This window comes from Myotis daubentonii, chromosome 4 (genome assembly GCF_963259705.1).
Source record: "Myotis daubentonii chromosome 4, mMyoDau2.1, whole genome shotgun sequence".
Classification (NCBI taxonomy): Eukaryota; Metazoa; Chordata; class Mammalia; order Chiroptera; family Vespertilionidae; genus Myotis; species Myotis daubentonii.
The window spans coordinates 43763737-43835825 of record NC_081843.1 but is presented as its reverse complement, the minus strand read 5'-3'; the positions used below and the strand labels follow the sequence as shown (position 1 = coordinate 43835825).

The 72089-nt window shown below is 39.0% G+C and overlaps 1 pseudogene; it reads left to right on the top strand.

Moving 5' to 3' along the window:
* The first annotated feature begins 52016 nt into the window (after nt 1-52016).
* On the top strand, nt 52017-52119 carry LOC132234038 (U2 spliceosomal RNA; annotated as a pseudogene).
* Nucleotides 52120-72089: the final 19970 nt, after the last annotated feature.

Sequence of the window (72089 nt, the reverse complement as noted above, 5' to 3'; positions counted from 1 at the left end):
CATAGGCGGGGCTGAGGGACCCCCCCCCCCCCGAGTGCACAAATTTTGTGGTTACTATATGCTTACTTCTGGGTATAATTGAAAAACAAAGCCATTGGAATGATTTAAGGGAAAAGATAGTTCTAGCTTGCATAAATTTATAAAAGTAAAAATATAACTGTTATATTTAAATCTATGGAAAGAAGTAGAACTAATTAAAAAATATGCAAATTATGTTAGAAAAAAACAATTTTTGGTAAAGAAAGTTTACCAAAATTTTCTTTTTCACAAATTAGTGTATGTTATCCTTAAAAATTAGAACCCAGGCTATTAAAATTGTTATTGTGATAAAATTAAGAACAAAATTGGATTATCTTCTGGTTCTGACTTTTACTCTGGGGAATAAACTTCTATTACAAAGTAGATTCATGGCATTTAGTAAAGGTACTTTTATGGTCCAGTTTGTTGATTCATATTAAATTCCCACCCCAAGATCTGCTTTATTTTTACAAGGATTCTTTGTTCTATGGGACTGTGTGTTTGGAGACACATTTAAAACATATGCCTACCACTATAGAGAAAAGAGCCTCTGATATTTGGGCCACACATTACTGGTACAGAAGCTGAAGAAGCTATTTCCATTTACCTCACTCATTGACATGCATTTTTGTGTTTCTAATTTCTATTTCCTTTTTCCCCATCTACTTTTAATTCTTTTTGCATAGCTAAGCAAACCTTCAAATCTGGTGGGAAAAAAATGTAAGCTCCACTAAATTTATTTCAAGTTCTCAAGGATTATATTTACTTAAAATATTTCTGCTGCCAATATATCCAGTAATGTCTAATTTTTATTGAATGTTGGATTATAGGTTCACAACATTGCATTCATCCTGATTAGGATCAAAATGACTGTACAGGGATTGTGCTATGGTGCTGCCCACAGGATCAGGCATCTGATGTCAGTGTTAGAAAACAGACATACATTGAACGGTTAGTGTGCATTTTGTTTTGATTTTCTAACATAAAATGAGTGGCTTATCAACAGAATAGAAGGAATATATACATATACATATACATATACATATACATATACATATACATATACATATACATATATATATATACATATATATATATATATATATATATATATATATATGTGTGTGTGTGTGTGTGTGTGTGTGTGTGTGATCAGCAGTAGAGAGAAAAAATTCATAAAAGGAAAGAAGAGTGTTTATGTCATTGTGGAAAACTTAAGCATTTGGACTAGAGCTTAACTTTGAAGAATTGAAAGAATGTGGTTAAAAAGAGGAAGGAATATGTATATTATTTGACTATAAGTCCTGCAACAATACACTTCTCATGCAAAAATTTAGTAATTTTGGAGTCATTTCTTTCAGGGACTCACATAAGTATGTACATGATTACAATTGTTTCCCCCACCCCCATTAAAAAATTACTCAATATGGTCAATCTGATAATCACTTTTTATATTTGTTTGTGTCTTCCACTTTCAATAAACTGATGTTCAGTCAATATTTTAACTTTGTTGAATTTAGATAATATGATATGTTTTGCATAGTCTGATCCTAAGCATGAATAAAGAGGAATCAAATTGAAAAAGAAAGAGCAAGGAAATATTTCAACAAATCATGTTGGCAGGGGGGGTTACTCTAGACCAACTAGAATTGCATTAACCTGTTAGGTTCACTATTATATTTATCACACTAATGGGCTTTATTTTCCGTGTGTGTGTGTGTGTGTGTGTGTGTGTGTGTGTGTGTGTGTGTAGCCTTGGCAGCTGAATTTCCAGAGTTGATTTCACATCTGCTTGTCATATAAACTTTAGCTCCAGTCTAGTGAGGATTAAAGTCTTCCTGTGGTCCTGACTGTGCAGCATTTCTCCCACTTTATTTGACCTAGTACTATATCATAGTGATGTTGGCTCTTTCGCCACTCATGTATATTGTAAATCTGCTGCATGCCACAAGGTCAGTTGAGTATTAGATGCAGGGTCCTGTCAGATATGCTGACAGTTCCATCTTTCGGGGGGAAATGGAATGCTGGGTCCTGAAATTCAGGTGCAGTCCTGGCCGAAGAGAAAAAAAAATGTTTTCATTCTGAAGGACATGATGATTATTATGTACAATGTTTCTATGATTCTTAAATCTTTTTCCAGACATGAATTTTGTATTGCTCCTTCTTAAAATTTTTGAAAGTGCTGGGAAGGAGAAGAACCTATAATTGAAATAGGAAGTTGTAGCAGGAAGAAAAAAATGTCCATAAAGTCACAGATAATTATATATATACTAGAGGCCCGGTGCACAAAAATTTGTGCACTTGGGGGGGAGAGAGGGTCCCCTCAGCCCGGCCTGTGCCCTCTCGCAGTCTGGGACCCCTCGGGAGATAACGACATGCTGGCTTAGGCCTGCTCCCGGGTGGTAGAGGGCAGGCCTAATCCCTAAGTGCAGCCCCTGGTCAGGCTCAGAGCAGGGCTGATTGGGGAGTTGGGGCGCCGCCCCCTGTCATGCACAGAGCAGGGCGGATCAGGAGGTTGCGATGCCACCCTCAGTCATGCTCAGGGTAGGGCAGATTGGGGGGTTGGGGCACCGCCCCCTGTTACACTCAAGGCAGGGTCGATGGGCAGGTTGCGGCGCCACCCCCTGTCATGCACAGAGCAGGGCCAATCAGGGGGTTGGGCTGCTGCCCCCTGTCACGCACAGAGCAGGGCCAATCAGGGGGTTGGGCTGCTGCCCCCTGTCACGCACAGAGCAGGGCCAATCAGGGGGTTGGGCTACTGCCCCCTGTCACGCACAGAGCAGGGCCCATCAGGGGGTTAGGGAGCTCCTCCCTGTCACTCACAGAGTAGGGCCAATAGGGGAGTTGGAGCACCGCCCCCTGTCACACACAGAGCAGGGCGGATCAGGGGGTTGGGGCACCGCCCCCTGTCACACACAGAGCAGGGCGGATCAGGGGGTTGGGGCGCCGCCCTTTATCACCCACAGAACAGGGCTGATCAGGGGGTTGGGGTGCTGCCACTGTCACACTCAGGCCGATGGGGAGGTTATGGCTCTACCCCATCACACACAGAGCAGGGCGCGTGGGGGCGGGGGGGCACCGCCCTCTATCACCCACAGAGCAGGGCCGATCAGGGGGTTGGGACGCCGCCACTCTCACACTCAGAGGAGGGCCGATGGGGAGGTTATGGCTCTACCCCGTCACACACAGAGCAGGGCCTGTGGGGTTGGGGGGTTGGGGCGCTGCACCCTGTCACACACAGAGTCGCAGGGCGATCAGGGGGTTGGGGAGCTTCCCCCTATCAGGCACAGAGCAGGGCCGATTAGGGGGTTGGGGTGCCTTCCCCTGTCAGGAACAGAGCAGGGCCAATAGGGAGGTTGTGGCCCCGCCCCCTGTCACACACAGAGCCACAGGGCGATCAGGGGGATTGGGCACTGCCCCCTGTCATGCTGATCCCGGTGCTGGGAGGCCTCTCAGCTCTGCTGATCCCGGTGCTGGGAGGCATATTATCCTTTTACTATATAGAATAGAGGCCTGGTGCATGGGTGGGGGCTGGCTGGTTTGCCCTGAAGGGTGTCCTGGATCAGGGTGGGGGTCCCCACTGGGGTGCCTGGCCAGCCTGGATGAGGGGATGATGGCTCTTTGCAGCTGGTCACACACCCTTCATGGAGGGGTCCCCACTGGGGTGCCTGGCCAGTCTGGGTGAGGGGCTGAGGGCTGTTTTCAGGCTGGGACTGAAGCTCCCAACTGCTCATTTTTATTTTATTTTTTTTATTCTGGGCCAGCTTTAGCCTGGCTCCAGCTCTGAGGCCTCAGCTGCTGAAAGCAGGTATCTAGTTTTTTTTGGTTCTATAATTGAAACTCTGTATCAGCTCCAGCTCTGAGATCCCAGCTTGCTGAAAGCTGGTTTCTGGGGTTTTGTTTAGCTTCTATATTTGTTACAATGTTTCAAACTGCAGGCTCAGAGGCCAGCAAGGCAGGCAGGGAACGTTGCAGTCCTCCATCACTGAAGCAAGCAAGCCTCATGTTCAGTTTAATCTGCCTGGCTGCAGTCTTGGCTAGCAGTTAATTTGCATATCGCCCTGATTAGCCAATGGGAAGGGTAGCGGTCGTACGCTAATTACCATGTTTCTCTTTTATTAGATAGGATTTGTAAATATCTAGTTTGTTATATTGCACTATATTTTCTTTCAGCTCAAGATAGAATATTTGTTTTAAAAATACCCACTGGTTGAACAATAATAGCTTCAGGATCATTTCTCACTCTCATTGTCCTGGTTAATTTTAGCATAGCAACTACTATAAGAGAAAGACAAAAAAGAGACAATCTTAACCAGTTAAAGTAGATTTATAGGACCAGGTGGAAGAGATATAGGGAATGATATTGGGGCATGAATCAAGAAAAAATAAGGAATTACAAATTTTTACTACAAATACTCAGTCTGAAAAATTATAATTGATGAAAAATAACTTACCAAATGAGTTGCAATCCTCAGTGGATGCAGCTGCAGAACAAATATGTGAACTAAGAGAGAAGGTCAAGGAGCTCTCCCTTATTAAAGACTGTTCATCATAATCAGGTGGGATTATTGCAGGAACACAAACATTATTCAGTATTAAAAAGTATAATAGTAAAATTCACCATATTATATCCAAAGATAAACCTTATATGGTAAATCTCCATAGATGCTGAAAAATTTTAATACAAGTTAACCACCATTTTTATTTACAAATGATTAAATAAAACTAAAAGTTTGGATATTGCTTAACATGATGAAATTTTAACTTGACATAAAATCTAACAACTTACTTAGTAGGAAAAATTTGGGACAACCCCTCTGTAATCAGGAAAAATATTAAAATGTCTATCACCATTATTATTTAACACTAGAGGCCCCATGCACGAAATTTATGCAAGGGTAGGCCTTCACAGCCCCTAGCCCTTGCAGCCCTGGCCCTCGCAGCCCCAGCCTTCACAGCCCCAGCTTCATCCGGAAGGTCATCTGGATGGTCGTTCCGCTGTTCAGCTGATTTGCATATTACGCTTTTGTTATTATAGATGCCTGTGGGTTGGGCCGTAACTGGCTCTGCGACATCCCCCAAGGGGTCCCGAATTGTGACAGGGTGCAGGCCAGGCCAAGGGACCCCACAGGTGCATGATCGGGGTCGGGGAGTGACACAGGAGGTTGGTCAGCTGGGGAGGGACCACAGGAGGCCTCCAGAGCATGTCAGGCCCATCTCGTTCAGTCCTGATTGGCTGGACCCCAGCAGCAAGCTAACCTACCAGTCAGAGCATCTGCCCCCTAGTGGTCAGTGCATATCATAGCGAGCCCTTGAGCAGCCTTTGCATATCATTAGCATATTACACTTTGATTGGTTGAATGGCCAGCCAATCAACTGGACACTTAGCTTATTAGGCTTTTATTATATAGGATTTTACTTTGAAGTATTAGCCAACATGATTTTATATATGGATTATATATATAATACATATGGCTATATATAAAATATATATAAGATATTTAATATATATAATAGGAATAAGAATTGAGGATTAAGATTATTAACATAAATCAATAATCTTCACATGTAAAAGCAGCTAGCTAAACATATTGAAGAATATACTCCATTTTAAAAAGCTTGAATGAACCCTAATTGGTTTTTCTCAGTGGATAGAGCATCGGCCTGCAGACTGAAAGGTCCCAGGTTCGATTCTGGTCAAGGGCACATCCCCAGTGGGAGGTGTGCAGGAGGCAGCTGATTGATGTTTCTCTCTCTTCGATGTTTCTAACTCTCTATCCTCTCCCTTCCTCTCTGTAAAAAATCAATAAAAAATATTTAAAAAATAAAAAATAAATAAAAGAGGGACCATCTGAGGCTTCCTTAAAAAAAAAAAAAGCTTGCATGACAAAGACACAAACGAATCTCTCTATGACAAATCAGTATGTATGTAATGTATGTACAGGCCACTAGGGCAAGTCTCTTGGGATAATTCATAGACCTGAGCTGATGTAAACTATATCATTAACATACACTTTTCAAGTAGACCCCAAAATATCAACATCCCAGTCTAGGAAAGGGAGGAGCAGGGTAGGACACTTTGGGGGTTTGTATGGTGATGCTTGGAAGTGGCACATGTAATTTCCATTCATTTTTCCATTGCCCAAATGTAATTACATGGTCAGAACTATCTTCTAGAAAGCTGATAAATATAATGTAGTTCAGGTAGAAAGGAGACAGCAGTCTCTGTTCCATTTAACAATCACCTTCTTTGAACAATTACAGTCACCCATGATATTTACTGACATAGTAAATATTACTGTACATTTAATATTTTCATAGGAATCATATTACAATATCCATGAAGGTGGAGGCAGTGTGTGGTCACTGAACTTAGCACATAGTAGACACTTATTATTATTATTAGGAAATTTTTATTGCTTTACATAATTTTTTACTTTATTTTTATTTTTGGTACTATTACAGATGTTGCCTTTTCCCAACCCCTTCCAGCTTGGCCCACCTCCTCTCATACCCATTCCCCCTTCCCTTTGGCCATCACAACACTGTTGTCTGTGTCTATGGTTTATGCATATATGTTCTTTGGCTAATCCCTTTACTTTGCCTCACTCCTCTCTCTCTCCCACCGCCCCTCTGACAGCTCTCAGTCTTTTCTATGTGTCCATGACTCTGTTTATATTTTGTTTGTCACTTTATTTTGTTCCTTAGATACCACATATATGTGATATCACATATGGTATTTATCTTTCTTTGGCTAATTTCACTTAGCATAATAAACTCCAGATCCATCCATGCTGTCTAAAGATAGGATTTCAATCTTTTATATGGCCACATAATATTTCATTGTTAAATGTTCCACAGATTTATTTTATTTATTTTTTTAATTGTTTTATTGCTTACAGTATTACAAAGAGTATTACATATGTCTCCTTTTTTTTTCCTGCCCATGACAATCCTGTGGCCTCTCCTATCCCCCAGTGTCTTATGTCCATTGGTTATGCTTATATGCATGCATACAAGTCCTTCAGTTGATCTCTCCCCCCCCCCTCCCGCCCCCCAACCTTCCCCGGCCTTCCTGCTGTAGTTTGACAGTCTGTTCGAGGCTGCTCTGCCTCTGTATCTATTTTTGTTCACAAGTTTATAATGGTCTTTATTATCCATAAATGAGTGAGATCATGTGGTATTTTTCCTTCATTGACTGGCTTATTTCACTTAGCATAATGCTCTCCAGTTCCATCCATGCTGTTGCAAATGGTAAAAGTTCCTTTTTTTTATAGTGGCATAGTATTCTATTTAGATGTACCACAGTTTGGGTGTGTTTTGCTTCCCTGTCTTCTAATTCGCTAATTCGGCCCTCCACTTCTCCTAGTCTACTGTTGAAACTTTCAATGGTGTTTTTTATTGCAGCTATATCACTCTTCATTTCTTCTTGGTTCTTACATAAGTTATTGCTGTTTTCATCCATTTCTTTTTGATTCTTACATAAGTTGTTGATTTTTTTCATCCGTTTCTTCTTGATTCTTGCATAACTTGTTGATTTTTTCCTCCATCTGGTTTATGCATTCTAGGATCCTTAAGCTGAATTCTTTTTCTGTCATGTTGCATGCCTCTGTTTCACTTAGCTGCTTTTCTGGCGAGTCCTCCTTTTCTTTCCTTTGGGGGTTTCTTTGTGTACCCATGTTTGATCTCACCGACATATCTAGATGTTGAGTCATTCGGGGGCTGCTCCTTGGGTGTCAGTGGCTCCTCGGGCTGCGGTTGCTCCTCGGGCGGTTGTGGTAACAGCTGCTCCTCAGTTAGCAGCAGCTCCCCTGATGGGTGCTGTTCACAGCTGTGGTGGCTCCTCTGGCTGGTGGGGGGAGGCTTCACACACAGCTGCTGTTCCTCAGACAGAGGGTGTGCTGATCACGAGGCTGCTGTTCCTTGGATGGGGGCGGGCTGCATGTTGCTGTTGTTCCTCTGATGTGGTAGGCTGCTTGTGGGGCTACTGCTCCTTGGACTTGGACAGGTTGATTGCAAGTCTGCTGCTCCTCGGACGGGGGTGGGCTGCTTGCGCGGCTGCTGTTCTTTGGATGGGAGTGAGCTGCACGTGTGGCTGCTTCTCCTTGGATGGAGACGGGCCACTCACCCGGCTGCTGCTCGTCGGACAGGTACAGGCTGTTGTGGCTCTGCTCCTCGGTCCAGTGCGTGCTGCGCAGGGCTGCCACTCCTTGGACGTGGGCAGTCTGCTCGTGTGGCTGCTGCTCCTCTGACCTGGATGGGTTGCTGCTGCTCCTCAAAATCCCACAGATTTATTTTAAACTCATCCATTTATGTGCACTTGGGATGTTTCCAAATCTTGCTAATGTAAATAACACCACAGTGAACATAGGGTTACATATATTCTTTCAAATTGGTTTTTCAAGATTCGTAGGATATATTCCCCAAAATGAGATTGCCCGGGCAAAAGGAAGTTATATTTAAATTTTTTGAGTAAACCTTATATTGTTTCCACAGTGATTGTACCTGACTCCATTCCTATCAACAGTGCAGTAGAGTGGCTTTTTCTCCACATTCTCACCAGCACTTGTTGTTTGTTAACTTATTAATGGCTGTCATTCTGGCAGATATGAGGTGATAGCTCATTGTGTTTTTGTGACTTTTTAAAAAAATTTTAATTTATAGAGAAAGAAGGAGAGACAGACATTGATATGAGAGAGAAATAGAGATCATCTGCCTAGTGCTAGAGACCCAACCTGGCATCAAACCCCCAACGTGGGTGTCTACCCTAACCAGGAATCAAATCCAGTGAACTGAGACACATCAGCCAAGGCTCATTGTGGCCCCGTGCATTTCTCTGATGGTTAGTGATCCTGAGCATTTTTTCATATCTCTGTCTATTGGCCACCTGTATGTCTTCTTTGGAAAAGTGTCCATTCATGTCTTTTGCTATTTTTTAATTGGGTGTTTTTCTTCCTGGTGTTGAGTTTTGTAAGTTCTTTATAAATTTTGGAAATTAAACCTTATACGATGTATCATAGACAAATATATTAGTATTAGAGGTCTGGTGCATGAAATTCGTCCACTGTGAGTGTGTGTGTGTGTGTGTGTGTGTGTCCCTCAGCCCAGCCTGCACCCTCTCCAATCTGGAACCCTTTGAGGGATGTCCAACTGACCATTTAGGCCCATTCCCAGTGGGCCTAAACTACCTGCCTGCCTGATTGCCCCTAACCACTCCCCTGACAGCCTGATTGATTCCTAACTGCTCCCCTGCCGGCCCGATTACCCCAACTGCCCTCCCCTGCTTGCCCAGTCACCCCCAACTGCCCTCCCTTGCCAGCCTGGTCACCCCAAACTGCCCTCCCCTGCAGGCCTGGTCCCCCACAACTGTCCTTTCCTGATGGCCTGGTCACCCCTAACTGCCCTCCCCTGCAGGGCTGGTCCCTCCCAACTGCCCTCTTCTGCCAGCCATCTTGTGTCCACATGGGGGTGACCATCTTGTGTGTTGGAGTGATGGTCAATTTGAATATCACTCTTTTATTAGATAGGATTCTCCAACGCACTGGGCTTTCTTTTCATTTTGCTTATGGTTTCCTTTGCTCTGCAGAAACTTTTTTGTTTAATGGGCAGATAAATACACAAATAACAAACATGGACCACATTTCTATTATTAATTTCTCAGCAAAGTTGAATTTACAAGAAGATGCTTTAACTCAAGGCCAGAAAGCATGGGAGTCTTCTTCCTCCGATGATTTATGCTGCGTCTCTTCTAAGGATAAGCTAAATGCTGCTGGTAAGGAGCGACTGTTGAATAGGATGCAAAGGAGTTTGGGATCTAGAAAGAACTCTGAGTTGAGCTAAGAGGCCCTACACATTAGAGGACAAAAGACTGCCCAGTACAAAAACTCAAATGCTCCCGCATCTTCTTAAATGTGATAAGCGGTGGAAGGAATGTATTCCAAGGGAAAAACACTAAAAAGGACTGGAGCAAGCCCAAGGAGATCAGTGGAGAACAGTGTCCTGTTTGAGGAAATAATGGGGGAGGGCTCAAGTGAATTAGAGCTTAATTAGAGAAGCATAGAAGAGTATGTTCCTATGAACTGTACAATGGCATGTTATATTACCAGGAATGTGTGAAAGCACTAACAACTTAAAACCTCTGGGCCCAAAGTGGTAGGATCTTCCAAAACTGAACTTGAGATGGAGTAAGGGTATCCAGTTGAAGACCCCATCACATCCATATATGTGCATAGCCAGTGTTTTCACATTCACCCCATAATAGACCGCTGTCCCCAACATTCATTTAATTAAAATCATCCACATGTGTCTAAATTCTCTACAATACAAAGAATTATAATTTTGCTGAATCCTAACATACTAGACTAGTATCCCTGTTTTTAAATTTTAGGTAAACAGAAGTGTAAAATATATACTTTGTTTGGTTTCTTTCTTTATTATATTTCTGGAACTTAATGTAGCATTTTAATTTATTTTGTTCATTCTTGGTATATGTATACTATTGCATGAATATAATTTTTTCATTGTTTATACTTTTCTGAGCATTTCAATTGCTTTGTGCCTGAACTACATGTAAAGATGATGTTTTGTACATTTATTTTTTAATGCGAACACATTTCTGTTTTCTGAATGCTAGAGAGTTTGCTAAGCCTACGTAAGGTGCCATATTCTATCTTAACCCCTTCAGAACTCAATCTTTCATACTTTTACCTTATAATGAAATCACGAGTTACTGCTCTCCTAATTTACACACTCTTTTCTGTAGTCTTTGCCACTTTTTCCAAAGCATAGGCAATCTTTCTCTTATACACCTTTATTTTCATATCTCCACATTAAAAATTATTCCCTCACATTTTGAAAATACACTAATTTCACTAGCCTCAAAGAGAACATTCTCAGTAATATAATTCCATATCTAAACTACATGATATATAAAATACACACACAGAAATCGATCATTATAGGAAATACAAACTACACACATAAATAATATGCTAAACCAACACACAGACACAAAGCACATATACCCTCCTCAGTCACACAAAGCTCATCCTATATTCAGATTTGAAAACGCCAAATCAATCACACATTAAACCTTAACCCAGTTTTCACCAACACATTATAAACTTAAACACCAAGTATATTATATTCACCATGGAATTTTTCTATAAATGTGAATAATATATACCACACACATTCAGGGGACAAAATAATAATTTTAAACGGTGAAGTAATGAGCAGTGAGCTTGGCTAACATTAAAACTGGGACAGTAACATAAAAATAGTGAATAATTTCTTCAAAAATGAAATTATATCTCTCTGTATAGCATCTCTCTCTGTATAGCTACATCAGTATATCTAGCAATATAAATATATGGATATATATGCAGAAAGTTTCATGAAAGTCACACCATATATCTCCTAGTTGTACAATTTTTAATGAGGAAATTGAGTTCATATCCACCTTTTAGATTCCGCATACTGTCTTTCAGGCATGATTCTAAGTTTTTGATAATCTATATAGATCTCCATAAATATCACATGCAAGATACCCAATCCCATTGACATCCTCCAAACATACCATTTAATACGTGTTTATTTATAGTTTGGAGTAAATAGAATTGTAAATGGGAACATCTCCTTAATTTCTGTGAGAGCAAGTGTCATGTGAAGTGAGGATGCCTGACTTGTAATATCCACTCAACATGTAGTTTTTGAATTGTCACAGACCCCAGGAAATGCCTCATGCAGCATTCCAATTCTCTAGCAGCATTACCTAGATACACTCTAACCTTCATTTCTTCACCTAATCATTTTAAGACTCACCCATTTACACATTAATTACATAAAAATTCACATCCCCTCACACAGATAACCTCTTTAGGTCAAACTCTAGAAAACTCAAATGTCCTGAAGGAAATGAACTTTCATTTGTTGTGTCCCTAACCATATGGCACTCCATCCACCAGGCCTTCAGACTTTCATAGAACTGAACATTCTGAGAGCACATATACACCTCTATTAACACTCTCCCTCTCAAAAACTCCTAGTAAATGCAGGTACCAGTTTTGCACTGTTCACATGCGCTGTCATCCCACATAGCAAACATGTACACATCTATTTACCATACATTTTATTATCATGGAAAACACTCCCAGATATGTCCCAGAATATGCATACCACTTGGCTAAAACTTACACACAAAGCTACATCCTCATCCCCACATTGTTATACCATATGAACACCTCAAAGAAATTATCCCACATACAGAATTCTGAAACATCTCATATATATGTACTTTCATTGCACATGCTCATGTAGGTCATGGCCATCTTAATTTCTAAAACCTTCACACACAACTTCTTATGTTTGAAATTTTCTTTCCTAGGATTTCATCAATTACATTGAAATGTTTCTTATCTTACAACCTTTGAGATGCCTGTATCCCAATCAGCTAGGAAACGGAAGAGCACAGAGGGGCACTTAGGAGGTTTGTAGGCAAAGCCTGGAAGTGCCAAATGTCATTTCCATTCTTTGCCATTATAGAAGTGTAATCTCATGGTCAGAACTTCCTGCAAGAGAAACTAATAAATATAACATAGTTGAAGGTACAGATTGAAAGAAGACATCAGTCTTCCTTCTCTGAACATTTCATCCGTGTCTTTTCCCCATTTACAAATAACCCTCTTTGTGCAAACCCAGTCACCCATGACATATATGGACACAATAAATATGTCTGTGCATTTAATATTTTCATAGCAGTCATATTATCTATGAAGAGGGAGGCTATGTGTGTTCACTGAACATGGCACATAGTAGACTCTTACTGTTTTTTTAATGGACAGATAAATACACAAATAATAAACATGGACTACATATACATTATTTTTATTTAATTTCTCAGCAAAGATGAACTTAAGATGTTTTGCAGTGCAGACACAGGGCAATGGCCCTAACTCAGGGCCAGAACACATGGAAGGCCTCTTCTTCAGACAGTTTACCTTGCACCTCTTCTCAAGACAAGTGAAATAGTGCTGCTAAGGAGGGACTATTGAATAGGATGCAAAAGGAGGTGGGATCTAGACAGAACCCAGGGTTGAGCTGAGTGGTTGTGCCCATGAGTCCACACAAGGTTGCCCAGTGTAAAAACACAAATGCTTTTGCTTCTTCTTTAATGGGATCAACCTTGGAAGCAATATATTCCAAGGGAAAACACTGAAGAAGACTGGAACAAGCCCAAGGACACCAATGGAAAACAGTGTTCTATTTGAGGAAATGTGGGAGAGGCCCTAAGGAGATGAGAGTTTTGTCAGAGAAGCATGGAAGAATATGTTCCTGTGAGCTGGATAAGGGCATGTCATATTATCAGGAATGTGTTAAGCACTAATAACTTAAAAGAGGCCCAACATCGTAGGGTCCTCAAGAACTGAACTTGAGGTAAAGTTCAGAGATACCCAGGCAAAGACCCCATTACATCCACATATTTCATAGCCAATGTTTCCCATTCCCATTCATCCTATAGCAAATCCCTATACACTCACTGCCCCATCATTCATTTTCTTATAATGTTCCACATGCATCTGAATGCTCCATGCTCTCTTTTTGCCTGTACCATGCAAACAGTTATGATTTCTCTGAGTCATAAGACCCTAGATTAGTATACCTGTTTTTAAGTCTTATGGAAATAGAGGGCACAGTGTATAGTTTGTGTCTAGTAATTTAGTTCCAATCACTCATCATTATCATTGTGTAATTTATCCATATTATATGTCACATTAATTTTGTTCATTTTGGTATATGTATACCATTGCATGGAAATTATTTCTTTATTGATTATAATTTTATGATCATTCAGGTTGATTTCAGTCTGAACTGCTTGAAAAAGCTTTGAGCTTTCTATTACATGTATTTTTCAATATGTACACATTTCTATTTGGTGAATGCTTAAGATTTAGACTGCTAGACCTTAGTTGCCATATTCTATTTTAACCTCTTCAGAAGCCAGTCTTTAACGTTTTACTTTCTAATGCAATCTCTTGTTACTGTACACCTAATATTACAAACTATTTTCTGCACTCTCTGCCATTATTTTCAAAGCACAGGTATTCTTTCTCTTATACACCTTCATTTTCACATCCCCACATTCTTTAAGTATTTCCTAACATTTTGAAAATATACTAATTCCACCAGTTTCAGAGAAGATACTTAGTAATAAAATTCTATATCTAAACAACATGATATGTAAAACTGACAGATCCATCATTATAAGAAGTTCAATCTACACACACAAATATGTGTTGAACTAACATACAGAAACACACATACCTACCTTCCTCAGTCACATACCATATTAACATTTGCAACACAAAATCAATTACACATTAAACCTCAACCTAGTTTTAACCAACACATTATAAACTTAAACACCAAGTACATTACATTCACCATGGCATTTTGCTGTAAATGTGAATAATACATCTGCCAAACACATTCAGGAGACATGATGATAATTTTCAACAGTGAAATAATGAGCAGTGAGCTTGGCTAACATTTAAACAGGGATAGTAACATAGTCATAGTAGATAAGTTCTTCAAAAGTAAAAATTTATTCTCTTACATCTCTCTCTGCATATCTACATCTGTATAAATAGCAATATAAATATATGGATATACATGCAGAATGCTTCATGAAATTCACACCACATATCTCCCAATTGTACAATTTTTCATGAGGAAATTGAGTTCATACCACTTTTTATTCCCTGCATACTATCTTTCAGGCATGATTCTAAGTTGTTGATAATCTGTCTAGATCTCCAGAAATATCATATTCAAGATACCTAATCCTATTGACATCTAGCAGACATACCATTTAATAAGTGTTTACTTACAGTTTGGAGTAAATAGAATTTTAAATGGGAAAATCACCTTAAAATTTCTGTGAGAGCAAGTGTCATGTGAAGTGAAGATGCCTGTCATGTAATGTCCACTCAACATGTAGTTTTTGAATTGTCACAGACCCCAGCAAATGCCTCATGTCAATATTCTTTTTTATTCCATTTCCCAGGATCATGTAACACCCAAGAGGACACTCCTCAGCCTGAATCACCTGTGGAGGCACCAGCCTGTAATGAGGCAGCAGGAGTAAAGTCTTCTTTCTCTGAACATTTCGTCTGCGTCTTCTCCCCATCCAAACTTTCTCATCCTAGTGAGGATGGTAAGGAATACACAAAGGTGGGATCTGAGCTTGGTCAAGAGTTGTAGCTCAATTGCCCAGCCTACTCTCTACTTACTTTACTTTCCCCTTAAAAACAGAAAAGGGCTTCAGGGAAGAAGGACTAGTACTAGGGCTTTTGCAGAGGGACAAGCAGGGAGTGTGCCTTCAAGGACAGGGCTAGGTGGCTCAGCACAAATTTCCAACATAGCAGCCCTGGGACAGCTGTGGCTGAGGTAGAGCACAGTGCTGACATATGTATGGACGTTTACTCAGAATCTTCCCCTCAAATGAGAACAAACTCGGATCTTCACACACTCACACATCTGTCCTCCTCCATACCAAGTAAGGCTCATTTCTGCTGGTTTTCCCTTGTTCTCTCATATACGCAGGCCTTCCCTCCTCATCTGTCTTTCCCATTCTCTAGCAGCATTACCTAGATACACTCTTACCTTTATTCCTTCACAAAATCATTTTCGGACTCACCCATTTACACATTAATTCCATAAGTAATTCACAACCCCTCACACAGTTAACCTCATATGCCCTGAAGGATATGAACCTTCATCTGCTGTGTCTCCCCACCCATATGCCGCTTCAGCCACCAGCCTTCAGACCTTCATGAAACCGAACAATCTGAGAACCCATACACACTTCTAATACTCTCATTTCCAAATCTTGTACTAAGAACAGGTAACAGCACCTACACTTGTTCATGTGTGCTGTAACACTACATAGCAAACCTGCACACACTCATTCTCTATCCCCTTTTACCAACATCAAAAATACTCACCATAAATGTTCTAATGCATACTTACAACCCCAGAAAAACTGGCATATGAGCTTGCATCCTCATTCCCACCTTGTAATACCATGTAAACACTTCAAATAAAATATCCCACAAAGCCCAACCAGCATAGCTCAGAGGTTGAGCATAGACTTATGAACCAGGAGATCACAGTTTGATTCCTGGTCAGGGCACAGGCCTGGGTTGCAGGCTGTATCCCCAGTGTGATACCTGTAAGAGGCAGCCAATCAGTGATTCTCTCTCATAATTACTGTTTCTATCTCTCTCTCTGCCTCTACCTTCCTCTCTGAAATTAATAAAAATATATTAAAAAATAAAGTATCCCACACACAGAATTCTGAAATATTATATGTAGATGTACTTTGACTCCACATGCTCATGCAGGTCATAGCCATCATAATTCTTACAGCTTTCACACACATCTTCTATTTTTTTTTTGTTTGAAATATTCTTTCTTTTTTTGTCAGAGACTTCATTCGTTTTTTATTCTTTATTGATTAAAGTATTACATATGTCTCCTTTCCCCCCCATTGACCTCCCCCCGGCCATTCCAATCCCCCAGCACATGCTCTCATCCCCTAGCGTCTGTATCCATTGGTTATGCTTATATGCATACATGTAAGTCCTTTGGTTAATCTCTTAACCCTCCCAACCCTTTCCTGCCTTCCCTCTGAGGTTTGACCATCTATTCTATGCTTCTCTGTCTCTAGATCTATTTTTGTGCATCAGTTTATGTTGTTCATTATATTCCGCAAATGAGTGGGATCATGTGATATTTATCTTTATCTGAATGGCTTATTTCTCTTAGCATAATGCTTTCCAGGTCCATCTATGATGTTGCAAATGGTAAGAGCTCCTTCTTTTTTACAGCAGCGTAGAATTCCATTGTGTAGATGTACCACAGTTTTCTAATCCACTCATCTACGATGGGCACTTAGTCTGTTTCCAAATCTTAGCTATGGTAAATTGTGCTGCTATGAACATAGGGGTGCATATATCCTTTCTGACTGGTGTTTCTGTTTTCTCGGGTTATATTCGTAGAAGTGGGATTACTGGGTCAAATGGGAGTTCCAATTTTTAATTTTTTGAGGAAACTCCATGCTGTTTTCCACATTGGCTGCACCAGTCTGCATTGCCACCAGCACTGTATGAGGGTTCCTTTTTCTCCACATCCTCTCCAGCACTTGCTTTTGTTGATTTGTTGATGATAGCCATTCTGACAGGTGTGAGATGGTACCTTGTTGTCGTTTTGATTTTCATCTCTTGGATGATTAGTGACTTTGAGCATGTTTTCATATGTCTCTTGGCCTTCTGTTTGTCCTTTTTGGAAAAGTGTCTATTTAGAATCAATAGGCAGCAAAATATCAGATATATGTCTTAGCAACATCTTTACCGATACAGCACCTAGGACAATGGGAACTGAGAAGAAAATAAACAGATGGGACTACATCAAAATAAAAAGCTACTGCATAGCAAAAGAAACCATCAACAAAACAACAAGGAAAGCCCACTGCATGGGAGAAAGTATTTGCCAATGTTATCTCTGATAAGGGTGTAATCTCCAAAATTTACAGGGAACTCATGCAGCTTAACAAAAGCAAGATAAACAATCCAATCAAAAAATGGGCAAAGGACCAAAATTTTCTTTCTTAGGGTTCAATCAACTACATCAAAATGTTTCCAGTCTTGAAACCTTTGGGATGCCTGTGTTCCAGTCAGCTAGGAAACAGAAGAGCATGGAGGAGCACAAAGGAGATTTGTATGGCAATGCCTGGAAGTGACACATGTCATTCTGATTCATTTTCTATTGTAGAAATGTTATCTCATTGTCAGAACTACCTGCAAGAGAAGCTAATAAATATAACATAGTTGAAGGTCCATATTGATATGAGACAGCAGTCTCTGTTCCATTTACAAATAACCTTCTTTGTGCAAACCCAGTCACCCATGACATATATGGACACAATAAATATTTCTGTGCATTTAATATTAAGATTTTCATAGGAACCGTATTACACTAGCCATTAATATGGATACCATGTGTATTCACTGAATGTGACACATAGTAGACTCTTACTGTCTCATATATACTTAATGGACAGATAAATACACAAATAGTAAGCATGGACTATTTCTCTAACATTTTTATTTAATTTTCTCAGCAAAGATGAACTTAAGAGAAGATGCTGTTCAGTACAGACGCAAGGCTGTGGCCCTAACTCAAGGCCAGAAAGCATGGAAGGCCTCTTCTTCAGACAGTTTATTCTGCATCTCTTGTAAAGACAAGCTAAATGGTGCTGGTAAGGAGGGACTATTGAGTAGGATGCAAAAGGAGGTGGAATACAGAACCCAGTGTTGAACTGAGTTGAACTGAGTGGTTCTGCCCACTACTTGAAACAAGGCTCCCCAGTACAAATAGATACTCCATTGCTCCTGCATGTTCTAGGATCAGCATGGAACCAATATATTCTAAGGGAAAGCACTTAAAATGACCGTAGCAAGCCAGGGAGATCACTGGGGAAAGGTGTTATATTTGAGGAAACAATGGGAAAGAGCCCAAGGGGATGATAGTTTTATCAGAGAAACATGGAAGAGTATGTTCCTAGGAGCTGGACAGAGCATGCTGTATTACCAGGAACGTGTGAAGCACTAAGAACTTAACACAGGCCAAAAATGGTAGGATCTTCAAGAACTGAACTTAAGATAGAGTGTAGAGATAAACTCCATCCCATCCATGTATTTTCATAGGCAGTGTTTCACATTTGTCCCTAATCAGACCCTCTGCACTCACTCTCCTCATAATTCATTTTCTTATAATCTTCCACATGCATCTAAATTTTCTAAGCTCTATTTTTGTCCATACCATGCAAAGAGTTATAATTTCCCTAACTCCTCAGACCCTAGATTAATAGCCCTGTGTTTAAATTTTATGGAAATAGAGGGGCACAATATATACTTTGCTTCTAGTTCCATTCACTCATCACTATATTTGTTTAATTTATCCATGTTGTATGTGACATTTTTTTATTCTCAGTATATGTATATCATTGCATGAATATTATTTCTTCATTGATTATAATTTTCTGAACATTTTGGTTGCTTTCAGTTTGATCCACTTTAAAAGGTGATATTCTGGGTATTCTATTAACATGTATTTTTCAACATGGACACATTTCTGTTTGCTGAATGCTTAAGAGTTCGACTGCTAGGCTTTAAGTGCCATATTCTATCTTAACCCCTTCAGAATTCATTCATACTTTTATTTTCTAAAGCAATCACATGTTACTGCACATCTTTTATTAAAGACTATTTTCTGCACTCTCTGCCATTATTTTCAAAGCATAAGTATTCTTTTATATGCATTAATTTTCATTTTTCTACATTCTTTAATTATTCCCTCACATTTTGCAAATACACTAATTTCATTGGTCTCAAAGAGAATATCCTGGGTAATATAATTCCCTATCTAAACTACATGTAAAACACACACACAAATCTATCATTATAGGACATGCAATATACACATATACATATGTGATAAACTAACATAGACACAAAGTATGCATACCTTCCTTAGTCATACAAAGTTCATCCTATACTCAGATTTGCAAACACCAAATCAACTGCACATTAAACCCTTAGCCAGTTTTAACCAACACATTGTAACTTAAATACCATGCACATGACATTCACATAACATTTTGCTACAAATGTAAATAATACATGTACCACACACATTCATAGACTTCATGATAATCTTAAACCAGGGGTAGTGAAAATTGGGCCTGTGGTATGTAGGATGCCCACAAAAATATTTGGTGTGGCCCTGCCAAAGAATTAGGAGTTAGTTAATTGTTTAACCAAATACAGCAGGTTAATTTTTAAGATGGTAATTTTGTATGGCCCTCGAATAATGTCATAAATATGCAAATGACCCTTGGCAGAAAAAAGGTTCCCCATGCGTGTCTTAAAAAGTTGAATAATAAGAAGTGAGCGTGGCTAGCATTGAAATAGAGACAGTGACATTTTAATATGACATATTTATAGTGAATAATTTCTTAAAAATAAAAGTTTTATCTTTTAACTATTTCTGTATATATCAGTATAGATAGCAATATAAATAGATATACATGATGAATCTTTTATGAAACTCATACCATGTATCTCCTAATTGTACAATTTTTCATGAGGAAATTGAGTTCATATCTACCTTTTAATTCAATAAGTGTTTACTTTAGTTTGGAGTTAATGGATTTTAAAATGGGAGAGTGTCCTTAATTTCTGTGAGAGCAAGTGTCATGTGAAGTGATGATGCCTGAGATGTAATATCCACTCAACATGTAGTTTTTGAATTGACACAGAAAATGCCTCACCTCAATGTTCTTTTTTTCCCCATTGGCCAGGACCCTGCAACACCCAAGAGGATGTGCCTCAGCATCAGTCACCTGTGGAGGCCCCAGCCTGTAGTCAGGCAGTAGGAGAAAACTCTCCCTCCTATGAATATTTCACCTGTATCTCCACCCCATCCAAGCTTCCCTGTCCTCATAAGGATGGTAAGGAATAAACAAAGGTGGTATCTGAGTTTTGTCAAGAGATGTAGCTCAATTGCTCAGCCTACTCTCTAGTGATTTCATTTCCCCCTCAAAAACAAGAAAGGGCTCTGACTGGTTTGGCTCAGTGGATAGAGCGTTGGCCTGCGGACTGAGGGGTCCCAGGTTCGAATCCGGTCAAGGGCATGTACCTTGGTTGTGGGCAAATCCCCAGTAGGGGGTGTGCAGGAGGCAGCTGATTGATGTTTCTGACTTTCTATCCCTCTCCCTTCCTCTGCAAAAAAAAACAATAAAATATATTTTAAAACAAAAAACAAAACAAGAAAGGGCTTTAGGGCAGAAGGACTAGTACTAAGGCTTCTGCAGAGGGACAAGTAGGGAGTCTGCCTTCAAGGACAGGACAAGGTCACGCAGCACAAATTTCCAACATAGCAGCCCTGGGACAGCTGTGGCTCAGGCAGTGAACAGTGCTGACATGTCTATGGAAGTTTACTTACTCAGACCCTTCCCCTAGGATGAGCATTAACTCAAATCCACACACACATATCTGTCCCCCTTCTTGCCAGGTAAGGCTCCATTTGTCCTCCTTTTCCCTTGTTCTCAGGCCTTCCCTCCTTAGAGATCTTTCCAATTCTATAGCAGTATTACCTATATACACTCTAACCTTCATTCCTTCACCCAGTCATTTTCAGACTCATCCTTTTACACACTAATTCTATAAACAATTCATATCTCCCCACACATAGAACCTCTTTAGGTCAAACTCTAGAAAACTCATATGCACGGAAGGAAATTTACTTTCCTCTGTTGTGTCCCTAACCATATAGCACTTCTTCCACCAGGGCTTCAGTCCTTCGTAGAGCTGAACAACCTGGGAGCTCACACACATCTTCTCTAACACACTCAGTCTCACTGTCTCACAGTAAGAACAGGTACCACCCCTATACGTTCACATGCACTGTCACACCATATAAGAAGCATGCATGCGCGCATTCACCATCCCCGTTCAGCAACATCAAAACACTTCCCAGATATGTCCAAGAATATACATACAACTCCACAAGCCCATCAGTATCATCTTATATCTTCTTTCCTACGCAGTTATAGCATAACACACATAGAATTCTGAAATGTTACATGTAGATGCACTTTTACTTAACATGGTCACTTACTGCATGTCCATCTTAACTCCTATAGCCCTCACACACATATTCTAATTTTATGTTTCCAATTTTCTCTGCTAGGAATCAAGGAGATGCCTATATCCCAGGACTCGGAGCAAACGGAAAACTCCTCAGACTATTCACATACCTACATTTCTTCCCATGCACTTAATAACAACGAGCCCTTTATGTCCCCAGTACATGGGACAGATCTAAGGCTCATGAAAATTTACTATATGCGTGTACAATCGAAAAGGGATGTGGCTGTCTTATGCCATACAGAGGAAGGATTTGAGCCTCCCTCAAAAAAGATCAAAATGGAAGAAATGACCTATATTGAAAAAGTTCATAAAAATGTCCCTCTCTCTCACATGTCTGAGAAGAAAACCCTATTTGACTGTGAGCCCATGTTAGACAGCAGAGCACAGGAGAAAAGCGGGGAGGGTGAAAGTCGAGCACAGCCTCCAGCGCTGGGCGGGTATCCCAGCGCTAGGACACCTGAGTGGCTGGTGGCCCTGGACAGTGGGTTCAGGTGCATGGCCTGCTGCCGGGTCTTCCCCAGCTTAGCAGTCCTTCAGGAGCATGTGGAGTGTGGGGTCAGGGAGGGCTTCAGCTGCCATGCTTTCCATAATGCCATGGCTCATCTAAAGTACAAAGAGCGTAAGAAGAGGGAGAATGAGAAAATAAAGAAGGCAACATTTAGACGCCAGAAGGAAAATCATTTTGGCACATAGACAACCCTATACAACTAAGTAGACTGTTTTCAGCCCCTAAGAGAGAGGAAGTGAAGCAGGCTATACCACACTGAGGCGGCTCATTCCCTTCAAGCAGACATAGTATCCAACCTTTACACTCATATCTACCACCACCATCTCTATACCCTGCCACCTATCTCAGCAGACAGCCCCTTTTAATACCATCCACCACTTTCCTGAGGGACCAGAAGGCAGACCACACCATCCCAGATACTGCCTTTCCCTCTACCGAATTTTATTATATACCATCCATGAATACATTCTTAATGAAGAAAACTGTAAACATTACAGAATTTTGATAGTACAGACTGTAATATCCCTCCCCTGCACTCACCCCAACATATCAATGAAATTGCTCTTTATTAAAAATTTTACATATTTTACTATATCTCTTTCTTAAATGAAGATATACCTTTTCCGATATCTCCCTCTAATATATTCACCTGCACAATTATTTGGCTGGAAGATAGACATTATTGAGAGAGAAAACGGTACTGCATGGAAGAAACCAAAGCAACTATAATCCACCTCTTACCTTCTGTGAACTTGTTGAAACAATGGTGCATATACACCTCTTACACATACAGATCCATGGGGAATGATGGAGCACAAAATGAATAGTTTCAAGATAACCTAATATGTATATATAGGTGTCCCAAATGTCATGGTGAGTATTTAAACTTAATAACTTAAGAAGTATAAAAGCAAACAACTTTTGAAAAACACAGTTTCCATATTTAATTACATGTATGTAATTTATACTTGTTTGATTTTGTACATTTTTAAAGATGAATTTTAATTTTTTTCTCAATGCCATTTTCAGAGACTCAGAAAAAAAAAGCAAATTAAAAGATATTATTTACAATTCACAAAACTATACAGGGAAGGGAAATTATAATAGTTCCACTTTTAAATGATCTTTATAATTTGTAGCCTTTGCCCTTCTGAAATTATTGAAGCTTAAAACTGCACTATAATATTTTGGACACCTTTATATATACATATTAGATTATTTTGAAACTGTTTGTTCTGTGCGCCTTCCTTCCCATGGAAATACATGTATAAGAACTGTATATGCACTTGTTTGTCCACAGTTCTTAGAGCTCAGAGATGGACTACAGCTGCTGTTGGTTTCATTTGAGTATTTTTTTTACTTCTTCCTTTGAAAAGAGGCTGTTTTCTGGCCAAATATGTGGGCAAGTCAGAGGAGTAAAGATAGTCATTACTTCTCTGCCTTCCTTTCATCATCTAACTTGGTTACCCCTGGTAAACATCTATCCCTGACCAATCTGTACTGATAACAGAAGAGACAGAGATTGGAGACAGTGATGGTGGTGAATTATCCTTTGTCTACAACTCAAAATGAAGGTTTTTCCACTGCTAGACTCCCTTAAATTCCTCTCTTTTGAAAGACCAGGTTGTTTTAACTATGACTAATGCACTAATGCTTGGTACTAACTCTTCAATTAGTTCTTAAATTTTTTCCTCAATTAGCTTAAGCCATTTACTATTGTTTGTAACAGTGTTCCTTAATTGATGCACATTAGCTTCAACATGATCATTTTTCCATTTTAATATTTGAAATTATACAACCTAGAAAGGAGTAACACACTATATTCCTCTGACTTTATGTTGAAACAGTAAGGGATATACTTGTAGTCAGTACTTATACTATGTGCTTGATTAATTAGGAAAGTGCATTAAGCGGACATAGTACCCGACCTTTTTGTATGCATACCTAACACCACCATCTCTACAACCATCCCACCAATCTCAGCAGACAGCCCCTTTTAATACCATCTAGCACTTTCCTGAGGAAGACTGCACCAACCCAGAAACTGTCCTACCTTCTATCCAACTTTATTATACCACCCACATATACCATCCATGAATACATGCTTGGTGGAAAAAGTGTAAACTCTACAGTATTTTGATCATACAGATTGTAATAACCCTCCCCTGCATTCACCTCCACATTTCCATGAAAGTGGTCTTTGTTAAGTTAACATGTACTGGAGTATAGCATGTAATTGTAAAAATTGATCTGTTCTGGGAATTTTGTTAAATGGGCAAAGCAAATAAAATTTTTTACATTCTACCAATTCCAGTTTTGGCACTTACTATTTATTCTTATTTTCTGTACTAGAGGCCCAGTACACGAATTTGTGCACAGGTGGGATCCCTCAGGGTGGACTGTGGAGAGCAGGCCCAAGCTCACACCCCCAGCCTCACAGCCCCACAACCCCGCCTGGCACCCTGCCTTGGCCTGGCACCGCCCCCTCACCTGCTCCACCATCCTGCCTGCAGGGTGATTGACTGGGGCCAGGGTCCCTGCCCAGCTCCCTCAGCGCCTGGGAGCTGGGTGGCAGCCCCACACCCTAGCCATCACTGCTGGGCTTGGTCTGCAGGGCAATCAGCAGGGTGATCAGGCCTCTGCTCCCACCCACCTTGGCCAGGCATCGCCCACTCACCTACTCTATCCTACCACGGTCCAGCTCTCCTCGGGGCCCATCGGGGCTGACAGCACGGCCACTGCCACCCGCAGCCAGTGCCTTGTCACCAATGGCTGCCATGTTCCGAGCCTCCCCATGGTGGTCAGCACACATCATAGCGAGCAGTCGAAATCCCGGTCTCCTGGTGGAACGCCTGCCGAAGGGACAGTTTGCATATTAGGCTTTTATTATACAGAATGATGGCTAATAACTCTATTATCTGCATATAGTAAGTTATTTTTCCCCATTAAAAAAAATGCATATATGTATACTTTTCAGATTCAAAATCCTGATGCCTGTCTTCATTTTCTGCCTCATTCCAGTATACCTAATATTAAGTACGCTATAAAATACTTTTTAAAAAGTCTAGTACTTTCTATAGTGGATACCATAGAGTGATTAAAATATCTAAAATTGTGTTTTCTGTAGTAAGGATAGTTTCTTAGTTTTCTACAGGTTGAAAATTAAGTCCCCTGTCAAAACGTTCTCCCATATTACTGTGTTGTGCCTTTGTTTTAAATTCATAGCAATTATTATGTTGTATTTTTTTACTTATTCAGAGCATAGTAATGCTTTTGAAGGTTTTCTCTTACAGATAGAACCTTAGAAAGATTTTGCTATTTTTTTCTTAAAGTTGAAAAGTCAAAGAATTCATCAATGTTGAAAAGAAATTAGTTATTTTTATATGTTTATTAATTAAACATATTTTCATTGATTTCAGAAAGGAAGGGGCATAGAGAGTGATAGAAATTGCAATGTTGAGAGAGAATTCTATGTAGGCTGCCTGCTGTACACCATCCTCCCCACTAGGGATGGAGCCCTCAACAGGGACATGTACCCTTCCTGATCAGGAATGGAACAGTTACCTCCTGTTTATAGGTTGACTCTCAGAGACTGAGCCACACAAGCCAGGCAGAAATGAGTTAAATTTTTTTATAATTTTTATTATTTTTAATTGAATGTATTAGGTTGACATTGGTTAATAAAACAATATTGGTTTCAAGTGTTCTATAACTCAAACATCATCTGCATATTGCATCACCCAAACTAAAGTCACTTTCTGTCACCATTTATCTGTCTTTGTCCACTTTCACCTCCCTCTTAATCATTCACCTCCTTATTTCGTCCACCCCCCCTCCCCCGCCACCCAGTTTCAGTCTGTTCTATGTAGCTGTGCTTCTGTTTCTATTTTGTGTGTTCAATTATTTTGTTCATTAGATTCCACATCTAAGTGAGGTCATATGGCATTTTCTTTCTCTGATGAACTTATTTCACTTAGTATAATAATCTCCATTTCCATCCTGGTTGTTGCAAAAGGTAAGATTTTCTTTTATATGCCTGAGTGGTATTCCATTGGGTAAATGTACTACACCATTTTTATCTACTAATCTACTGAAGGGCACTTGGGCTACTTCCAAATCTTAGCTATTGTAAATAACACTGCTATGAATATAGGGGTGCATATATTCCTTCAAATTAATAGTTTGGGCTTCTTCAGATATATTACCAGAAGTGGGGTCGTTGGGTCAAAAGGCAGTTTAATTTTTAAATTTTTTAGGAAACTCCATACTGTTTTCCACTGGGGCTGCACCAGTCTGCATTCCCACCAACAGTGCCCTAGGGTGCCCTTTTCTCCACATCTTCATCAGCACTTGTTTGTTGATGTGTTTATGATACACATTCTGATAGGCATGAAGTGATATCTCGTTGTTTTGATTTGCATCTCTCTGATGATTTAGTGACCTTGAGCATATTTTCACATGTCTATTGGCCATTTGTATGTCCTCTTTTGAGAAGTGTCTGTGCAGATCCTTTGCCCATTTTTTAATTGCATGGCTTGTTTTTTTGTTGTGGAGTTATGTAAGTAATAGATTTTGGAAATTAACCCTTTATCAGATCTGTTATAGGCAAATATGTTGTGCCATTCAGTGGGTTGTCTTTTTATTTTGGTGTTTCTTTTCCTGTGCAAAAGCATTATCGTTTGATACAGTCCCATTTGTTAATTTTTCCCATTGTTTCCCTTGCCATAGGAGATACATTGGCAAAAATATTGCTATAAGAAATGTCTGAGATTTTACTGCTTATGCTTTTATCTGGGATTTTTATGATTTCATAACTTACACTGAAGTCTTTAATCCACTTTGAGTTTATTCTTGTGCATGGTGGTGATTTAGTTTCATGTTTTTGCCTATATCTGTCCAATTTTCTCAACACCATTTATTGAAGGGGCTGTCTTTCCCCCATTGTGTGTACTTGCCTATTTTATCAAATATGAATTGATCATAGAGATGTGGGTTTATTTCTGGGTTCTCTATTCTATCCCATTGATCTATATGCTTGTTCTTGTGCTAATGCTATGCTGTTTCGATTACTGTGGCAATGTAGTACAGTTTGATATCAGGTAGTGTGATAGCCCCAGTTTTGTTGTTTTTTTCTCAAGGTTGCTGAGGCTATTAGAGGTCTTTTGTGGTTCCACATAAATTTTTGGAATACTTGTTCTAGATCTGTGAGATATGTTATTGGTATTTTATTAGGCATTGTGTTGAATCTGTAGATTACTTTGGGGTAGTGAGGACATTTTAATGATATTAATTCTTCCTATCCATGAACATAGTATACTAGAGGCCCGAAATTCTTTTGGAGGGGGTCCCTCAGAACGGCCTGCACCCTCTCGCAGTCCAGGAACCCTCCAGGAATGTCCAACTGATGGCTTAGGCCCAAGCGGGCCTAAGCTGTCAGTCAGACACCCTTAGCACTGCTGCAGAGGTGGGAGAGGCTCCTGCCACCACAGTTGCACTCGCCAGCTGGGAGCCCGGCTCAGGGCTTCTGGCTAAGCAGTGCTCTCCCTGTGGGAGCACACTCATCACCAGGGAGCAGCTCCTGCAGTGAGCGTCTGCCCCCTGGTGGTCAGTGTGTATCATAGCGACGGGTCATTCTGCCATTCAGTTGATTTGCATATTATATAGGATGCTTTCACTTATTTGTGTTTTTCTCATTTTCTATGTGTTATTGAATCATGAAAAGACATGGAAGAACTTTCAATGCATGTTAAGTGAAAGTAGTCAATCTGAAAAGGCAACATACTGTATGACTCCAACTATATGACATTCGGGATATGGCAAAAATATGGAAACAATACAAAGATTAGTGGTTGCTGGGGGTGAAGGAGAGAAGGGAGAAATGAATATTCAGAGCACAGAGGATTTTTAGGGCAGTGAAAATACTCTGATATTATAATGATGGATATAAAACCATAGCATATACAATACCAAGGGATAAGGTAAAGTATGGACTTTGAGAGATTAAGCTGTGTCATTGTAGTTTAATCAATTATAACAAACATTCCACTCTGATGAGGAATATTAATGGTCAGGGATGCTTTGCGTGTAGGGAAAGGAGGTATATACAATAGATTTATACTTTCCTCTCAGTTTTTCTCTAAACCTCAAACTAGAATAAAGTCTTTATTAAAAATATATAAAAACATTAATATCATATGTGATAAATCAAACTTTATATCCTAAATTTTAATGTACTTTACACAATTAAATGTTTTTGAAGTTGTGATACTTCCTATAATTATTGATATGCAGGAATTTAAAATACTAGCATTTTCTTGTTTTCAAGAAGGCTTATATCACAGGTGCCATACTGCTACTAAAAGTTGGACTTGAGGATATAATTACATAAAAGTAATTCCATCAGTGCATGGTCATGTTTATTTGTGTTTCTTCTTTGTGCTTTCAAAGCAGGAAAGCAAAAAATTAAATAAAGTGGTGTTTATGCTCAATATAGGTAGGTATTCAACAAATGATAGATAGATAATCCCAGTGTTCTAAATTTGAGATTCCTGCAATTATTCTCAGAGGTCAGTGTTTACAATTGTAAATGAATAAGCTTAGATGTAGAGGGCAGATTTTAATGTATGGGATGTAACATGTACAGGGAGTCCAAAAGGTTGGGAACCATAGGATAAACTCCTTTTAAAACCCCATTTTTCTTTGTTTCCAGACCTCTTTTTTTTCTATTCTTTTTTTTGGTTTTGTTTTTTGTTTTTAATTAATTTATTTATTGTCTAAAGTTTTACATGTCTTCTTTTTCCCTGCTTGACAACCCCTCCCCCAGCCATTCCCACCCCAGGAAAGCCCCCACCGCTCCAGTGTCTGTGTCCATTGGTTATGCTAATATGCATGCATACAAGTCCTTTGGTTGCTCTCTAACCACCCCTCTCCCCTGCCATTTGTCTCTGGATCTATTCTTGTTCATCAAATTATGTTGGTCATTATATCCCACATATGAGTGAGATCATGTGATATTTATCTTTCTCCGACTGGCTTATTTTGCTTAGCATAATGCTCTCCAGTTCCATCCATGCTGTTGCAAATGGTAAAAGTTCCTTCTTTTTTATAGTGACATAGTATTCTATTGTGTAGATGTACCACAGTTTTTAATCCACTCATCTGCTGATGGGCACTTAGGTTGTTTCCAGATCTTAGCTATGGTGAATTGTGCTGCTATGAACATATATCCTTTCTGATTGGTGTTTCTGGTTTCTTGGGATCACTGGGTCAAACGGGAGTCCCATTTTTAACTTTTTTATGAAACTCCATACTGTCTTCCACAGTGGCTGCACCAGTTTGCATTCCCACCAGCAGTGCATGAGGGTTCTTTTTTCTCTGCATCCTCTCCAGCATTTGTCGTTTGTTGATTTGTTAAAGATAGCCATTCTGACAGGTGTGAGATGGTATCTCATTGTTTTGATTTTCATCTCTTGGATGATTAGTGACTTTGAGCATGTTTTCATATTTCTCTGGGCCTTCTGTATGTCCTCTTTTGAAAAGTGTCTAATTAGGTCCTTTGCCCATTTTTTGATTGGATATTTCCAGACTTCTTGAATATTCTATTTTATTTGAAGTTGTATTGTTGCAAACATTTCCTCATCATAGCATAATAAAACTATAAATATAAACTTAGAAAACAAAATTGCCCTTAATAAAGTGTCTAACTGAAAAAAGTACAATAAAATTACTAAAGTACCAAGAAGGCTAGAAACATAGTAAAAATAATGTATTTCTGTGCTTTTTAAATAATTAGAACTATTTAAGGTTACTTCATCTGAATTGGTGTCTGGAGTTTAAAGAAAATTATATTGTGGATACTTTTTGAAAATGTCACAAATGTGCTATTTAAAACTAGGTTTATCCTTTATGAATAAAAAAGTTACAAAAACATACACTCACCCTCAGGCACATTGATAATGTAGTCTCACAACAACAAAACAAGCCCCTATTGGCTATCTTGCTGTGTCATCCATTCCACTGAATTAATAAGAATTAAATGTATTGCCCTGTCAAACTGGCTCAATAAAAAGCCCATGAAAAGTAGTTGTATTTTCTTTCAGTGACTAGATTACTATTATTAATAGAGTTCAAATATATTTTTTTGCATGGCAATAATATGAGGGTAATAAAATCTAGTCAGTAATTCAGGCCTCACCATTACTGCTTGTGGACATTAAGAAACATTCACACCTGTAGAGAATTTTTGTGAGTTTATAAACTGGTGTACTGTGGGGAGAAAAATCTCAAATTCTCCAGAGAATAACAATTTTGCAGTTTCTTTTATGCATTTAATATTAAGGTGGGAACATAAGGAAGATTACATGGAGGTGGGGAAAAGCAAAGCAGTGATTGATTACAGGATAGTTAAGATTATTTGCTCTCTTGAAGGTTTTTTTCAGATTTGAGTTAACCTAGATGCACAGGCACATGGATACAGCTTATGGCAAGGGTAAACCTTATACTAAAGAAGTTATATGCCTGCCGTGGTCGGCAAACTGCGGCTCGCGAGCCACATGCGGCCCTTTGGCCCCTTGAGTGTGGCTCTTCCTAAGCCTTAGGAGTACCCTAATTAAGTTAATAAAAATGTACCTACCTATGTAGTTTAAAAAATTTGTCTCTCAAAAGAAATTTCAATAGTTGTACTGTTGATATTTAGCTCTGTTGACTAATGAGTTTGCTGACCACTGGCCTAGGGCATAACTACACACCATGACCTGCCCAGTTAGGAATTTATGATCATAATCCTGTGAGGTTACTTTTTATAAACCCTTTTTATAGTCCACATGATATAAGGCACAACAGAGGGTACATTTGGTAACAATCATGGCACCTGAGCATAATCATGGATCACATAGTTTATACCAGGAAGGAGTTTATCTCTTTACCATGCTGTCAGTTTTAAGCTCTGACATATCTCAATACAAAATATAAGGATGTATCAATCTATTTTAACACAATACAATGTACCAACCTCACTTTACTAAAATATGTTTTTTCTCACATAATGAGGATTATGATCATGAAAGTATATCTGCTAATATATTGAATGATGTCACAATTTCTGATACCCTCTTCATTTAAAAGTCACACCGAATATTTAAATAAAACTGCAAATCCTACTCTTTCCACATTTATAGGAAACAAAGTTTTTCAGATAACAGCTCAATTATTCTGGGATAAAAGTTACCATGGTAACTTTTGTAGTAGTTACAAGAAATAGATCATTACCTTAGCAATCAATCATTGATTACTCATTCTAAAAAACAGAAAAGGCAAACAATAGGCCCTACCTGTCTGCTATCTCTGTCCATTTGGCCTTGCTATTCTTAAACTGGATACAGGAAGTTCTCTGCTCCCCTTTAGGAGAGTTTTACTACTTGCCACAGTGTTTTTCAGAGTGAGTGCAATACAAGTAACATTTTGGAAATTAAATTAAACTAATATGAGGGATCATTTAGACATACTTTGATGAGGCAGAAAGAGTCTTCCAACTGGGGAAATGTAGGAATGGAAAGAGGAACAGGAAGGAAGAAAAAGGTCAGGTGCCAATATTTATGCATTATTAAGAAGGTAACTGTGTAATTGAATCATTTGGAACTGTATGGAAGAGTCCATTAACATAACTGCTATTCCTTTTATATCAGGGCAGACAGACCTGGGATTTGGGATTTATAATCAGGGATTGCAAGCCTGTCAAATTCTTCATTTGTTCTGTGCTTCATTCACTAAGACAGGTGAATGATTTTCCATGATTTTAGCAGACTGGCTTTTAGGCCAGTTGTCACAGTTAATTCACTTATCTGTTGACATAATAATGCTTTTACAAATCAATGCAGGCATATGTATTCTCATAATTATAAATGTATATTTTCAGGTTATAGTCCAGGATGGTCAACTAATAAGTGCAGCTTTAATTTTATTTGAAATGGCCAAATTACCCTCTTCAGAAATCATGCTATTTTACATTCTCAGATATAATCATCTGACATCTTTAGTGTTTTTCCAGTCTCATCAGTAGGGTACATTGTCAATCTTTGGAATTTTGCCAGTCATTTAGGTGAGAAATGATGCAACTTTTGCATGATTTAATTTAATTTACTCTTAGTGAGATTGAATGTCTTTAATCTGCTTAAGAATCATTTGCAATTCCTCTTTTTTAAACTATATTTTTGGAAATATCTCAGTTTTGGTTTCAATTTTTGAGAGAATATATATATATATATATATATATATATATATATATATATATATATGCCAGATTATTATGACCACCTGACATTTGTAGGCAAATTAGCTATAATTTCGCGCTGAAGTTGCTAGAGGGCCAGACCATTATAAATAGGGAAGCAGGTTGTTTACCACGACAGTAGAAGTGATTTTTTCTGAAGATATGGGTAAACAAGGTGATTTAACAGCCTTTGAAAGTGGGCTATATTTGAACGTGAGTGGCCAGATTATTGTGACCACCCCATCAGTACTTCGTTGGGCCACCTTTTGCCTTCAGTACTGCGGCAGTTCTTCTTGGCATTGACTCCACGAGATGTTGAAAGGTGATGCAAGGAATCTGACACCATGCCTGATGCATAGCACTGTCCAGTTCTGTGAGATTTGATGGTTGTGGAACCAGCTGCCTGATGGCTCTTTTAACTTCGTCCCACAGATGCTCAATTGGATTGAGATCTGGTGATTGTGGGGGCCACCTAAGCAAGGTAAAATCTCCCTCATGTTCTTGAAACCACTCCCGCACAATACGAGCACCGTGGCATGGTGCATTGTCTTGTTGGAAGAAGCCATCTCCATTGGGATACGCTGTCAACATGATAGGATGAACTTGATCAGCAACGATACTTAGGTATGTTGTGCTATTCAGACATTGTTCCACACGAATTCAAGGGCCCAAATCATGTCAGGAAACATGCCCCAAACCATAACACTGCCCCCACCAGCTTGAAGGGTTGTACTCATGCATGTGGGGTGCATGCTTTCATACTGTTTCTGCCAAATTCTCACTCTGCCACTGTGTGATGCAACTGCATGATTCATCGGACCACATGACTTTTTTCCAATGCTAGACTCTCCAATCCTTGTATTCCTGTGCAAATTGGAGACATTTTATCTTGGTAACTGCAGATAGCAAAGGTGTTCGAACAGACCTTCGGTTTCCATATTCCATATGATGCAGTGTACGGCTAATTTGCCTACAAACGTCAGGTGGTCATAATAATCTGGCCACTCAGTGTAAATGGGTGATTTTCTTATAATTTGTTGTTTGCCTATTGACTTTGACTATGATTGTGTGATTTTAAACAGAAGTGTTTTGATTTCACAAAGTTGATTTTTTAACTCTTTCATTTATTGCTTCTGGATTTTTCTTTATAATTAGACTAGAGGGTCAATGCACAAAATTCGTGCAAGGGGCTTGGCCCTTGCAGTCACGGTGGCTTGCCTCAGCCTTTGCAGCCCCGGATTCATCCAGAAGGTCATCTGGGAAAGCCAGCCTAATTAGCATATTACACTTTTATTATCACATTGTATGTGGGAAACGTATTTATACGTTCTACCAGAGTAGTAGAGCGTGGGACACGTATTAATACATTTTTTATAGACTAGCGGTAGAATGCGGGTAACGTATAAATACGTAAACTGAAGTTATCGTAATTTTACTGAACATTGCCATTTGCGCAAAAAATTAGCAAAAATGGCCCGGGCCACCTGTTAGCGTGCGATAAAAACTACCCGCAAACAATGTGTTATTATATATTTCTGTGCTCCTTGGTTAGAAAGCAATACATCTGTATTCTTTCAGGGTTATCATTTAAAAAAATATTTTCCTTTTAAAACAAGTGATAGTCTGAAGTATTGATCCAATTTTATTTTTTATTCTCCAAATAGTTCTTCAGTTGCCCTATGTTAATTTATTTAAGTGTCCATCATTTCCTTAGTGATTTGTCCACTTCCCACCATTGGTTTATCATTTTTATTATAGACTAAATTTTATATGCATTTAGGTCTAATTCTACATTTTTCTTATCCCATTGTATCTTGCTTCCTTGGTCTCTGTCTTTTTAAATGTCTTGAATTTTTCCCATGTGTACTTTATTTTTTGCTTTATTGATTAAGGTATTACATATGTGTCCATATCCCCCCATTGCCCCACCCTCCCCCAATCCTGCCCTCACCCTCACCCCCTGTTGTCTGCGTCCATTGGTTATGCTTATATGCATGCATACAAATCCTTTGGTTGATCTCTCCCCCTTATCCCCACCCTCCCCTACCTTCTCTCTGGGGTTTGATGGTCTGATTGATGCTTCTCTGTCTCTGGATCTGTTTTTGTTCATCGGTTTATGTTCATTATAATCCACAAATGAGTGAGATCATGTGATACTTATCTTTATCTGACTGACTTATTTCACTTAGCATAATGCTCTCTAGTTCCATCCTTGCTGATGCAAATAACCATCAACAAAACAACAGAAACCCACTGCATGGGAGAACATGTTTGCCAATGTTATCTCTGATAAGGGTTTAATCTCCAACATTTACAGGGAACTCATGCAACTTAACAAAAGGAAGATAAACAACCCAATCAAAAAATGGGCACTGGACCTAAATAGATACTTTTCAAAAGAAGACATAAGGAAGGCCAACAGACATATGAAAACATGCTGAAAGTCACTAATCGTCCGAGAGATGCAAATCAAGACGACAATGAAGTACCATCTCACACCTGTCAGAATGGCTATCTTCAAAAAATCAACAAACGACAAGTGCTGGTGAGGATGTGGAGAAAAAAGAACCCTCATGCATTCCTGGTGGCAATGCAGACTGGTGCAGCCACTGTGGAAGACATTATGGAGTTTCATAAAAAAGTTAAAAATGGGACTCCCATTTGACCCAGTAATCCCACTTCTAAAACTATATCCCAAGAAACCAGAAACACCAGTCAGAAAGGATATATGCACCCCTATGTTCATAGCAGCACAATTTACAATGGCTAAGATTTGGAAACAAGCTAAGTGCCCATCAGCAGATAAGCGGATTAAAAAACTTTGCCGAAACCGGTTTGGCTCAGTGGATAGAGCGTCGGCCTGTGGACTGAAAGGTCCCGGGTTCGATTCCGGTCAAGGGCATGTACCAGGGTTGCGGGCACATCCCCAGTGGGAGATGTGCAGGAGGCAGCTGATCGATGTTTCTCTCTCATCGATCTTTCTAACTCTCTCTCTCCCTTCCTCTCTGTAAAAAATCAATACAAAATATATTTTAAAAAAACCCAAAAAACTTTGGTACATCTACACAATGGAAGGAACTCCATGTGTACTTTAGAATCAACTAATCTAGTTTCTGGAAAGAAAAAAAATTTATTTGGTTTTCAAATTGGGATTGCCTTATATTTGTATACTAGAGGCCCGGTGCACAAAAATTTGTGCACTCGGGGGGGAGGAGGGTTCCTCAGCCCAGCCTGTGCCCTCTCACAGTCTGGGACCCCTCGGGAGATAACAACCTGTTGGCTTAGGCCTGCTCCCGGGTGGCAGAGGGCAGGTCCAATCCCTAGGTGCAGCCCCTGGTTGGGCTCAGAGCAGGGCCGATTGGGGAGTTGGGGCGCCGCCCCCTGTCATACACAGAGCAGGGTGATCAGGAAGTTGTGATTCCACCCCCAGTCACACTCAGGGTTGGGCCATTTGGGGGGTTGGAGCACCATCCCCTGTCATACTCAAGGCAGGGTGGATGGGGAGGTTGTGGCACCACCCCTGTCATGCACAGAGCAGGGCCAATCAGGGGATTGGGGCATTTCCCCCTGTCACTCACAGAGCAGGGCCCATCAGGGGGGTTGGGGCTCTGTATCCTATCACGCACAGAGCAGGGCCAATCAGGGGGTTGGGGTGCAGCCCCCTGTCACGCACAGAGCAGGGCCCATCAGGGGGTTGGGGAACCGCCCTCTATCACCCACAGATCAGGGCCGATCAGCGGGTTGGGGTGCCGCCACTCTCACACTCAGGGCAGGGCTGATGGGGAGGTTATGGCTCTACCCCGTCACACAGCAGGGCCTGTGGGGTGGGGGGGTTGGGGCACCACACCCTGTCACACACAGAGCAGGGCCGATCAGGGGGTTGGGGCGCTGCACCCTGTCACACACAGAGCCACAGGGCGATTAGTGGGTTTGGGCGCTGCCCCCTGTCACGCTGATCCCGGTGCCGGGAGGCCTCATGGCTCCGCTGATCCCGGTGCTGGGAGGCATATTACCCTTTTACTATATAGGGTAGAGGCCTGGTGCATGGGTGGGTGCCGGCTGGTTTGCCCTGAAGGGTGTCCTGGATCAGGGTGGGGGTCCCCACTGGGGTGCCTGGCCGGCCTGGGTGAGGGGATGATGGCTGTTTGCAGCTTGTCACACACCCTTCAGGGTGGGGGTCCCCACTGGGGTGCCTGGCCAGTCTGTGTGAGGAGCTGAGGGCTGTTTTCAGGCTGGGGGTGACTGAAGCTCCCAACCGCTCATTTTTTTCTTTCTTTTTTTTTTTATTCTGGGCCAGCTTTAGCTTTGAGGCTTGGCTCCAGCTCTTAGGCCTCCACTTCTGAAAGTAGGTTTCTGGCCTTTGCTTACAATGTTGCGATCCTGCTGGCTGAAGCCTGGCAGGTTTCTGGGGTTTTGCTTAGCTTCTATGTTTGTTACATAGTTGCTTGCAGCTCAGAGGCCTGCAGGTGGGGAACGTTGGAGTCCTCCGTCACTGAAGCAAGCAAGCCTCATGTTAGTTTCAAGCTGCCTGGCTGCCGGCCGCCATCTTGGCTGACAGTTAATTTGCATATTGCCCTGATTAGCCAATGGGAAGGGTAGCGGTCATACACCAATTACCATGTTTCTCTTTTATTAGATAGGATTATGGAAAGAGCTGCTATTTTTTATGATACTATATTCATTAGCAGATAGTATTTTTCCATTTGTTAAATTTACTTTTGAGACTGTTTTAAAGTTATATCCTGAAGGTTTATATGTTCCTTGTCAGTCTTAGTTTTAGATATTGTTAATGGACTTTTTCAATTATATCTTTTAATTGGTGTATTTAAGGTTTAGGTGAGAAGGCAATTGATTTTTTTTTTTTGAAAGCTGTGATGATAGCAGTAGCACATGTTCAAAAATAGTATTTTGAGATTCTATTTCACCCTTATGAACTCTTTAAAAAGATCATCCTGCAGTGCCAGCTATTTTTCTATGAAGAAATAACCAGGTTACCTGGAAACATGTTGATCCTTTCAACAAGTTTGAAAACTTTGTTGCTGGGATCAAAGCTACATTTCTTATACAGTTCTAGGTTTAAATTGCGCCCTTCCCTCTCTTTAGGGAAGACAATTTTAGAAGCTTAATCAATACCCACTGCTGGTTTATGAGTTTTCCCCTCTGGCTATTAGGTGCAGGCATTTTTCACAGCCCTGTGTGACCTACAGACACTGTTCCCTGTAGTCTTTTCAGGGCTTAATATTTTTCCTAACTGTGATTAATTTTGTCATATGTATTTCCTTATTAGTACTCAACTGACTATGGGAGAGACCCTTCACAGATCTCCAGACTCCTCTCTGGGTAACTCTCTTATTTTTGCTATGCCTTACAAACTCCAGGTGCATTGGATCCCTTGGGCTCCCCTTTCTCTCTCTACAACTCAAGGAGTCCAGCAAGCTATACCTGGGTTTTCCCTCTCTGTGCCTTGGCCATGATATTTTCTCTACACTGTAGGATGGAGCAGTTGTAGAACTTTATTAGTCTCCTGTCTCTTAAGAGTCACTGTTGTTATTGTCTGATGTTTTGAGTGCTATTATGTCATATATTTTGCCCATTTTTTTCTTTTTTTAAAATCTTTATTCAGATTATTATAGATGTTCCTCTTTCCCCCATAGCTCCCCTCCACCTGGTTCCCACCCCACCCCAGGCCCTCGCCCTCCCACTGTCCTCGTCCATAAGTGTAAAATCTTTGTCCAATCTCTTTCTGCACCCCCTAAACCCCCTCCTCCCAAGAATTGTCAGACCACTCCCTTTCTATGCCCGTGATTCTATTACATTCACCAGTTTATTCTGTTCATCAGATTTTTTATTCATTTGATTTTTAGATTCACTTGTTGATAGATATGTATTTGTTGTTCATAATTTTTTTTATCTTTAACCTTTTCTTCTTCCTCTACTTAAAGAATACCCTTCAGTATTTCATATAATACTGGTTTGGTGGTGGTGAACTCCTTTAGCTTTTTCTTGTCTGTGAAGCTCTTTGTCTGACCTTCAATTCTAAATGATAGCTTTGCTGGGTAGAGTAATCTTGGTTGTAGGTTCTTGCTATTCATCACTTTGAATATTTCTTGCCACTCTCTTCTGGCCTGCGTAGTTTCTGTTGAGAAATCAGCTGGCAGTCATATGGGGACTCCCTTGTAGGTAACTAACTGTTTTTCTCTTGCTGCTTTTAAGATTCTCTCTTTGTCTTTTGCCATTTGGCATTTTAATTATGATGTGTCTTGGTGTGGTCCTCTTTGGATTCCTCTTATTTGGGGTTCTCTGTCCTTCCTGCACTTGTTAGTCTATTTCTTTCACCAGGTATGGGAAGTTTTCTGTCATTATTTCTTCAAATAGGTTTTCAATATCTTGCTCTCTCTCTTCTTCTGGCACCCCCATAATTCAGATGTTGGTAAGCTAGAAGTTGTCCTAAAGGCTTCTTACACTATTTTCATATTTTTGGTTTCTTTTTTCTTTTTGCTCTTCTGGTTGGGTGATTTTTGCTTCCTCATATTTCAAATCATTGATTAGATTCTTGGGATCCTCTGGTCTACTGTTGAATCCCTGTGTATTATTCTTTATTTCAGTCAGTGTATGCTTAATTTCTGACTGGTCCTTTTCCATGTGTTTGGCATTCTCACTAATATCCTTGAAAGTCTCACTAAGTTCCTCGGAGGTTTCTAGAAAATTTTTGAGTAACCTTATAACTGTGGATTTGAACTCTATATCCACTATTTTGCTTTCTTTCATTTGTAACATGTTTCTTTGTCTCTTCATTTTGGCTGCTTCCCTGTATTTGTTTCTATGTATTGTGTAGCTGCTAAGTCTCCTTGAGTTGATAGAGTGGCCTTGTGCGGTAGGTGTCCTATAAGGCCCAGTGGCTCAGCTTCCCCAATCACCTGAGGTGAACACTCTTGGTGCACCCCTTTGTGAGCTGTGTTCACAGTCTTGTAGTTAAGCCTAGATTGCTATTGGTATCACTGGGAGGAATTGACCTCCAGGCCAATTGGCTGTGAGGACCAGCTGTGTCTACAATGGAAGAGCTGTGTGCAGGAGACACCCTTATGGGGCAGGACTTGCTTCAGTGGGACTTTGGTGTTCACTGAGTCTGCCCCTTGAGTGTGTCTCTATGGATGTGAAGAGTTGTAATCTGGTATGGTCTCATACTGACCACTGGGTACACTGGCTCTTGGATCTCCAAGGAGGTGAAAAGTAAACTTTGCTTGGGGCCACCCAGCAAGAGCTACAGAGAGATCTGAAGATTCCTCCTCTTTGTATCAGGATTGGAAATGCCCAGATGAGGCCCAGCTGTGAAGCAAGGCAGGCTGCTGCTGCTGGCCTTGGGCCTTTTATTAATAGCTTTGGGGCTCTCTGACCCAGCTGCTGCCTATTTGACAGGTTTTAGGCTATGAAAGGTCAGGCCATTTAAATGCAAAAGCCACTGCACACAGCTTGGGTGAGATTGTAAATTGGATGGGGTGGGGTCTCAGAGAATCACTAGATCAGAGAAAACAGCAATGGCTGCCAGTCAGCCCTGCACCAGGAAGGTCCCAGCTCAGGAATAATGACAGCTGCGAGCACCTCCGTCTGAAAGAAAGCCTCTCTCACATTCCTGCCCCAATGCCAGACAGTCCAGTTTCTCCCCATATGTATCTGGGTCCCCCAGAGTCTCACCTGGAACTGGAATTCAGAGCAAGCGGGAGCTTGTATCTCCCTCCTGATTAATAAAGCAGCGCACCCTGGTGACAGCCAGTTCCATACCTCCTACTAGTCTCAGTGCACTTTCTTCACCTCTCTGTTTGTAGTACTTCCATTCAGCCAGCTTTCTCATGGTTCTGGATGATAGTTGTTCTGTCTTTTAGTTGTAATTTTGATGTGGTTGTGAGAGGCAGCAAGTACAGGTGTTTACCTATGCTGCCATCTGGGTTCTCTATTTTGCCCATTTTTTGGTTGTCTTAAGCCAGTGGGTAATCTGGTACCCTTTACTCCATATTTTATTATAAATTTTATTTTTATCAAAGTAAATCATCATAATTAAAATAATGATTATATATAAAACTATAAAAACAATTTAATAAGTTTATACTATAAAACAATTGTTTTTAACTCTTAGTTTTCTTGGCACTTACTGCCATGTGCTTAGATAATAAGCTATTGCCACTATTTACTTATCAATTTTTCGTTTAAATTTTGATTTTCTAGAATGTGAGAATTCATTTTCTTACCACTCACAATATCTACATCGACATTTGTGTATGTCCATGCACCTGCACAAACACACATATTTCTCTTAGTTTTATTTTTGCAAACCTATATCCTCTGATCATTTGAAGGCCTGATTTCTTTAATTTAGGATTCTGTGTTTATTATGGCTCTATACGTTTTCTACCCTAAAAAGATGTAATTAGCATAATCGCATTTTTTTCCTTTTATAACCATTACTAGAGGCCCAGTGCACGAAATATGTGCAGGGGGGTGGGGGGACTCTCAGCTCCACCTGCACCCTCTCCAATCTGGGAGCCCTCAGGGGATGTCTGACTGCCTCTCACAATCTGGAACCGCTGACTCCTAACCGCTTGCCTACCTGCCTGCCTAATCACCCCTAACCACCTCTTCCTGCCTGCCTAATCACCCCTAACTGCTCCCCTGCTGGCCTGATCACCCCTAACCGCCTCTGCCTCTTCCCACACCCAGGACCCAGGATTCCCTCCTCCAGCTGGTCACCGGGACACGGGATTCCCTCCCTCTGGCTGGCCGCAGGTACCCAGGTCTCGGCTGGCTTCACTTGGGCTGGCTGCAGCCGCAGGGGACTGTGGGTGGGCGGCTTCGCCTGGGCCGCAGCCACTGGTTCCCAGGACCACAGGGTGGGCGGCTTGTCCTTCTCCTGAGCCATAGGTGCTGGTGCCCAGGACCGCTGGGCGGGCAGCTTGTCCCTCTCCTGGGCTACAGCCTGGCTGGTCCCCATTCCTCTCCTGTGAGCTCATTTAAGCCTGGCTGGTCCCCATTTCTCTCTCTCCAATGTTGAGTGTCTGAGCTGTTACTGCGTGATGGCGTGAGGGCATGACATCAATTTGCATATTAGCTCTTTATTATGTAGGACTAGAGGCCTGGTGCACAAAAATTTGTGCACTGGAGGGGAGGCTCCCTCAGCCCAGCCTGCCCCCTATCACATACTGGGAGCCCTCAGGGATGTCCTACTGATGGCTTAGGCCCACTCTCTGCTCCCCTTGGGGAGCGGGCCTAAGCCACAGTATGGCCTCCCTTTGTGGGAGGTGACCAGGTTGATCAGGGGAAGGCACCAGCCCCATCACCCCGCTGCTGCAGCCACTGCCAGTTACCGCAGCCACCAAGGTGTTTTTATCAACACGGACTCCAGTCCCTTCACCATGAAAAAATGACAACTTTCTTTAGGTATTTTCAAGATGTGTCTTTCATAGGATATGACATTTCTTTATTTCTTTTTTTATCCTCACCTGAGGATATATTTCCTTTGATTTTTAGAGAATGTGGAAGACAAAGGGAAAGACAGAGATAAACATCAAAGTGAGAGGAACTCTTTGATTGGTTGCCTCCTGCATGAGCCCTGACCTGGGCCTGGGCCATGGAGGAGCCAGCAACCTAGGTACATGCCCTTAGTCAGAATTGAACCCAGGCCCTGCAGTGGGCAGGCCGAGGCATTATCCACTGAGCAAAACCAGCTAGGGCAGGATATGACATTTCTTAGCCCTCCAGCAGCGGACCTTCCTTTTTTTCTCCAGGAGTGTGGTTAAAAAAAAAACCCTAGATCCCTTTTTGGATTCTTATTACCCAAATTACTAAGAATATTACCAATGACATACAGGGAGCTTAGCCAATGAGCAGTCAGAAAAGGTGTTTCCTCTGTAGTTCACACCAATTGCTGGCTCGGCCCCTGCCCAGGCCTAATGCCTCTGGCCGAGTCATTAGGCCTGGGCAGGGGACCGCAACCTCCCCACAACTGCCGGCTCCACCCCTGCCCAGGCCTAATGCTGTGGCCCAGTCGTTAGGCCTGGGCAGGGGACCCCCAGCTCCCGCAATCGTAGGATCCACCCCTGCTCCCTGTGATTGCTGGCTCTGCCCCTGCTCCCTGCCATTGCCGGCTCCCTCCCTGCTCCCTGCCATTGGTGGCTCTGTCTCTGCCCAGGCCTAATTCCTGTGGCTGAGTTGTTAGGCCTGGGCAGGGGACTTCCAGCTCCTTGTGATCACTGGCTCTGCCCCTGCTCCCTGCCATTGCCATCTCCCTCCTGCTCCCCACCATTGCCAGCTCCGCCCCTGCCCAGGCCTAACGCCTGTAGCCGAATCATTAGGCCTGGGCAGGGGACCCCAGCTCCTGCAATGGTCGGATCTGCCCCTGCTCCTCATGATCACTGGCACTGCCCCTGCTCCCCGCCATTGCCAGCTCCGCCACTGCCCAGGCCTAATGCCTCTGACCAAGGCATTAGGCCTGGGCAGGGGACCCCCAGCTCCCCGCGATTGGTGGCACCACCCCTGCTCCCCGCCATGGCCGGCTCCGCCCTGCTTCTCACCATCACCAGCTCCGCCCCTGCCCAGGCCTAACTCCTCAAGGCATTAGGCCTGGGCAGGGGACCCCTCAGCTCTGATTGCAGGCTCCAATTGCAGCTGGGCGCCTACATATGCAAATTAACCGCCATCTTTGTTTGGTTAATTTGCATACTCATCTGACTGGCTGGTGGGCATAGTGAAGGTACAGTCAATTTGCACGTTTGTCTATTACTAGGTAAGATTTTTCTGGAGCCATTTCCCACCCCATTTCTAGTTTGATATGCAATTATTCAACAGCACTATAAAACTTCTTTTATTGCCACTTTCTACATATTAAAATACATCAGGTAATTTATTAATCCCATTTTGTCCTTGGAGAATATTCAGCTATAGTCTTCCTCCTCGGGTGAAAGAATCTGGAAGTTACTTGCTAGGTCTTCTGCATCAATATTCTCGCGGAATATCTTTTCACTGCTCTTATTGGAAGCTCTACTCAATGGGTCCCTGTCTTCCTCTTCCTTTGGTTTACTCCCTTCTTTTAGTAGAGTTTTTTGAGACTTTGAATGTCTGAAAATGAATGCCTTTATTCCTTACCTTCAGTTTATAGTTTGGTTTGTTCAAATTTTGGAGTGAAGCATAAAAAGCCGATTGAAACCTTTGTGATGATTTGCAGGATTTGTTGAATCATGGTCCTCACTATGGGGTAAATGAGGAATTGCTTATTTCAATATAAAGGCCATTATATTTATTTTTATTTTATTATTATTCTTTTAAATTCTTTATTGTTTTTTTTTAAATATTTTTCCCTTTATTGAATAAGATATTATAAATGTGTCCTTATCCCCCCCATAAATTCTTTATTGTTTAAAGTATTATATGCGTCTCCTTTTTTCCCCCATTGACCTCTGCCCCAGCATTTTAAAGTTCACATATGTAGAAATTTTCTTTGGACCTGTTTAAATCTCCAGGAAAAAAGAAAAAAGGCTTCAAATCTCCAGCTAAGGAAAATGTATAAGTATCAGAATATATTTTAAGTAGTTGGAAGAGAACAGTAACCATTCTATATAGGTTATTTCAATCAATTTTCCTATTTTCATAATATGTCACCCTCTCACCCCATTCAAACTGCTTTTGTTTTCCCTGATTTTGAAGCCAGCTAAGATTGTCCCTAGCAGTGGTTCTTGAACTTTAGCATTTATTTCAGTTGCTTACAGGACTTGTTAAAACACTTTGTATGGACACATTTTCATAGTTTGTGATTCAGTTGTGGTGGTGGTGACTGAAATTTGTTAAAAACTTGTCTGGTGATGTTGCTGGTCCAAGAACACTGTGATACAAGAGGCTTGGAAATATTATATATATTCTTTCATTGAAATATGTATAATTTATCTTTGCATATGGTTCTCAGCATAATTAAATGCAATAGAAAATTTGGCAATGTCATATAATTCTATTTAGAGATTATTATCGGTTTGAGTACTTTTTCGAGCTCTTGAGAAGAAATTTGACCAGTTATCTCCAGAATACCCAGATTAGCTTCATCATGGAAAAAAGGCTTTAGCAGAGTAATTACAACTAGGAGTCTAGTAGAACCAGGCTTCTAGGATTCCTTTTCTGTGGACTTAATTAACCCCATCTGCTTAAGTTCTATCATCTCCACTGGAAATATCAATAGCTCCTATTTCTTGATCTTATTGTGAAAATTTCATCAGATAATAAATGAAAACCATTTAGCAAGAGCTTGGACCACATGTTCACTCCCCATATATTGTGTGTGCAGAGTTAGTAGCCTTATCATTATCATCATCAATGACCTGGTGCTTTGACTAATGAAAGGCTGTGGGAGTCAGGGGCTGACTCAGCTTTAGTGCAAACCTTCAGCAATATAATATCCAGTTGAGCAACTATCCCTCAGCCCTGTGGTACATGAGGAACTAGGGAGACAAGTATGAATATCATGATCCTTCTGCCTTCTGGGACATAGGTAATGCTTTATTTGTGGCTACATCCCTTGTTGCTAGTATATTTTTTTCATTAGTGTTTGGGAATACATTATTCCAATAACTTGTAAAATGGGAAAATACTGTCTCAAATAAATATGGTTTTAATAAGGTAGATTTCACATTCAGTCATAAAAGGATAAAATTTAATTAGTTAAGTGTAAGATTTGACCAAAGTTTCACTATTTTGGGGGACAATTTAATATATTTTACTCTATTACCTCTTTTTTTTTTCCTAAAAGCTTATCTTTATCTCGAATATTTATTATATTCTCTACCAGTATAATTTGGGAGGTCAGTATTTGACTCAGACTTAAAAAAAGCAAATTGGTACATTCTCTTCACATTGTGTTTTACAAATAAACAAAGCTGTTAGCATGTCTGATGTAAATCAAACATTTCATGATTTCCACATAATTACAGTAAATCTTGTGATTCTACAACATGCCAAAAGCATAGTTTTTATTCCTTCATCATTATGTTTGACCCCTAGTTTGAAACTTATCTTAATTGTATTGATTATTTACTATGGAGAAATATTCAGTCCTTAATCTTAGTCTATTAAAAATTAATGGAGCTGAAGACAATAGCATTGATTAGCCACTAATGTATATATAAAATACTGGCCACCAAAGTGATTCTTTTTTGTAAAAATTCTTGACTTTAATTTCACTCTCAGCCAGGAATACGAAACCAGGAATACAGATGGAGTCCTATTTGGGGCTCAAAAGCTTTCTGGTTTTTATGCCTCAAGATTCATGGTTGAAAGTAGTGAGGGGAAAATCCCTGCTGATTAAGAAGAGTGGAAAATAATGCAGTAGCATTAGGGATCCAGAAATGTTGACATCATTGTTAATGAGCATTTGTGAGCACAGAATTGCCTTTATACATTAGTCTAATAGTGTTTTGGTGTAATCTCAAGCACTGAAAAATACTACTTTCTCCAAATCACAATCTTCTGCTCACTCAGTAATTATAATCACTAGTGGACCAAAACATAAAATATAATGTTTTGTTAAAATTTAAATACCAGGTATAGGTGCTTTGCTCTCTGTACTTGCTTATTTGGCTCCATTATTCATTTTGCTATGTTTACATTAACATAATTCTTAGCTACTGCTCTTGCCTCCTCTCTTATGTTATCTTGATTTTCTTTACTCATAAATTCGTAAGAGTTTCTATGAATCAATGTATCTCTTTCTAAGAAGAGCTGACATTATGATGTTTGTCTCTTGACTTTTACAAGAAAAATTATTTTGCTTGTGACAAAATTGCTTCTCAACTCACTGTCAACAATCTGTCATGTTCTGTGTCTCTGCTGAAGTGTAATATAGTAACTATGTCTTTGATGTGATACACTGGCTAACATGGTTCATGATTCACAGGTGGTAAAGTTTGAACAAGGTAATATAGTTTTCTTAGTCTTTCAGAAAAAAATTAAGCAGTAGTTTTGGAGAAGACAGAGGTGAAAAAAAAATACCCAGTGACACTAGATTCTATTTTCTTTCTTTATTTCCAGATAAATTTAGGGTTTGGTTATATTTTAACATTTGGTTTAAAGTCATGCCTGGAATAATTGGTTTTGTGATGAGGATTTTACCTTTATATCACTTGAACATTTATCAAGAAACCAGGGAAATTTTTGATGAATAGATGGGCTCAAAAAAACAAAACAAAAACCAAACAAACAAAAAACCAAAACACACACACACAAAACAAACAAACCTGTAACATATACTAGTACAGTGATCCTAAGATCTATTTCCTTTTGTGCCACAATGAGGTTACCCCTTGTTTTTTTTCCCTCAGCTGCTCACTACATTTCCTCCTACATTTCCTGCTAACTGTGAATTGCCCCTCAAGTCCTGATCTTGACCTTGTCATGTACTGCTGTTCTCTGATCATACAGTGATTCTTCATTCCTCTATGGCAGGGTTTTCAGCTCAGGCACTATTAACATTTTGGACTGGGGTGGAAGGTGGAGAGCTGTCCTGTCCTTTGTCGGATACTTAGCAGCATCCCTAGCCTCTAACCACTACATGCAAGTAGGTCTCCCCATCGCTTGCTGCTCTAGTTACAACAATCTGAAATATCTCTAGACATTGCCAAGTGTACCCAAGCGGAGAAAAAATTGCCCCTGGTTGAACCTCTGCCCACATGGTGTCATTGGGTAGTTGTTGTTTTTAATTCTATGGCAACAACTTCTTATGTTTTAGTTGAGTTTCTTCCCTAAGTTCTTCTAATCAATCTTTACCAATTCCTCAAAACACTCAGATATTAGTCAGGATGCTTTCTCCTTAGGTGGCCTGTTTTTAGTGTAATAACCCATCCATGAATGCTGAGTTGGGTAATTCTTTCTCTAGTGCCTAGGCCTTTTTTTCTTGGAACTGGAAAGGCATTGAAATGGATGACCATTTTACTTTCATTAAATAGTAAAAGTAGTTATTCTTACAAATCAAGCTCTTCAGTCAAATCACCTCCAACTCAATCTTCAATTTAAAGGAAAATTCTCACCCGCATATTTTAAAAAAACACACCATGTTTTAAATACTTTATTTTGAGAGTCGTTTTTGGTTGATAGCAGAATTGAGAGGAAGGTACAGAGATTTCACATATACCCCACCCATGCATAACCTCTAGTATTGTCAACATCCCCACCAATGTGTGTGTGTGTGTGTGTGTGTGTGTGTGTGTGTGTGTGTATTATTTTTTATCCAGGATGAACCTACATTGACACATTGTGACACATTATAAGTCAGTAGTTTATCTTAGGATTCACTGGTGTTCTACATATATTGGTTTGGACAAAAGTATAATGACATATATCCATCATTATAATATTATAGAGAGTATTTCCACTGACCTAAAATCCTCTGGCTCTGCTCATTCATCCCCTTACCCCCAACCCACCCAATTTCTGGGAGCCACTGATGTTTTATTGTATACATATTTTTGCCTTTTCCAGCATGCCCCATAGTTGAAACACTACAACATATAACTTATTCAGACTGGCTTCTTTCACTTACTAGTATGCATCTAAGCTTTCTCTATATATTTTCGTGGCATAATAGCTCATTTTTTAATGCTCAGTAATATTCTATTGTCTAGATATTTATCCATTCATCTCCTGAAGGATATCTTACTTTCAAGTTTTAGCAATTATGAAAGCATCTTTTAAAAAATAGATTCTGTTTTATCCTGTCTTTCTATATAAACAGAAGTTTGTTTATTTACTGTTTGGTATTAGATGTTACTTATCATCTGAGCAGTTATAGGTCTCCTAGTTTTAGAATAGTTTTCAAAACCCCATTTAAAACATAGTCCAGCTGTAAGTGGATAATTTTTCATTGCCACAGGCTTCAATGCATGGAGCAATTGCGATGCTAGCACTGTCCATCTACCTGCAGGTTAGAGGAGGCAGGTGCTGCAGGACATGAATTTACCAGACACGGGTCCCACAGGTACTTCTGAAGGAGAGAAAAGGTATGTGTCTGGAGGTGGGCAAGGGGATATATTTTCCAACAAAGATTCTAAGGACAGCAGTGTGTGAATATTAAACTCAAGTACAGTGAAAATATGAAGAGATAAATGAATATCAATATGCATTTAATAATTCATTTTATGATTTTCTACATTAATTTTTTCAAATTTTCCTCGGTCACTGATTAAGTCAATGCATGAAAAATAAAATAAAATTTTATCCAGAGATTTTAAGATCTGCTAGAGTTTGATGAGGACCTTGGAACTGAATAGAAATACTAATGTGAAAAATTATTTGAGAACACAACTGGATACTAATGGTTTATGAAGCAGTTTCCCTTCCAATGGAAAAGAAATTCAAGGAGTGACAGTATAGTCTAGAGCAGTGGTCGGCAAACTGCGGCTTGAGAGCCACATCGGTCTCTTCGGCCCCTTGAGTGTGGCTCTTCCACAAAATACTGACTTCTGCACATGGGCCACGAAGTTTCAATCGCACTGTACGTGCGCGCCCGCACATGGTATTTTGTGGAAGAGCCACATTCAAGGGGTCAAAGAGCCACATGTGGCTCACGAGCCGCAGTTTGCCGACCACTGGTCTAGAGGACTGAATTTTGAATATCTAAACATCTAAAATAAACTTTTAAGATGCAAACATCTGGGATTTAAAGCAAGCAAAATGATAATCTGTGATCATTAAAAATAGATTTATTTTTCTAGGAGTCTGATCTTTTAACCTATGAAAATAGGCTGAGTTTGGATTGTACATATATTATTAAGTTATGTGATTGCTAGTGTGATAAAATTGAAGTTTCCTTGTAAAGTTTAAGTCTGTATTATGTTTTGCACCAGCATAAAAGGAAAGAAAAATGTTTCCTTTTTTTATAACTATAGCAATACATGAGTCAAAATTCCTTTGTCTTTATTTCTACTATTAGTCTTCACATCTGGCGTGGATTAAACAACTCTAGGCCCCTGGACTTTACTCTGACTTTCTGAACAGTAATCTGATAGCCCATTCTTCCTTGTGTTCTTCAATTAGGGAAAGGAAAGAAAAATACCCAACTTACCCCAACATTTTAGCAGTCTTAACTCTTCTTTTTCCCAAAACATGACATTTTTCCTGATGTTTACTTTAATTAACTATTGCATAGTTAGAAAACTTAAATGATCTGAGTACTCACATAAAAATCTTCATACAGTAACATGAAACTCCAATAGGGATAAAAGAAACTGGGTTTTATTATCTTTATATCTCAAAGAAAGCAAAATATATAATGGGATTTAGAGAATTTGTTTCAGTAAATCATCTTACAATTTACATAAATGTTGGTGAATATAAATACTGTGTGTGATTTGTCCTTATGGAAATAACTTGATTTAAAAATGGAAATATTCTGCTTTGTTGCTGATGAGAGTTTATAAAATGACATTGTTATTTGTTCAGAAATTTGGTTTAATATTTGAGCTTTTTTGGTATCAAGTTATTGCTAACTTTTAGCTAAAACACAGTTAACAGGCATGCTGCAAGAAAGGGCTCAAATTGCTGTGCACAGGTTGATGTGCCTTTTGACAATGATGCAGGGAAATTAAGGCAGCCAATGTGTTCTTGTTTTTTCCATTTCTCATTGAATGCAGAAGACCTGGTAACTATTGTGGTTTCACTTCTGTGAGTATCACAGTTTCCCAGGCTCTCACTCTTCGCCAGGAATTTGTGGACTGACATTCACGTTCTTTGAGAAGCGATCAAACAAGAGGTCTTGAACCTAAAAATGTTATGGTGATTAAGGGCTTTGTGTGCTTTTTAACTCACCCCCCTACTCATTTTATTCCTCATGTCTCTTTTCCAAGTTTCTCTTCTCTTCATCCCGTCTCTATGTAATGTGGGGACATAATTTAGTTTCTCAAAAGCATTGAGCCTGTCATCTCTGCTTTACCAGCCTAGATCCAATTGCAAAGTGCAAATGTGGAACAAGTTTAGGCTCTTCCACTAGCCTGTCATTGTGGTCAGGTCTGTTAAACAAGTGGGGTACACAACGGAAAGCAACTTATGAGCCTTCTTGACTCTTTCTTGTCAGATGAATTGACTAATGCTTCTAGTTTTTGAGGTGTTTTTGTTTTTGTTTTTTGGCTAAAATTTTAATGAACTGCAATGAATATGAACACTCTTGGTTTTATCATACACTAGAAACTTTGAATTTTATTTTTGATTCATCACTTTGGGGCAGCATTTATTACAGCTATTCTAAAGCTCCTTGCCATTGTAAGACCGCACACAAACGATAATGTGCCCAAGGTAATTTAGTCTTTGCCCTTTTATCTTTCTAGGACTTAGAGATTTCATCTTTCATATTAGCCCCTTTCCCACCAGTACACAGTGTACTAAAAAGTGGGCATTGGCATGAGTTTAATACAGGATTTTTAGAAGTTACTGGAAACCAACAGGGAAGGGTGAGTCAGCCCAGAGTTAACAATAGTGGGAAGTTGCACCTCTCCATAGGTTTGAAGGGGCGGGAGGGGAGAACTGCCTGTAGCTATTTGGGATTTGTGGCCCTTGGTGGAATAACACCTGCACTGAAAACCAGCTGCATCAGCAGGGAGGGAGTTGGGCGAATGCGTACCCTGACAGCTTTCTCCTCCCACCCTGTGACCTCTATCTAGAAACTCTTTATTCAAACATAACCAAGCTAAAGGGTAAGAGTCTTTTTGTGGCTGTCCATGGAGAACAACCTCTTGAAGCACAGAACAAGGTAAAGAAGACTGGGGAGGGGTACATGAAGGGACAAATGGGAATGGCCAACACATCTGTAAATTAGTGCTTTTACCTGAAGATCTCAAAGTTCCTTTCTGCTCTGCAATTCTGCTCTCTCTCTCTCTCTTTTTTAAAAATATATTTTATTGATTTTTTACAGAGAAGAAGGGAGAGAGATAGAGAGTTAGAAACATCGATGAGAGAGAAACATTGATCAGCTGCCTCCTGCACATCTCCTACTGGGGATGTGCCCGCAACTCAGGCACATGCCCCTGACCAGAATCAAACCAAACCTGGGACCCCTCAGTCCGCAAGCCGACGCTCTATCCACTGAGCCAAACCGGTTTCAGCTGCTCTCTCTTATACATAACTATTTGCCATACCTCAAATATGTATATTTATACAATTTCTTGTATGGTTTCATTTTAGTACACAGTATTAATTATGACCTCATTTACCTAACATTTTATTTAAAACATGTTTTGGAATCCTTTTTGTTATTTGCAATTTTTTTTTTTCAATATTGGTGTCTCCTGGTGTTCATGGCACCATCACACTATTATCTTGAATGCTACACAAAAACCAATCCAGGAAACTTGAAATTAGGATTGTGTATGCTTTTCTTCATAGTTAGAGGGTAAACTGAGGATCTGACTCATTCTCTCATAGCATCATTAAGACTATCACTTCTCGGCCTTTTGGCTAAGATCAAGTATAGCATCATTAAGACTGACTTCTTGTTATTTAGTAAATCAATAGATTAGAACAGGGGTCCTCAAACTTTTTAAACAGGGGGCCAGTTCACTGTCCCTCAGACGGTTGGAGGGCCGGACTATAGTCTAAAAAAAAACTATGAACAAATTCCTATGCACACTGCACATATCTTATTTTGAAGTAAAAAACCAAAATGGGAACAAATACAATATTTGTATTTGCATGTGGCCCGTGGGCCATAGTTTGAGGACCCCTGGATTAGAATATAGGCAGGAACTGAGTTTAAATTCTGAGCATCCTAATGAACACTGTTTCTAAAGAAATATATAATCCCATTGAAATATACAATATGGAATGGATAGAGGTATTTATGTCCCCATCAAGGATGGGTCTCTGTGAGAAATAGCTGTAACTTCAGTGATTTTCTGAAAAATGACTCAAACTACTCATTTTTGGTTGTTGTTGTTAATCCTCACCTGAGGATATTTTTCCATTGATTTTATTTTTAGGGAGAATAGAAGATAGAGGGAAAGACAGAGCGAAACATCTGTCTGCCTTCTGCATGGCCCTGACCAGAGCCCCAGGCCGGTGAAGAGCCTGAAATCAATGTACATGTCCTTGACCAGAATCGAACCCAGGACCCTTTGGTCCGCAGGCTGACGCTGTATCCACTGAGCAAAACTGTCTGGGGCTCAAACTATTTATCATTATTGAAAACCTTTAAAGGAGCATGTCTCTCCATATTACTAGGAAGGATGCTGCTGGGAAGTTGGAACTCCCACTTCAGTGAAACAGCTGTTTGCAAATGAATGAAGAACTGTTTGAAATAGCAATGAGGTATGAGCAATTATGAAGATCTATGATCCTATCTAATAAAGAGGGAATATGCTAATTGACCCTCACACCATTGCAAAGATGGTGGTGCTCACAGCCAATAAGAAGGGAATATGCTAATTGACTGTCACACCCTCAAAGATGGCAGTGCCCACAGCCACAAGATGGCTGGCAGGGGAGGGCAGTTGTGGGCGACCCTGCCGGCAGGGGAGGGCAGTTGGGGGCAACCAGGCTGGTAGGGGAGGGCAGTTGGGGGCGACTGGGCTGGCAGGGAAGGGCAGTTCGGGGTTATTGGGTCAGCATTGGAGCAGTTAGGCATCGATCAGGCTGGCAAAGGAGTGGTTACGGGGTGATCAGGCTGTCAGGCAGAAGTGGTGAGGGGCAAACAGGCAGGCAGGCAGGCAGGCAGGCAGGTGAGAGGTTGGGAGCCAGCAGTCCTGGATTGTGAGAGGGATATCCGAAGGGTCCCAGATTGGAGAGGGTGCAGGCTGGGCTGAGGGACAACCCCCCTCCCCAGTGCACGAATTTTGTGCACCAGGCCTCTAGTGTATATATAATGTAACTGTCTGCTTGAACTGCCATAACAAAATACCACGGACTGGGTGGCTTAAACAATGGAAATTTGTTTTCTCACAGTTCTGAAGGCTAGAAATCCATATGAAAGGGCCTGCAAAATCACTTCCTGACATGAGCTTTCTTTTCCTAGTTTGTAGACAGCACCTTCTCAACTTGGCCTTTCCTCAGTACATAAGGCGGGATGGGGGGGGGGGAGAGAGAGAGAGAGAGAGAGAGAGAGAGAGAGAGAGAGAGAGAGAGAGAAAGAGAGAGATTAGCAAGTGTGCCTCTCTGGTATCTCTTTTTACAAGGATACTAATCCTATTGAATCAGGTACCTTATCTCATTTAGCCTTAATTCCTTAGCTTCCCATCTCTAAACACAGCCATTCTTCCACTTAGGTCAGGATTTCAACATTTGAATTTCAGGACACAAACATTCAGGTTATAACATATGGAAAACAATGTAAGGCCTTTACATTATAATATTCTTTTACAAAAGTATGATTTCAGAAATATTGTTCCAAAATTAATTAATTAGATACTTTCAGAAAGAAATCCTTTCAGCTTATTCATTTTTGTCTTAAATTGTAGAAAATTTGGAAAATTAAAAAGGAAGCAAAAAAGCATAGCCACCCATCAATCTTTACTCAGCTTTAACACCTGTTAATCTTTTGATAAAATTTATTTCAGATTATTTTGTGTGCATACTACTTTTAATATCAAGCTGAAATTAAATAGATTTTTAATATTTTAAAATATGTTTTATTGATTTTCAGAGAGAAAGGGAGAGGGAAAAAGAGATAGAAACATCAATGATAAGAGAGATCATCAATCAGCTGCCTCTTGCACACCCCCTCCTGAGGATTGAGCCAAAACTCAGGCCTGTGCTCTGTCTGGGAATCAAACCGTGACCTCCTGGTTCATAGGTGTATGCTCAACCATTGAGCAACACTGTTAGGGCAATTTTAGAATGATATTTGCTAATTTGCATGGATAATTTCAAAGAGAGATATATGTTACCTAAATTTATTTAGGGGAACTTTACGGTCTTTTTCACAGTATTTCTTTTAAATGCAGTTTAGGTTATAATTAACTTACTGATATCTCCCTTTAATTATATTGGTGGTGTGAAGCCTGGAAATATTTCCTTTTTTAAAAAATTATATTTTACTTTATTGTTGACATTATGCCATATGTCTCCTATTTCCCACCCACCCCCCCTTTTCTACCCAGACCCTACCCTCTGGTCCTCACTACATTGTTGTCTGTGTCCATGGGCTGGGCATATGTGTTCTTTGGCTATTCTCTTCACCTCCTTTAACCCCTTTGCCCACCCACTCACATCTGTAAGTCTACATCATGTATCCATGTATCTGGTTCTATTGTCAGTTTATTTTGTTCATTTGATTCCTTATATAAGTGATATCATTGGTATTTACCTTTCTCTGACTGGCTTAATTTGCTTAGCATTATAATCCCCAGGTCCATTCATGCTGTTGCAAAGGATAAGAGCTCCCTCCTTTTTATAGCTGTATAGTGTTCCAGTAAGCCACAAACTCTTTGCTTTCTAATTAGTAGAATCAGCAGATAGAGGTATTTATTGCATGGTATTTATAAGAGCATTTTGTTACTGTATTGTTTAACTGAAAGTTGGGCCAAATACATATCTAATTGTTCTACGTTTTCTCACTTGACATGTTGTATAGAGAGAGAATATAGACCTAAAGAGATGGTAATAACAAAATGCTTAAATATTTAGGGATTTCCAGGCCATTTCAAACTACTTATCCTCTTAATTTTAATTGATGTCATACAGCTATGATTTTCAACTCAGAAATTCCAGCAAAACCACAGTCTAATGAAGACATGGTGGGAATTTTCACTGAAATCTTTGTGATTGGTTTCTATTGGACCTGGATATTAAGCTCCATTAAATATGCGGTCATCTGCTGTGTCATTGTTACAAGGGAAACTTCCCTTTTCAGCATTCTTCAGTTTGTATTGTTTTGTCAGGTCCTGCTATGAGACTTTTATACATTGAAAAATGGCAGTTGTTAGGGTTCATTTTCATAGTTAACCTAATATTAACACATTTAGGAGCTGTACCATATGTTAGAAATTTTCACATTTTTATAACAAATGTGGTATTGTAAGCAAATCTGACTTTTTGACACCATTTAAAACTTGGGTTTTCACATTTAATGATAGTTCCTGATTATGACAAGCTGAACCAGTTATATGAAATTGCAAACTTGTTCAAAGTACTGTTTTTGACTATTAACTAAAAACTGAATTAGTCTAGAATTACTGAAATATTTCATAGTATTGAAATTATTTTATTACTATACTGGATTTGTCACTAATTTTAAATGACAGCATTTTATTTTCTATTTCATCAACTCAACCCTTAATGTGATAACTGCCACATGGTAAAAAATAAATAAATAAATATTTGTTAATAAATGACAATAAGATAAGTGATTGAAAAAAAATAAATTTGGCTAAAACGAATGTTCTTTATGCTCTTTCCTCCAAATATCAAAACAATAATAAGCAAAAGTATTACAGAAATGTAAGGCAATGTAATAAGCCTTCAAATTAAACAACCTAGTAAGATTTGGAAAATGCTCAAAAAATTTAGATATAACTATTTTTTATAAATGTACCTTACAATTCAAGTTAAACATCAGATTTGGTGTTTGTTTTTCTCTACTAAAGCTAATAAAAATAAAATGGATATAACTAGAGTGTTTCCTGTCTTGAATCAACTTGATAATTTTATTAATTAGAATTTAAACGATTAACCCAGAAGAATGAATAGAAGAATGAATGAATATGCATATTTTCCTGATTATTTTCCCTAAGACAAATGCAGACGTGTATTTGCATCTGTTTTTCTCCCTTGTCATATTTACTACTTTGATTAATAAAAGGTTATTTTTTTCATACCTCTCCAGTGGGTTTCCTCTTTAGTTGGGACAATATTTAAGCTGAAGGTACATGAAAAGTTAAAATATCTAAAGTTAACCACAGTAAAGAGAGCATTTAAATGGATTCCCAGTAAAATTATAATTATCAAAGTAGTTTTTCTCATTCATCCAATTTCCTATTATGTTTTCTTTTAAATTGTGAATGGCTAAGTACCATGCGTAATATTGCCTTTTCACGGGATGAACAACAGTGTTCCATGGAGGGGGAAAATTGCATATAAGAAAGTCTGAACCATATTTTTACTCATATAAGAAAGTAATCACTTGGTAATCATAAAAATGTGGTATGCAGTGAATACCACTTTTCCATGATTGTGACAAAGTGTTTTATGAAATAAAACAAAAAATCTTTGGTTGGTCCAAAAATCTTAGTAGCATAACAAACCACAAAAATAGGACTGCTACATGTGGGTTTCATAGCACCCGGTGACACCCTTACTTGTTTCATTGATACATGAACATGTCTATTTGGGGTATAAAACATTTTTGGTAAAGTCAATAGTGAACCCCAAATATAATTTTTCCAAACCTACTACTTTACTGATTTATTATTCGTGCTCTATACATAGATGCAATTTTGTAATTTATAAAACTGGTCACCAGTTAAACGCTAATAAAGAAAAAGCTAGAGCATCCAAAAGAGTTTCCACCTTTATAGGAAAAACAAGACTTGGGTCATTAGACTTTAATAGCTTCTAATGTCTGGGGACATTGGAACAATTACCCATTGAAGAAAATGATTTAGCTGGCTGGGAAAGCTATTCAGGAGGGGCTAAAAACTCACAAATGCGTTTCAGGTTTGGTCTGTGAGTTTAATGGCCATCTCTGGACAGATGATCGCCCTTGATATGGGAATTGTTCTGCATGATAGAAAGCTTGTCCTAGAAAAGCAGGCAAAATCTGTCGGTAGTATTACAAAATACAGAAATATTTAACAATGTGTCTTTCTAACCATCCTCTCACAAGTCCACATATTCAAAATAGAAGAGGCGTCAGAAACACAATGTCAGTGAAGTCAATAAATGTGATTTTAAATCCTTGAAAGGCCAGTTGCAGCGGTCTCCCTCGATATTTGAGTCTTCCAAAGCATCACCACGCTGGGTCAGTAAAAACCTAATCTCTGCATCTTTTGGAAAGAACACTTCCTAAAACGCCGAGCCTCCTTTCTGTTGTGACATGATCACACCGATTTGCCAAACACTTTGATAATGCATTGGCTTTCTTAAATTTCTGTATCTCAACGAAAATCATATGTCATATATGGACATACTGCGTACCCCAACTGCACTACAATATTTTCTTAGGATAAATAATCAGGTGCTGGAGATTAAATAAGCACTGAGGATCATCAGAAGATCTACACCTGGGACCTCATAAAGTTAATTTGTTTACCAGGATCCACAATGGCCCAGCCCACTCACAATCCTAAACCGAAATCTGCCTGAATTTACTGGGAAACACCTGTCAGGGAAACCTAACTTCATCACCTTGGGTTGTTTTACCCTACAACAGGACCTGCTGGCCCTATCAGAAATCGCCTACCTCCCAGCAGCCAATCATGCCCTATTTCTGCGTTGTCCCTTCTAATCTCTACAAAACTGGCTCTGGCCCCAAGTTCCTCTAGTTTAGTACAGCATACTACTTGTGAGGCTCTGTGCTCCCTCTTGTCATTTGAGAATTTTGGCGGCTTTAATGGGACCAGACAACAGCCTCTGACGATTCCAGGGACTGTTCTGAGATGCCCGTGAAAGTGCTCACCGAGTTCCTTTGGTTGGCTGCCTCTGCCCTGTCCTCGGGATCTCGGGTAAGCTTCTCGAGGAGCGAGCTCCGCTCATTTTGTGTTCTGAGCTCTTCCAGTTTGTTTGTCCTACTTCTTTTGGGTGGAAATTGGTGTCTGAGAAATTTTCTGGGCGAAACAACATCTATGTTTGCGGCCAACCTCACCAGCAAGGTAGGTGCCTTCTGGTCATCCTGACAGGTCTCCAGATCTGTGCACAAGCCAGAAACAGGAAGTAGGGTTGAATTCGGAGGGTTCTTTCACAGGAAAATAATGGGTACCCCTCTATCGAACAAAGAAGATAGCAGCCGTTAAGGGACTCACAAAGCCTCAAGTGTATTCACAGCATAAACTGCTGGGATCTTGAGAAAATGAATTAAGTCAAGAAATTCAAACTTTTTTGACAGCACATAAAAATCTAAGTAGGCACAAGTTGGATTATTACGAGCCATCAGGGCATCTGCCACTATAAAGAATTTTCAAGACAGGAATAGTAGATCTGTTGCTAATGGAAATTTCAGAAGCCAAAACTGCAAAATTCACCCACCTTTGGCTTCTTTTTACAGAGGAATTAAAGATATTTGGGTTTATTAGTAAACATGTTTTGTGTCACATTGGAAAATTTGCTGTGAGAAAGAATATACTTGTAGAAATCATGAAATTTACTTATAAATTAGCCAACTCACAGAATGCAAGGGTAACTCTCTTTGAAACTGGATCTGTTGCTTCCATTTTATAAAGACCCTTGCGATTGCATTGGGCCCTCTACTAATCCAGGATAATTGCCCATCTCAAGGGCCTTAATTTAATCACAGCTGGAAAGTCCCTTTAACCATCTAAATTTTCATATGCCCAGTTCCAGTAATTAGGACCCTTATCTAGTCTATCACAGATGCCTAAGGGAATTTCACAAGCAAGTATGTACAGAAATTTAAAGGAGTCGTGGATTCTAGAAGGACAATGAGATGTACTGGAACATTCCTGACACAGCATGTTTGAACCTAAGGGGTGTCCTATACCAGAAAATTATTCATTCCCTACATCAGTTTCATCATTTCTTAAATGGAGGTATAAATTAAGGGTTCTTATGAGGCCTATGACTACACATTGTAAACTGCTAGTTGTTATTGATATCATTATATAGATTATATAGATGATTAAAATCATCCATATATATTTTTCTGTTCATTTCTATGTCAGATACTGTTGTTTCTAGAAATTTAAACACATCTGTAAAAGTTAAAAAGGGAAAAATGAAGATCACAGGAAGGTAGGGGAAAGCTATGACTTTTAAAATTATGAATAGGGTTTCAGTTAAGCATATAGTGTGGAAAAAGGCGCCCAGGAAAGTGAAGCAGCATGAAAAAGAGCCACACGTGCATGAATGTACACATGTGTGGTTAGTTCATTTTAGATTATCCCGTCCTTGAGGACAATGGTTTGTTTTTGCTGAAATCAGAACATAAACCCACATAATTAGGAACTTAATAACTCTTTTAATGAGAGTGGCAACTGCAATGTCTAATGCTATACTAGTTGGGCTTTTATGTAAGCTCTAGTTAAAATGTAAATACATTCTCAAGCATAGAAATAATGCTTTGGAAATCATTTTCTCTCATTTATAACCAAATGTTTTTGTTTCATTAAGTATCCACCAATGAAAATGTAAATGCCAGTTTAAATACTGTGTTACTTGAAGTAAGAAGCACCTACACAAAAATGAAGAAGAGGAATGAGAAGGAAAAAGAAAAAAGACACGCACACTTGTATTCATCCAACCATTCATTCCCTGCAGGCTTATAATATGTCCCACTCTGTCCTAGCAAAGGAGAGCAAATGTTGCAGGAGAAGGACCATTTTATAAGGGATTGCTGCCTGCAATGAAGAGTGGGCTATGTAAACATGGGCAGAGAGGGATGGCATGTCCTCCTGAGTAAGACAAGTTTGCCATTTAGCAGGACTAAGGCCGGGAGCCATTAGAGGTGCAGTTGCTGAAGTAGGTAGGATCCACACTACAGAATATGCATAAACCTTGCTAACATGTTTATGTTCTTTCTTCTCATTGAAGGTGACTTCTTCTTGTCTCAATTGATCCCCTCATTCTTCAAGATTTCCCTTTTTTTCCCCTCTCTGGCTCAGCCTCCCACTTTAATAAGCGTGTTTATGTTATCCATTAAGTTTTCAGAGCATCTACCTTTGCCTGTTTAGCTTTGGATCAGTATAACTTAGTCCCCCACCCCCCTACAGATGGACTGCTGAACACTGCAGTAGAAAAACACATGATTTTTAAACAATACGTGACTAAAATCTGTGGTCTCCAGTAACAGCTAATTCCTAAATGCTGTGTCTGTGGGTTTGCTCCACCAATCACATCAAGATTATACTCATAGCCCTTGCTCTGCAGTTACCACTCAGATCTTGTGTGTGCTCCAGTGGACATGGTTTTAAATGTGTGTGTTTTTATGTATGTGTAGGTGCATACACATCAAGTGTATCACCATAGAATAGCTGTTTGTTCCTGAACTTTAGATACATAAAATTTTATAGTGTGTATGTACTCTTTTGTGTCAGGCTTTTGGCCTTTATGTAAGAATGGTAATTTTTTTCATCTATGAATGTTTGGAAGAATTCATTAGTCTGTAATGCACTGAACTATTTGTGCCTGGAGCTTCCTTTCTGGGAAGGTTTTTAATTATTCGATATTTTTAATAGATATCGAACTATTTAGATTTTATTCTTGTGTTGTAATAAATTGTTTTGTGCAGGGAATGTATTCATTTCATTCAGTTTTGAAATTGATTTAACGTTTGAAATGTCCTTCAGCTTTCCCAAGGCATGGTTAAATTTTAGTGTTTGCATATTCTTTTATCTAATTTCTTAAATATATTAATCATAGTTATTTTGAAGTCTTTAACTGCTAACTTCAAAGTGTGTATTCTGAGTCTGTTTATATTCATGATTTTGCTTCCAGATTATTGATCACATTTTTCCTATTCCCAGGTCTAGATGTTTATTATTATATTATTATTAATTATTTATTGGCCATCTTAAATTTATTTATATTTATGTTGAAGTTATATTACCCATAGCTCTAAGTCATTCTGCAATTTCTTAAGCTTTGGACTTTACTACCTATTCTTTTTAAACATAAAGGTGTGTTTTAGCACTGCACTTACTGGATACTTTTCAAGCAAAGAGTTTTAATTAGTCTTAGTCACATATAAATCAATGTTATTTTTTATTTTTTTAATCATCATCCAAAGATATATTTATTGATTTTAGAGAGAGGAAGGGAGAGAGAGAGAGAGAGAGAGAGAGAGAGAGAGAGAGAGAGAGAGAGAGAGAAACAATGATGTGAGGGAGAAACATCAATTGGTTATCTCTAGAACATACCCCAACTGGGGACTGAACCTGCAACCTTGGTGTGTGCTCTGACTGAGAATTCTACCCACAACCTTTTGGTGTCTGGGATAATGCTCCAGCCAGCTGAGCCACATCAGCCAGGGCTCAGTGTTATTTTATCTAGTCTCATCTGGTAATATAACCAGGAATAATTCTATGATATATTTTCATCAAATTTAATTTTTATTTCATTTTCACTCATCACCAACATGATAGTGGGAACAAGATTTTAGCCCAGACAAGGCAAAACAATGTTTTCATTACTCATCTTCTTGGTTTATTTTATTATATTTTTAATCCTCACCTGAGGATATATTTTATTGATTTGAGCGAGAGAGGAAGGGAAAGGTGGAGAGAGAAACACACAGAGAGAAACAGAGAGAGAGAGACAGAGAGAAAACTTTATGTGAGAGAGAAACATGGAACAGTTTCTATGTGTCCTGACTGAGAATTGAACCTGCCACCCCTTACTGTATAGAACTATGCTCCAACTAACTGAGCCACACTGGCCAGTACATTCTCTTTATTTATTGGAACTTGTCACATCCTTTTCGTGTAGATGTTAACTTAGTTTTTAAAAAAGTTATCTAAAACCATATTCATTCAAGGAAATCTCTTTATATGCTACTTTAATCTTCTGAATTCTGCCATCAATAAAATCCAACTCTTAAGTTATGGTGAATAATCATATCAACTATCTATTGAATATCTACTGCTTGTCAGGAACTATGCATGATTCTTTATATTAAACAGCAGTAATTTTTATAACTCAAGAGGGTATATGTTAGTACAACTATTTTAGAGATTAGAAAGCTTAGCTTCAAAAGTAAAGTAACATATTGATAAACAGTAGCTATAAAAATTACAAATGGAGGCAGACTCCTTTATCTTTCCACTTTTCCTATTCTGAATTGTATCCTGGCAGGGGTATTCTTGCGGGGAAATAATGCATATGACCAAGACTGAACATTTTAATTAAATATTGCACCTCTTAGTGTTTTTTATATCATGTCCTACTGATGTAACAATCTGAGTAGCTTTCTTCTCTCAACTCCATTGAATTTTATCAACCGATCTTCATATAGAATAGTAGAGCTTTCTGAGTCTACTATTAAATATAAATTCTAAATCAAAAATAGCCTGACATTGAGGTTAGTTCCCTATAAAAGTAGAGAATCTGCTAAAGAACAAATACACAAACCTTCAATGTGTGTAATTGTATGTTTTTTTGTATGTGTGTGTGTGCATGTGTAACTATACATGATATTAGTATGGAGTAAAATTTGAAGTGAAGAATGGGAAAAGATTAGACAAGTATGATCAGCCCGCAAGAGCCATAGAGTTTGAATTATATATGGGAAACCAAAAGACCACTTCATGCAAGAGTTGTATCTTTAGTAACGTAATCTGCCTGTGTTATGCAGAGGGTTGGAATATCAATTGGGGACATTACAATAGTCAAAGTAAAAAAGGATAGGAATGTGTAATGTATCAGATACATTTAAACATGGCTACAGTGGGGTCTGTACCCTAAAAAGCATTCCTTTTAACATATATTTGGAAGAGAAAACAGTAATGTAATGTTTGGTTTTTATCCAAAAGGAAAAATAAAAATTGTCCTCGGGTATCTTAAATTCCAGTCGCTCTGCTCTGAAATGTGACAGTTTTGGGGGGAAAAAGTCTGTAAATAAGGAAGCTATGGATCAGAGGAAACTTCTATGTGATTTTTAAAAATGTGGTAGTTTGCCAATTACCTCCCAGGAGATGCATAAGTAGTAAAATCAATCCTTGAGAGGCATAGATAGTGAAATCAATGCAGCACTTACCTGGCCTATGTAGTCCCTGTCCCCAGGGAAGTAGACAGTTGCACATTTACAGCTGCATTTTCATAGACAGCACTTTCTCTCTCGACACCACTCAGTATCCATTATACTATGGAGAGCACCAACATGTACTTTTAAACACAAAAATGCAACATTCTATTTAAGGTTTACAGTGATTTCTTACTTTTTGAGACACTTTAATACACTATTATTTCAGTGCCTTTTGTATTTAGGAGAGAATCTAGACATAAAACTCTGAAGAATAATCACAGACTTTTAAACAGACACATTTTACTTCCTCAAAAGGAAAATTTAAAGAAATAATAAAATCATTGCTTCTGAATGAAAGACAAATATCACATCTATCTATGTAAATGGATTTCTTTGGTAAAATGTCTCATGTATTTTTATTAGAAATAACAAGACAAGCAAAATAAAGGTGGAGGTTGAGAGAAGGGGGAAAATGGAGGGGCTTATATTTTCTATAATTAAATTACAGTTTATCTGAATTGATTTGAATATTGGTTATACTTCACCATCTTTTTCTTAACACAAGTCAATTACCGTTAATAGCCGAAGAGGAAATTTGAGGCTTGAAATGTCTGTGTGGGAGTCTAGAAATGAGAATCTCATATACTAACAAACATATATTAATGTTTTTATTCTCTTATGGTTCTTAGTTTAAATGTTATAATTTTCCATATAAAGCTGTAGCTCATGCTTAGTGTCATTCTGATTCTTTAAAAGCTTTATCAATTTTCTACTAATATTAGCCATGGGTAACATGTGTTTTGACTTATATTTATATGAGTTTTTCTTACTCTGGAATATCTCCAGATAAATCTAATGCAAAAATTATTAATGAAGCTTGCTTGATTATAATACATTTTCTTGTTAAAGCTTTGTTTTGTTTGGCTTCTATTTGAATATGTAATTTATTTGATTCCATTATTCTTTGAAACCTCTGGTAAAAGGGTTTGGCAGTATTCTTCAAGGTTAAGTTTTTGATCATAGGCTTGATTAAAACAAAATATACTGATCTAATTTTGGCAAATGAGTCATAAATTGTGATGGATGACAGAATCAGATTTTCAATATACCTCAGCAAATAAAATAATGATTAAAAATGAAATAATGAAATTTAAGATGAGTAAGTATGAAGTGTTAAAAATAAAATTCAGGAGTTGGAATAAATTTGATAAAAAAAATGTGAAAAAAAACCCTTAGAATTTTCAGTTCACTGCAAGCTAGAAGTGTCATCTGAATTCCTATTGGAATCTTGAAGATATATTTTCTATTTCATCTGTGTATCAACCACAGCCCTTTTAAATGGCCTTGCACATAGCAGGAAGAGGTAAATATAAGCATTAAAAAGACAGGTGCCCTGGCCAGGTGACTCTGTTAGTTGGAGTGTCATCCCATACACCAAAAGGTTGCGGTTAGATTCCCAGTCAGGGCACATGCGGGAGGCAACCAATCAATGTTTCTCTTTCACATCAACATCTCTCTCTCTCTCTCTCTCTCTCTCTCTCTCTCTCTCTCTCTCTCTCTCTTTCTCTCTCTCTTTCTCTAAAATAAGTAAAAACATATCCTTGGGTAAGGATTAAAAGAGAGAGACAGAGAGAAGAAAAATGTTCTTTTTGGAGTTGTGTTGCAACTTCTGGCTCTAAAAGTTACATGATTTGTAGTTCACATTTCTTGGTTTCAGTGTCTTTATCGGAAGAGCTGGTCTGATTTATTAATAAGATTTCTTTTAGCCTTAATTTCCAATACTGACTATGAACTTATATAACACGCATGCAAATAAGCCTGGTCTGTCAAAAGAAGGCAACTAAACCCTAGCTGGTTTGGCTCTGTGGATAGAGCGTTGGCCTGAGAACCAAAGGGTTCCAGGATGGATTCTGGTCAAGGGCATGTACCTTGGTTGCAGGTTCCTCCCTGGCCCCAGGCTCTGGTCAGGGCTCATGCAGGAGGCAACCAATCGATGCGTTTCTTTTACATCAATGTTTCTCTCCATCTTTCCCTCTGTCTTCTACTTTCCCTAAAAGTCAATGGAAAAAAATATCCTTGGGCAAGGATTAACAAAACAAAACAAAACAAAACAAAATAAAGGCAACTAAGGTAATGTTGGGATTTTCTCTTTCATAAACCACTGATGGACTTCGACTAGTAAAGACAATAGCTCTGTCTCAGAAGCCAAAATGTGAATCAATGGATGAATATTATAACCAAAAGATTGTTTTACTAAAACAAAAAAGTGTCATCTGTAACATTTAAACAGTCTGACCGTCTGTCAGAGAAATTTTAGAGAAAATGTGTACAGTCAGTGTGAGATAGAAATAAATCTAAGTTTATTTTTAAATATAATTTGGGTATTTGAATTGTGTGCAATACAAACGTTTTGTAGGTAGCAGTAGAGTCACTTGAAATAGTTTGAAAAGATTTGAACTAAATACCTTTCCCATAATTTAAGAATGTTACACTAAAATACTTAAAAAAATATAAAAATACCTTGGCGATAATGTTTTTCACACAAGAAGGGTTATACTCATGGACATGCTAGAAAAATAATGGACTATTTATAATTCATTTGACCATCTCCTTCACAATGCATTGTTTCTATCTAATCGGTCTTCATGTCCTATCAATTTCACCCTCTGCTAGTGTTAGAATTCATTATTCTGATCCCCTGAAAATCCATCTAAAGATTCTATTTGTTTTCTATTTCCCTCTCCTGTAAGTTATATATGCCACAAGAAAAATCCACTAGAGTGGGGAAAACTAATGTTGTGGAGAAAGAAAAAGTCCTGGATTATCATCCTTGAGTAGTCAAGAGTGAGTGGGATCTAGTGTTCTCAGGAATCCTTGGCCCAGCCCTTTAAATGCCTAAGAAATGCTCAGTATATTTTAGAAATGTGAGTTGAAAAATATCTATAAAAATATAAACACTATACTTTTTCTCAGAGTAGGATCTGAATTAATTGATAATGATAATTTACTTCTTTTAATTCATCAATAATATTACTGAACTATTTAAATAATTATTGCCAAAGTTAGCATTTATTCAGATGCATTTTTATAATCTCAAAACATCTCTACAGTGCATATAATTATTTTCTCAATTTTAAGGAGAAGGAACCTGAGGCTCAGAAATGCTAAGTGTTACAAAAAATCAATAACCAGAAAGTATTGGAAGTGAAATGCAAATAATGAATTTTGGGCTTACGGCCTAGTCCTTTTGAATACACTTTGCTAAGTTTTATTTAAAGACCCTCTTTACTCCCTTCATCCACACTGGAGAACCTAGAAGTTCAAGATTACAGAATATTCAATCTGGAAGAGTCCTTAGATTCCTATTCAAATAAAATAACATTAAAATCCATACAGCCAATTGATGGCAGGGTCCTGTTGTCTTGCCAAAGCTACATGACTATTAAATGGTCAAGATAATTAAAAAATGAAAAGAATATGTTTGTCACATGTCTTGAGTTCTTCCAACTCTTCATTATCCTAATACATTGGAAGGTTGCTAATCTCTTTGTAGTCTGTACAAGTAGGTTATGAGTTACCAATGCAGAATCATGAAATTAATGCAACCATATTTAAAAATAAGTTACTTTAATCTATACCACTTGAAGTGAATATATTTGCCAGTCTTTTGGTACAGATAGTTACCTCTTGTTTAAATATGTGATCTTTTAAAGAAAATGGTATTTATTTATTTATTATCACTACATCTTTCCTGTTTTAATTTTTTGTTTTTTTTTTATTGTTGACACTATTGCAGATGGTCACCATTCCCTCCGCCTTTGCCTCGCTGCATCCAGCCCCCACCATCTGTCTGCTGGCCTTCCCCACTCTGTTGTCTGTATCCGTGGGCTCTGGATATATGTTCTTTGGCTAATCTCTTCAGCTCATTTTAAAGAAGTTTTCAAAAAGCGGTCTTTCTTAAATAAACCAGAATTTAAAAAATTGAGTTTGGTTTATTTAAAATGGAGCAAGACTCTAAAAATTGGTACAAAACAATATGATTGCAGATTCCTTCTATGGTTTTACTATGTGGTCCTTCCCATAGTAAATATGTGCTTCCTACATATTTTAAGGAAATATATTCCAAATTTGAAAATACATTCAAGGTGGCATGTTTTACCAATGTCCTACTAGGGCACCATTTAATAGGCACTGCCCACACATTATTTTTTAGGAAAATATGTTTTGATTTTGCTATTTATTTTTTAATTATAATATAGATATTATAAGGCTACACAATAATCTGCGATTTCTAACAAAAACTTATGTTTTTGATGCCCTTTATGATATTAACTTAGTTTTGTAACTAACCTAGCAGTTATCCTAATTTTATCTTGTTAATAGAAAATTGTTTTTAATATTCTAGGAAACAGCCTTACCTTACTATCTTACTAGTGCCTCATTAATAAGTTAAATAACATAGTGGCTTATGTTCATTTTTTATTTTTATGACAGTCATGTTGTTAAATTTTATAAAATTTATACATTGACACATGTAATCCAAGAAATACTTCCATTATAAGTGACTTATCTTTCTAAAGTATTTTTCAAAGCACTTACTTCACGTTCATGCAAGCAATCTTTATTTTCCTTTTCACAAATTATATTTCAAAAGTTAATATAAACTAAAATGAAGTTATAATTACAGTAGAAATTAAACTGGTGAAACAAGGTTGAGTTGTATACCTACCTTAAATGAAACAATTAAAGGTAGTCTAATAGCAATAATTCTATGTGTTGTGGCCATAATTGTTATATTTTAAAATATGAATAATAGGAATATTTATTGGTGAGCAGTAACTGGTGGTTAGTTAAAGAAAGTATCCTAACTGTAACACTTTACCAAGAGTAGTACTCATATGTAATAAGGTCTCTGCACACCTGATTTTCAAATCTTTACAAAAATGTCTGATTGATTAACTTGTTCAGATTGATTTATCTCAATGTGTCAAATCTCTTCACTGGATCTGTTATCTGTAGTTGCATGCCCTATTGAAGGTTATACTTACATTTGGAGGGATTATTTTCTATGGAAGTGATGAAAAGGGAATAGTGAAAGCCTATTTAACAACCTTGAGGAGGAAAAATTATCACCAAGGAGTAGAAAGCGTTTCTGAAGAAAATGGATATGGTAGCCAATCATGCTAGTTTCAAAATCAAAGTACTGCTAGGGGATCACCAAGATATATTTCCCAGAAAAAGAAGTTTAGGTAGCACAAGTTTGCTGCGTTTTTGGCCAGTGAAATTTGACTGCCGTCGAGACCTAAAGGGGTTGCTATGGATGGCAGAGGACTTAGTGCTCAACAGTGGTACAAAATGGCATGTTGACCTTAAAAAAAAAAACAACAGTTAATTATTTTATCAGCAAAAATGGGTTTATTCATGAATAGTACAGATTTGTAATTTAGGACAAGCAAAAAGCCTAAGCCTAAGCGACCAGCTGACCGTTTGACCATCTGACCGGTAGCTATCATGTGCACTGACCACCAGGGGGCAGACGCTCAACACAGGAGCTGCCGAGCTGCGGTGACTTGGCAGCTGCGGTTCTTGGGTAACGCACCCAGAACCAGAGAGGAGGGAGCCCAATTCTGGGGTGTGTCACCTGAGAACCACCCTCTCGCAATCCGGGACCCCTTGGGGGATGTCGGAGAGCTGGTTTCAGCCTGATGGTTGTTAAATAGGCCAGGCTGAGGGACCTCACCGGTGCATGAATCTGCACCGGTCCTCTAGTATATATTATATGAAAGTGGAATTTAAGAGGAGCTATTATAAACAAAAAGTATAATGGAGGAAATTGGGAGTTCAAAGTGTAATCAATTTTTTAAATTGATTTCAGAGAGGAAGGGAGAGAAACATCAATGATGAGAGAGAATCTCTAATTGGCTGCCTCCTGCACGCTCCCTACTGGGGATCAAGCCTACAACCTGGGCTTGTGCCTGACCAGGAATTGAACCATGACCTCCTGGTTCATAGGTTAACCCTCAACCACTGAGCCACACCGGCCTGGCATCAAAGTGTAATAGCTTTTTATTGTGACAGTCTATCATTGGCTGAGCTGTTGTCAGGGGAGCAGAAAATCTCTGCTCCTACTGGGGAAGTAGAGTAGAAAACACCCTCTTGGAGATGCAAACATGTCTCTTCTTGTTTGGGACAAAAGGCAATAAATGGATAGGTGTGAGAGCTCCCCCTAACTACAGGCCCTCCTAACTACAGTATTGGTTGAGGTCTCATTTACTAATTGTCACTGTTAACAAGAAAAACAACAGTATAGCTGGATGATTGGTAATAGGAATGCTCTTTGGAGAGAGAATAATGGACTTGTGCTTTGGATTTTAATTCCCAAGTGTCTGGAGATTCTCAGATCATCCATGGGAGAGAAGTAGTGGCAATAGGCTGCAGAAAAATATGCTGCATTCCCTGCTAACCTGGCTAGTCCATTTTAATTTATTTTAGAAAAATAAAGAATGTGACCTTTCATTCTGAATTTTTTGTAGCTTTTCATTAACATTATTCTGAGGGGTGGGGGAGCAAACCTTTACACACAAGAAGTCAACAAAGTTCATAGAAATTCAGGAATCAATTAGCAAGGTAAAAGACTTTATTTTAGGGAGAAGACAGAAAAATTTAGTGCTGGGCCCAAACCTTCCATGTGTAAATTATAGCACCATTTTAACTGTGAGAGACTACCTTTATAATTACTTATATGTAGGGTATAAAATTAATAATAAATAATAGTACATAACCTATCATGGCAGTTATTGGCTCAGGCGAAGTAAAATTAATTGACATTCTTTTGTCTCAGAGTATTTAAGAAATGTCGGAAATGGCCTTAAAAGAAAATACCTAACATATTATACATTACATTTCTTTAAAAGGTTTTATAAAACTTAGATTAAAAAGTTGGTCTTCTAACTGCATTGATTTATGTCTCCGGAAAAAGTTAGATGATGAATCATTTCCCCTTCAAGTTACCTTTTTCAAAATATTTTAGGGATTTTTAAACTGACTGCAACTTCTCTCAAAGGCATTAGCTGTTTTAATGCAGATTCCGTGTGTGCCAACTTCTAAATGTAAAGAAGAATGTGGTCTTTAAATAAGGAGTCCTTACTTAAGATACCTACTTTGTATGGAAATGAATGTATCTCAGGGCTAAACAAACAGATCTTCTCCACCCGCCCCTCATCAATGAAGACAGGAAATGAAAATTAGCACAGTTAACATACTCTTTTTCAATCAGTCATTATGTTCACTATTTTAGCTGCATTTCCTAGCATATACCACATGGTGAATAACGTGGGACATAGTCTTAGATATTATCTAAAAATTCTTCTCATTAATAAAATTAGAAAGCTATCTGTACAAAATATGAAAGCTAAATTGAATCGACAGAGTATTTTTGTTAGAGATTTAATTTACCCAACACCAGTGTACCTTGAAGCCTCTGGGGTTTTCCACCCTGTATATCCAAGCCATAACTTATTTCTTTTCATTGTGCCACTGTATTAAAAGTAGTTGAAATAAACTAGATTATGTGTTTTCTAACTGCACAAAATAATGGCTATCTGGCAAGGGAAATAAGTCTTTTCTATAGAGATAATGCCATTTTACTCATGTTTGTCAAAGTTTAATGGCAAAAGCAGCAGACCTTGAAAGAATGCAGGTCTTTGGGGAATTTTTTAAAATTGGAATCTTAATCCAGCTGTAAACTGGTTAGGGGAAGCACTGATATGCACAGTACCTAGTGGCGTGTTTGCAGTCCCTACATTCTGTGGGGAATTAAAAAAAAAAATTTCACTGATCATATACAATTGATTATTCGCAGTCTCTCTCAATTAAATGTTATAAATAGAAAATTCCGAAAAAAAGGTTATAGAAAACATTAGAAGACTCAATGAATTAATTAAATTATCTTATACCTCATCAAACACTATTACATGATATTAAACAATAGCAAGAGTGTTACTCAAAATAAGAACTTATATTTTACTGTTCTTGGCAGTTGGCTAAATTTAAGTTTTCTTTTACTAAGTATGAAGACTATGCCTTTAGTTTACATGAATGTAGATAATAACTCCTTAAAATTCTGAGCCTGTTTTCACAGAATATTCCCAGAGCAAACAAAAGCTAGGTCACAGACACAGTTTACAGTGTTCAGGTGAATATAAGCTACATGATGAGTTTTCATATGAACTCAAAGCAATGTATTTACTGCTCCAACCTTACTGGCAAAGTCAGCTCTCAGTTCTTGAGTTTGGATAAGAAAGAATTTAGAGCCAAGAACTCTAGTACAAGAAAATGATTTTTATCATGCAAAGCAAAAGTATACTTGAAGAGAAGATTTCAGTGGACTGCTCAGAGAGCTGCCTTGGCCTTTTAGAAAGTCACAGAGGCAGGAGAAGGGAGCCAGCTGGGCTTTGTGGACTCAGGAAACAAGTTACAGAGGCAGCAGGGCCCTGGTAGACATATTGGGGGTGGGAGGGATTAGCCTAAGACAAGCTGCTACTGCTCAATGCTCCCCTAGTTGCAACTCTCATGGGAATCTTTAGAGCTTAGGAGAAAGCAGAGATACATGCCTGAAGAAAGAAGGCATGGGCATACTCTAGAGCAGTGGTTCTCAACCTTGGCTGC